Consider the following 72,089-nt stretch of genomic DNA (forward strand, 5'->3'; position numbering starts at 1 on the left):
TAATTTATCAGCCTACGTGGAGACGGAGTCCTTTAATTCGCGTTAAATGTGGATATAAAACGTTCAGTGTCGTGTCTAGAGGGAATAATAGTGACATTTTCGGCTATTTTGTGTGCATTAACAGCGCTAGGAGCTGGAAAAGGAGAGAAAGATTGTTGCTTTTCTCGGAAATGTGTCTTGAGAGTTCAGTAGTAGCCTATGATTGCAAGCACGGCAATTTCACCTTGTTATGTAAGTTGGTGGAATTAAATATAGGACTGTTAAAATATGTTTTAAATATAGGACTGTTATTCACAAGATACAAAAAACACGTCTTAACCATAACCTACAACAAAAACCAAATATCACATTTTTAATACTTTTTTTTAAAAGTGCTTTTAATATTTTCAACAGCATCACTCACAAAACATTTTTGACGAGTGTCAGAATTAAGGTTTACATTTTTGAAACAAAAATCAACTTTATGTGCATTATTTTTACTCTGGACAAGTAAACCTTAAACAGCTGTGGGAGTGTAACTGAACATGTAGGCCCATGTCAGTTGTAGGTTGCTGAGGTGTTCTCACATTCAGTTTGCATCTGTATTGGATGTTTCTGGGAGGGCGTGCCACACCTGGTGATTCAAACAAGGCTGGATATTTATATTTGTTTGATCATTCTGGATATATGTTTATGCCATACGCAAAGAAAGCATCAGACTAACATGACACATGCTTGTGTTATTTATAAATAATAATAAAAAAGCTTTAAAGGTGCCATTATCCCACCCCCTTAGCTCTTTAAACAGCCTGTGTGAATATATTCTAAATATTCTATTTTTGTAAAATGTGTGATTAAAAACAGGGCCTGTTTGTTCTATTTCCGATGGCCTCCTTTGGTTTTATCTATCAAAAAAGGCCTTTTTACAGTGTTAGTGTTGTCCACTCATGTAACAATAATTCTAAGACCAAGTGTGACATTAATCAGAGTTAGAGTTGATATTCCTTTGGTTATCTCTCTCTCTATAGTGTCAGATTGACAATGGTGTTGCCTAGCGGGACTCAGTGGATTTTTCTGCACTCACTGACTGCACATTGTATTGTAGTTCATATGAGCCACTGAAAAGCTTGAATAATTCCAATAGTTTCGAGGAGAAACTTTGATCACTACAGCATTTATTATTCATGGTGCGCTGTTGGTAGTTTTACTGCAAAATCAAACTTTTCATGATTTTAATGTTGCCCTGGGCCTGTAGTCATTGCACACACTGCTGTGTAAGAGCTCAGTCACCATTGACTTGTAAAGGATGTTTTTGCCAAACGGGGGAAAAAAAAATGTTGGCAGAGATCTATTGGGAATTCTTATAGCTGCCAGTATCTGTACATAATTATATAATTACAAAGTCAGAACTCTGTAATTGCAGTGTATTCAAGTGATTTAATGTAAAATTAGTTATAGTTTGTTATAAAAGTTGACTACTTGCCTATTAAACGCACAATGTATGCATATTCATGCATAATCACTTGAATTTATTAAAACAACACAAACTTACTAGAGACACTTTAAATAGAGTATTACAGTTTATATATATATATATTATATATAATAAAATTGGATAGCTTTAAGTTGTAGTATGGCTTTCGGTCAACTAGAATGAGAAAATTATTATGGCGAAAATATTGTTATGGCGATGTGATTCAGTTGCTGCTTGTCCAGTCACAACAACTATTCTTTCACTACTGAATACTCCATCCACCAAGCCTCCTCATTCACATCCGAGACACACTTCTCTAAACAAAAAAATAAAATAAATAAATTAAGTAAAATGTATCTTTACAATAATAATAATAATCTAAAAACTCGTCAATATATATGCCCATATATATATCTAGGTCACATTTTTACCTATGGTTAGTGTGAGGACAAAAATAAAATGCTTTTTTTTTCGTGAGTGTGTGTTTATAACTGCGTGTCAGTGTGTAATCGTGGTCATGAGGTGATCCGTCAGTGGTATACATTGTGAACGCAGAGCCTGGACATTATGACAATGACCCACTTAGACCAATTTAAATTAGTGTGTCCTCAAGTTAGGGCTAAAGGTTACAGCATTATAAAGGGCATGTGTTTCTGTGATATCAAGCAGCCTGAAGATGTGTGTGTGTGTGTGTGTGTGTGTGTGTGTGTGTGTGTGAAAATAATGATAATGCCAAAAGCATAGCAACAAGACCTAGAATAATATGCATTCTGAGCCCACCTCATAGTTTGAAAAAGCGTGTGTATATTTATTTTTATTTGACAAATATATTTGGATAGAGCTATATGTTTTTGTACATGTATACAAGTGCTTGACACTACAATATGAGTGAGGTAGGCTATTCAGTAATCAGAAGTGACTTTAGAACATGTGACACTGTACAGGCTTTCTTTCTTTAAATTGGGGTGGGGGGGGACGGGGACTCATGGCTAAAAGCTAATGGTTGATATTATCACATTTATTAAAGGCTGGTTGTTATTTTTATTGAGGGTGTATTATTTTGTCCCTGCCCCTTCAAGGTCCAGTTGCTGTATTTTAACCAAGATACAACAAATTTATCGCAAAGAACGTATTCACATAATTTTGACCTGAGAACATTTGATCTTTGTAAGTGTGCTTGTTCTTTCTCATTGTGTCTCCATGACCGTGACATATTAGTCACGATCATGATAGATAATTATGACTCGTACTATTTCATTATTACTTGTATCATACAGAAATACACTGCATGCATCTTCCCCTCAAATATAACAGGCTTGTTGACCTGTAACCTTTTGGTCCAGGTCCAAATGGAAACCCTTCTGTCAATTTGATAGTAGCACTTTATTTCACATACAACTAAGACTGCTCTGTTGGTCACTTTGATATGTCCAAAGCTTTTATTTCCTGTTTCTGCCTTGCGTTAATGGTTATGTAATATTGCATTTGACTCAGACCCATCCCACACTATATGAAAACTCTGTAGGTGCAGAGCCTGAGAACTGCTTCCTGGTTTTGCCATAATCATTATTTTTCAATGCCTCAAAAAAACATTTAATTCTACAAATTTCTTCCTGTTGGAGGTAAATGTTTTACCCCCAATTTGTTTAAGTTTTAGCAATTAAATTTAGCCATAATACAATTAAGTTAGGACTTCAGTTGTTGTCTTGCGTCGCAAATAATATTTTGTCTATTTTGTAAAGTACGTATATTAATTTCGGTGGTTTTGTGCTACTTGTGAATTTTCTCATTATCCGTGTTGTTTTTACAAGGGTTTTGTGGAGTTTCATATTGTGTAATGCTTAAATTTGTGATGTCAGGCTGTGCTTGTTTTTAAGTGCCATATTGACTTCGAGGGGAGTTCACATTTTCATCTCTTTAGTAGCCGTATTCCCTGCAGATCATGTAACAGACCTGCACTGTTCTGGCTAATTGTTATATTGTCATCTCTTTACTCTATAAATGCCTGTAAACATCGTAGAATGGCTCTTTGAAGATTGCAGAACTGGTCACAAAATGAGTTTGAGGTTTCTGTGTTTTTTTCTCTCTCTCTCACGTTTTGTGTTAGCTCAGTTAGCCACTAAGTTATAGGGGGGCCTCCAAGATTTAAGGAAGTTGGTTGATGTTGTCTATAGTAAAATTCAAGAAAATAAGAAAGACTTGCTTGCATGGTGTATAATCATGAAACCTGAAGTGTGCGGGGCTTTATAAGTTGTTAGAAGGCCGATTTGTACAAAACGTGATTTTCGGGCCTCTGTTTGTTTGCCCAGCCAGATCAGAGACAAGTATGCCTCGATTTTTGGTGGGTGTGTATATCTGTATCCTTTGTAAAAGACAGTTTAGATGCAAAACACAGAAATGAAAATCTCGATCTGAGTGTCAGTTACAAAGATATCTGCTAAGAAGAACCCAGTGCCAGCCGAGCTCCTGATGCTAAACTCCAGAGTGCTGCCAGGGGTTGCCCCGATTGGATGATACCATGGCAAAAGCACTTGTTAAGGGGACTGGTGCTGCTTTTTTATGCATTTCAAGTATTTGATGTGTTTTTACGACATTGGTCTATAACTACAAAATAACAAAAAATATTATACATGTGCAAAGGCAATATAATGTTGAAGCTGGCATGCCACACATCTAAGCACACTTTCAAAGATATATAAAAAAAACAATTATACAGAGCTACTGAATGCCATTTTTAGTGCCAAATGAGGATCAGGAATGTAGTGCGTTTAAAACTGAACAAATAAATAAATAAATAAAAGTCAAACAATTAAGAGAAGTTATTGCATAATAATAAAAATATTTTAGTTCACAAATGTAGCATACCTTCTTTATATTTTAGTTGTTTACATAATTTATAATGGTTAAAACTTTAAGGTTCCCACCATTTTGAAAAATAGTTACAAACAATATTTACTTGCACTAAATAGATTTAAATTTGCATTAAATCTTGTATTTTGCATTGCAGTAAAGCAGAAATATTTTTTAAAGTACACTGTTGTGCACAAAGCTGAAGAACTGTTGTCATTGGTGTATAGAGTGGGATTAATAACATGAGATTTGTTTTCTTCCATTTCAGGATGTAATTTTTCTGTCCCATGCACAGATCTTGTGTTTATATGTCTGCTGTCACACGCTCGTGCTGCTGTATCCCCTTTGCTTGTAACTTGTGTAAAAGCAGTGAAATTATAGGAGCAGCTTCCCCTTTCTGTGGTAGGAAGTGAATGTTTATCTGCTAACTTCTGGCATACAAAGTTACAGGGTACAACACATCTAGCTAGTCTCGTAAAAATATACTAATTAGAGTAATCCCTTAACGTCACCTGGCTCTGTGATGTGGTTTGCAAATAAAGTATTTTGTATATTGTTTGAGTATATTCTGTTTTATCTAGGTACAAATTAGTTCGGTGTATCAATAGATCTTATTTCGTTTGATATTGTTCCACTCAAAATTGAATAACCTATAAGATTGAGACTTTTTGCTGAGTCAGTAAATACACAGGCAAGACTATTTTGCCTGCATAACAACATCTATGAGCCTTTTATGCTTAAATTAATTGTCTGTTTGTTAAAGCACCCAATCTTGATTCCTAAAAAAAATAGAAAGTGTTTTATTAGTTAAAAATTAATAGTGAATTTCAGATTTGATGTTGCTCCAGAGTTAGGCCGAAATTATGACTCCTGTTTTTTATTGCTATTATTATCACTATGCTTTAACTTCTGTTTACTTTCAGCTTATCCAGTTTTTTTTTCCCTCTGGAAGTAGGCCCCCTAAAAAGTTGTGTTCATTTTATTAATATATGTACATAATTGAAATTTTCACATAAAATGTGCAATGTGTGCCTCAAGGTTAGAATTTTTTAACCTTAGTATCAAAGTTATTTTAATGTTTAATTTTTATTATTATTTTTTTATTTGTAATTTGTGTAAATCTTTATAGTTTACATTTCTGATGTACTGCAATTTAATGGAGATTGGTTTGCTTGGCTCTCTCACACACACACACACACACACACACACATACATGCATGCATGCATGCATGCATACTTAAATACAAATAAAAACACACCCTGTCATTTAAGGACTCATCTTCAAACCAGAATATACCACAATCATTTCAATAATTCACATAATATACAACCACAACATAATTGCAACAGTGCAGTCGAAAATACACTGGGCACTTTATAGAGGGAATGTTTTTGTAGTTATACCTGTAGTTAAATGTTAAGGAACCAAAGAGATGTGCTTCATAAATGTCTTTTTCTTTTCTCGAAGGAGAGGAGTCCTTGTAATGCACACGGCAGGAGACTGAGCTGTGACGAAGTTAAGTGAGTGTAAGTACACCACTGATCTTAACTAGTCTTAACATTTAGTTTGACTGAAAATTCACCTGTGTAATAAAAAATAAAATGTTTTGGATAAATAATTTTCTCAATGCATGAAAATAGCAGTTAAAAAAAAAATGTACATGCACGAAATAAACAAAAAGAAAGAGGAAGGCATTCAGATGGAGAAACAGCATAAGTAAATATTCTAATGTGGGAGGTTACAAGCTTTTGTCAGAGAACGCTTTTATTTATTTTCTCAGAAGTCCATGGGGCCTTTTTCATAACCTGTAATTTTACCCTGATAGACCGCAGATGCTTCAATGTCCTCTTTCTTGCTTACACCAAAAGAGTATTGTCAGTACTGGCTCACCTGGTACAAAAGCACATGAGTGTACACTGAATGCAACAGAAACCTGGGGGTGTTTCACAAAAACGGAAATAAAAATAGAACATGATAAATATTGCAATTTAGTCATGCTTCAAATTTTTGGATTATTAATTGTCAACTGATTTAGCACTTTAAGTCATGATTATTAATTATTGCTTTCACCCTCACCGCATTTGAGTCATTACAAAGATAGTTTTGGACAAAACAGAATGAAACTCAGTTGTTGAGCTTACTCATCTGGTTCTTTAAAAATGGATGTACTGACTCATTTGAATTATATCTCTGAATTTACGTCTGGATGTTATATTGAATATGGCAATAATTTGATAAACAATTAAAACTCAGCTAACTGAAATATGTTAACTGAAATAAGTTTTCCTTATCTGTTTACATAGACATGAAGTCACCATTTGTTAAAAATCCCCAAATAAATGGTTGGGATAGAATTCATTTTATTAATGTAGGTGTGCACTTACCTCTTAATGGTTTGGGGTAATTGGGAAATTATTTGTTTCTCACCTTGATCTCAGAACAGGTACCCTCTTTCCACAATCGGATAGAGAGTTAAGACTACGTGTATAGATTTTGTGTACGGTGTACTTTTCCATGGAATTCCACGATCTCAGCAGAATAGAAATGTGCTGTTAAAAACAGAAGGTTCAAAAATAGTAACATAATGGATAATTAATGTATAGATCTGGAATGTAATGTATTGCATTCATGCAAAGATATGAGTTATGACATGATGTATGGAGAGGGATGCTCACTTGATTTATAATTTTTTTTCCCTCAAACTGAGCCTTTTATGATGTAACTGTCAAACTTGGAAAACATCAGGGCAAGAACATAATACATTTGACCTTGAATTTGCAGATAGTTCAGCAGTCAGTTCTTACAGGGTCCCAATTCAGGCAAAAAAAAAATATGTACCCTAAAATATTTGAAAACAACTTACTTGTACTTAAGATCACTGATCTATGTCCCACTGCATTTGCATAGCAAAACCAAATGCGAGAAGTTACAGCCCACAGAGTCTGAGAATATCTTGCGCTATAATCAACTGCTGCTTGGTCTTTTTTTTTTTCTTCTTTCTTTCTTTTTTTTTTCTCCAACTCTAAGGTTCTAAGCAAACGCAGGTCTTATGTTTTTAAAAACCTTGATGCCATTTTGGCACTTTATCTATAACATCTGGACAGATTGCTTGTTAGAACTCCTTGTTTTTTGATCTTGTGTTTTCAGGTTGAGAAACACGGATGTGTGGGCGTGCGCCTCACGTGAGTGTGTGCTTTGTGCGGGGCCTGGCGGTACTGTAGCAGCACAGAATGGTTTGTGAGCTATAACGGAGGTGCAGGCCGTACTGTGCTGCGGCAAGAACGACAGGACAGACGCTCACTTCACATTCAAATGGGTGAAAGAGAGAGTAGGAGGATGGGAAAAGTGGGCAGCAAGCAAGACTACATGTGCATGTGTGAGTGAGTCTCCTGAACTTGACTGTGTGACTGACTGGCTACCTGGCTGTAGCAGCACGTAAATATTGGAGTCAAAGCACTAGCGAATCCTCCAGTATTGACCGTGCTGCTGGAGTTAGGCGGGCCGTTTACCATCCTCTGGTGTCTCCGGGGTCCTTCATCTCTTCAGGACTGCACGAGAAGTACAATTAATGAACAAGATTATATGTAAATACAGATTTTTATATATTGCATTGATTTACTGTAGACTGTTGATATTGCAGTTTGAATATGAAGTTCTATTTAAAACCATTGTCAGAAATAAACTCATTTTTATCTGCTTTAGGTCAAATCCATCTGTGAAATATTTATTCTTAGTTTGGTAGTGATTTGATGGTTGATAATTTGATGTACATGAAAAATGCAATAAAGAAAAAATAACATTAAAATTATCACAATGAGAACAATTGCATCAAGCCTAATTATTTGTGCTAAGTTAAGTTATGCATCTGCAGAACCACTTAAATGTATGAAACTACCACATTTCTCTCAAGTAGGCTAAATTGGTAATCATAAGTAAAATCAATAGGATTATATCTGCGTTCACGTTCCTGATAATGTGCCTTTTTTTTTTTTTTTTTGCATGAATCTCAAAATAACCTATAATATCTAATATAATAATAAGCACTTCACCAATGAACTGTCCTGATTGAAGCAAATCACTTAAACTGTTTGTGTCAGTGTTGGGCATCAATACTTACTGACATCGACCTCTTGTCTGTATTTTCTGTAGTTTCATTTTAAATAATGCAGCATCGCCATCTTCTGGGAAACATTGACTCCCTTTTCCCCTTTAAAGTTAAGATTTAGGGAAGGGTTGCTAACAGAATCACATCGTGGATCGACCCCTTTTGTTACTTTGCTCTGTTTATTTGGATTCCCTCGTTTCTTCTCGGTAAGGGTTGTTAATTTAAAGTATATTTACACACTCATTATCCTCAGGCAAAACTGTGACGGGAACCATCCTTCAAATCTGTGTCCTACAGGCCAAGAACATTCAGAGAAGTTTTGTTTGGATCAATTGCACAGAAATCTGCCAAATAAGCATAGGAAAGATGCCTAATTATTGGACACAAAATGCTGACTTTTGAGGGATCTTCAACGTATGGCCGAGAGATCCTCATGGACAAAAATCACGGAGTCATGTCTACCCTGAATAAATTATTTTAGTCCCAATTACAAACGTGTTTTGAAATGACTTCAGAACATTGTCAACCCAAATACATGGTCACACAAAGACCCGCTTGTTTCAATGCACCTGAACCCGAACCTACAGGGCAGAGCTCTGCTAGTCATCTTAAGGATGGCTGGAGAGGGTCGGTGTCGATAAAAATCTTATGTTTGGTCGTTCTGTAAGTCCTCCTAAAGTTAAGCTGCTGGATGAGAAGACTTTGAAGGAACTCTGATTATCTTTGATGGAGGAGCACTACTCCGGGACCTCACATTGCTGGTGGCAATTGTTTCTACTAAAAAACAAAACAAAAAAAACAGCCCTGTTGACACCATAATTTGACCATTTCTCATGTAAGGTAAAATAAAAAGTCCAGTTCCTGTCAATGAACACCTGGCCTTTATACAGTATATATATATATATATATATATATATATATATATATATATATATATATATATATATATTTTAATGAACATGTGCAGCATCCAGAATTGATGCTTCTCTTGAGTTGGATATCTCAATAGGGTTGACACTTGAGTGGTGATTTATCCTCTAAATTAGAAAGGATTTACTTTCACCGACCTTACGTATTATTTTATTTATTTAAACTCTTAATCTCAAAATGGTGCAGGACATTTGATTGGTCAATGGTACACAAAACACGTGTGGCCTAATGGATCATAAGAATTGTAACAAATGATACCGGCACTTTTTACTTCTGAAATAGTTTTCTCTTCTTACCAACTAGATTGAAATAGAGTCATTGAAGGAATATTCCAGGTTCAATACAATTTAAAATAAATCAACAGCATTTGTGGCATAATATTGATTACCATAAAAAAGTGTTGAACCACTCTGAAAATAAAATCTGTTACAGTGAGGCACTTACAATAGAAGTGAATGGAGGTTCATTTTTTAACATTAATATTCTCACTTTTTCAAAAGTACAGCCAACAATATGCGTGTAGGGTTTTAGTATGATAAAAATCACTTGCTAACCTCTTATGTGTAAAGTGCAATTTTGAAACCAATGTACTGTCAATAAACCCTAAAATTACTATAAATATGACGATTTAAACAACTTTACAGCTCAAATAATACATGGCTTTTAGAAGCTTATAAACCCTCCAAAAATGGGCCCTATTCACTTCCATTTTAAGTGCTTCACGGTAACCTCGATTTTGGCTTTTTTTTTTTAAGAAAAGGAGGAACGAGTGGAAATACATTTTTGTGGTAATCAACATTATGCCACAAATGCTGTTGATTGAACTTAGCTTGTATTGAACCCAGAATATTCCTTTAATGCAAGAAACAGTTGGCATATGAGTCTTTTATGAACTCCACCTCTTATGCCTTGTATTACATTATAAACAGCAGGTGCTTGCATTAAATTGTCGAATGACAAACATGATAGACATATCATATCTGTTGTAAATCCACGCAGTAATCAAAATAAAAAACAAACAAAAATAGGGCAGAAACTGCGTCACTTTCTACAGCTCTTACGTCACTCCCCTCTCATGTCAGCAGGTTACTCTAATTCCCTAGTCTGAAAGACAGATAAATACTGAACTTTAGGATACGCACTGAACTCTTTCTGGAGCGGAAATTCACAGTGGACACAAAAGTGCATAGTGCTAAACTTTTTTCTTTGTGAATGAGCTGTTATTGGCAGGCGATATCCTACCCGGCAATTTCCATAGAAACATCATTTGGAGTGTCACACAGCTGACACACACGAGACATTTGATTGGACAATTCTGAAAATAACGGGGTCTGTTCAAAAGATTAGAGGCACTCTAATGTGTATTTAACTAGTTTACAAGCAGCTAAATTCACAATATAGCGTCACCTCATCTTTGTCATATCACCTGCTTCATAAAAGCTAATTAGCATACGGGGATCTGTTATTTCAGTCATTACAAGTCTATCCCTTACTACAATGAGTAATTAAGTATAATGTTCTCTCGTAGTGACAAGATGGTGTTTACATATACATAACTAAACTTATCTGAACCTAAATAAAAAAAAAAAGGATAGAAGGGTCGTCGGGGAGACCAATAGTGTGCCCACTTTACCTTCTTTTTGTCCCTTTACCTCGACATCTACTTACTAGTAGCCCCAAAGGACATGGACGTGATGCCAGTCAAAATAGTATCTACAATAATTAAATAATCCCATAAAAAGTATGGATGTTGGGCAAAGCAGTTCCACCGCAGAAGTGCGAACACATCACGCGCTCTTTTATTGGGTAGAAACCGCGCGCGCCAGTTACCAGGGCGCTCCGCAAACGCAATCATGGCGCTTGTTGCTGTGCAGATTTCAACAACACCTAACTTCAAAAACAATAAACTTAATTTAATAACCATGCCAGATATAACTGAAAGTAACGCACAGATTTTATTGAAAGAAAAAATCAAATCGAGCGAGTCATTTTGTGAAGGTTAACGTACAATAGAGAAATATTGTTTCGTTTTTGTAAACATTTGGCCGGATGTAGAGGCTCCCTTACTTTCCGAGCGGCGAGGTGGTTGCTATGCAAAACTTCACATATGTAACTGAGTGACAGTAAGCAAATTAAAAGCTTTTAAGGTCACATCGATTCTGATCTTTCCGCTTTGCGTTCTCTCTCTCGCACACAGTGCATACTCTCTTACACATCACTTTACAAACTAAATCTAATATTGTTTTTGCCCCTTTATAGCCATCACATTTTATTCATATAGCTAGAATGATTCGACCGATGACAAACAACGGCACAAAAAAGTAACATGGCCCAAAAAAACAAAAAAGTTTCCTGTCAGTGTTTAAAGTTCATCCCCTAAAAGCGCTGCCGTCTTTGGCCACTAGAGGACGCTGTTGGGCTTTTCTTGAAAATTACATAAATCCTCCAACGGTTAACTGTTCTGCGTCATATCCGGTTCACTGAATTTAGAATAAAAATGTCATCTGTTGTATTGGAGCACAAATAATCTCATAAAGCAAATAAATAGCTCATAACTACATAATTAGCGTGTCATGGCGGCTTTGTTTTCATGTCGTTTTGGCTGTTGTTGGGACACTAACAGCGGCCACGTATCACTGAAGGAAATGCCCACGGTTCAGCTCGACACTCATCACATGGGTGAGTGATGTGATTTCCGACATGGTATATGTACGGAAAAGGTTTTCAGCTTTGGGTCTCAGGGTCTGATTAACAAGGCTTTCGTTCTTGTAAAAAAATACGTCTTCACGAAATGATATGATCATTTTGAATGTAAAACAGGCCATCCTTAAGGTCATGTTCTTCTAAATCTGATCCCTTTAGAGTGACAATCTCATGTAGAAATTCATTTAAAGGGATAGTTCACTCAAAATGACAATTCTCTCATTATTTACTCACCCTCATGCCATCCCAGATGTGTTTGACTTTTTCTGCAGACCACAAACAGATTTTTAGAAATATATCTTAGCACTCTTGGTCCTCATAATGCAAGTGAATGGTGTCCAGGACTCTGAAGATCCAGGAAGCACATTAAGTCAGCATAAAAGTAATCCATACGACTCCAGTCGTAGTATGTGAGAGGAACGAGGAGTGGAGCTGCATGATTTTGCCTGGAGTGAGGAGCGGGTTTTTAAGAAATTGGAGCATCATAGTTTTTTTCCTCACTCCAAGAGTGCTCCACTAATGCTCTATCATGGGCAAAACACCCGTTAACGGACCTTAATGCAATAATTCACCACGTGTTAAACACTATTGGCATGAAGGAAAGATGACATTTCTGATATAACCAGAAAAATAAAAAATTATTCTAATTTAAAATCTAGCAGCACTTGGTAATGTTCGACCTCCAGTGCAAAGGATAATTTCGCTTTGTTTTCACGCTCCCTATTATTGAGTTAAGCTTGCGTTAAAACTTGACTTAACTACATGCTTGTGCCTCGTCTCTTTATTCTTACGTCAACTGGCATATAGTAAAAATCTATGATGGGATGGTGAAGGAGAACAGGAGTGGGGTGGTGATTGCCACAATCAAAAGTTTGTTGTGAAATCCTAAAAGACGTGTCCAAAAAACACAATGATAATCTGTTCACATGTGGAGAGAAAATCTAAAGGTCAGTAATGCAGATATCCCCTATTAAATACTTCAAACATCATATCAATATTCTAATCTAATGCATCTCAATCTTAACTGTAGGTTATTATGTCCCGCATTAAATGGAATTGAACTTTTAATTGTGCAAAACACCAACTGAACTATTCAACATATTAATATTGTGTAGTTTGACTTTAATCGATTGCCATCTAAATTTATTTTAGTGCTGTAGGCTAATTTATGCATTATACATTTGCAGATGAAGGAGCTCAGCAAATGCGAATAGAGGGGGAAAAAATTCTGAGAATGTATTATTATTTTTTTTTGTTCACAGAATTATAGGGCAAGGTTAAGTAAAAGAAGTGCAATAATTAAAAATATTTTAATTTTTTTTAGTAATTTATTAATTTAATGTTTTGTTTTTGTTCTGGTAATTTATATTTTTTTATTTAATATTTTTTTTTTATTATTTTTATTTGCATCTAGCAATTTATTTAATTGATTAAACCCAGAGAATGCTGCCGATATGTTTCAAAAGTAAGCTATAAAAATGATTTAATTTAGTCTTGGGCTAATGTTCGTGTTCTAATAAAGCACATTGTAGCTTTTCTTCTAGTATTGTGTATTTATTTTTCATTTAATACACCTTCTGCATGGAATATAAAACGCATACTGAAATAACTTTACAGTGGAGAGGTAGTTAGGCACTAATTTTGCCATAGAGCGTACACAGAGCAGGGTTTCTATAATCCAGGAGCACAGAGTGAGCAAGGAGCAGGAAATGGTCAACCCGGAGTGGAGCTGGAGTGGAGTGATTAAAGAATGCTTTGAGCGGGGAGGGGAAATTGTCGCCACTCCACTCCTTCACATACTCTGACTTTTGTGGTTAAAGGAATATTCCTGGTTCAACACAAGTGAAGCTCAATCGACAGCATTTGGGGCATAATATTTATTACCACAAAAATGTATTTTGATTTGACACTCCTTTTCTTTTAAAAAAAAGCAAAAATGGGGGCCTGGGTATCTCAGCGAGTAAAGACGCTGACTACCACCCCTAGAGTTGCGAGTTTGAATACAGGGCATGCTGAGAGACTCCAGCCTGGTCTCCTAAGCAACCAAATTGGCCTGGTTGCTAGGGAGGGTAGAGTCACATGGGGTAACCTCCTCGTGGTCGCTATAATGTGTGTTTCTCGCTCTCAGTGGGGCGGGTGGTGAGTTGGGCGTGGATGCTGCGAAGAATGGCGTGAAGCCTACATTTTTCGGTACGTCTCCGTGGTAACGCGCTCAACAAGCTACATGATAAGATGCACGGATTGACAGTCTCAGATGCGGAGGCAACTGAGATTCGTCCTCCGCCACCCTGATTGAGGTGAGCCACTACACCACCATGAGGACTTACCGCCTGTGTTGTACCAAACAGTTGTGGTGTAAATAAACTGCTATGAAATTCATTGAGACAAGGATTTTTGCATGACATTTCAGGTACCGATGTCGTCATTGTAAAGAGTGGAAGACGCATATGTGGAACTGGTGGCTGCACAGCAAATGCACCTCTACATCAAAACAAGAGCTACTTTGAATTTAAGATTCAGTCCACTGGTAAGAAACAAAGCACATGGGAATTTATTGTAATAAAGATGAACTTAGTCAACAGAAATATCATGAGGTGTGGGCTGCAATGAACTTTGCTTCTGGCAGGTGTCTGGGGAATTGGAGTTGCGACTCAGAAAGCAAATCTAAACCAGATCCCTTTGGGCAGAGACGTGCACAGCCTTGTACTCAGGCAAGATGGCACTGTTTACCACAATAATGAAGAAAAGAACAGATTACCTGCTAACAGTTTACCACAGGAAGGAGACGTTGTGGTGAGTCACAAGGACAACGGTGTTTAGATGTTAAATTAATATGGAATTTGACATTAAGACGTTTGTCAGAGAGCAGATATGTTGTTTGTAAAGTGATGCCATGTAAAGGACACAAAACCTGAGCTGATGGTTCAATTTGAGTGTAATACGTTTATGTACATTTCTGGTTTCTCCTATGTTTGTGTATATAGGGTGTTACGTATGACCATGTGGAACTGAATTTGTACCTGAATGGAAAGAATATGAACTGCCCTGCATCAGGCATTAGAGGAACTGTATATCCTGTAGTTTATGGTGAGTGTTGTGGAGTAAACTGTATGCCTATATAATAAAGTTATGGCAAGAATAAAAAAAATTAGGTAATATCTTTGTTGAAAGAATAGAATGAACATTTGTGTGTGCGTGTGTGTGCGTGTGTGTGTGTGTGTGTGTCAACATTAACACATTTTTGGTGTTAATATTTATCAGTCCTTTGGTAAATCTAGGCAATACAATATTTTTAAGTAGGATTTGTCTTTAAATAGCCCTTACTTATTTTGTCTTCTCCTTACAGTGGACGATAGTGCAATTCTGGATTGTCAGTTCAGTGATTTCTACCATTCTCCTCCACAAGGTTTCCAGAAAATACTTTTTGAGCAGCAGATCTTTTAAAATTCATGATGTGGTGTATATACTCTAAAGATGTATACCCCATGGCTGGGATTGGAAGTGCATTGACTGACATCTATCTATTGTGTGGCTTAGCCAATTGAAAGGACTGACGTGAAATTGGTGCAATTGTTGCTGGCCACTACCAGTACTCATTAAAATATGTCATGTAGTTTTCCAGGTCTGTGCACTTTGATCATAATGTCATATAATACATCAGTTATTTGTTCTCGAACACTACATTTTTAATAGTGCTCTATTGTGAAAAAATATTGATTTAGTCTTTTGGCTGGTTTGAATTCTAACAAAAACGGGTAATAACTAGGTAACACATTTACAGCTGACAATCATGACTTTGTAGCATCTTGACTAGAGGTCGACCGATATTGTTTTTTTCAGGCCGATGCCGATCTTTTGAAATCCGGGTCGGCCGATGGCCGATTAATGCTGCCGATTTATTTTGGCCGATATTTGGCCGATATGTGCTTGTTTTTAACCTCTTATTTGAACCTTTTATTTGTAAGATAAAATGTAACACAAATAATTACTTAAGATAGACAACATTTCTCAACAAATACATTTATTGAACACTTGACCAATCTGCACTTGTACACTTAAATTAAAAATGTATAATGTAAAAACATATTGTATAAATAATGTATAACAAATATATTAAATAAACGAAGCAGGTGTTACGAACTGCTCCGAGACACGAAGGTTGAGATCCAAATGCAGCTTTAATTAAGGGGCAATCCAGACACGTAATCCAATATTCAGAGCATCCAAGAGAAGCACAGGCATAACTAGGGATGGGTATCGTTAAGGTTTTAATGGTATTACTATCTTACCGATACTGCTTATCGATCCGGTACTTTAACGGTATTCTTAACGGTTCTTTTTAAGATAATCGTTATATAGGCACAGTGATTTAATTTCAGGAAGGTCTACTAACATTAACTGTTCAGGTGTGGTCTAAAAAGAAATCTAATAATCTAGTAATCAATTGTAAAATAACACTGCATAGTTTATCATAGATAGATTAATGCTTATTAATGCACAAGTTATTCATTCAAGAGCTGTAAGTGATTTTCTCTTTGCCTTTTGTTGTTTGATTCGCAGTAATGACTCAATCGTCACATGTTTAATAGACAGCTTCCCCTTTAAGAAGGAGTTCAGATCTAATAGGCTCCTGATGCAGCATATTTTCTCCCAACTATTTCCATAAGTACGTCCATTTAAGACATAAACTGTGTTTAAGTGAATCTCCAAGTCGGTCGTTTAGACATATTTTTGTGTATATTTGATCGTTTAGACGCATGAAACCCAAAGTAGCCTATTTGCTTGTCTTGTTGCGGTGTGTTTCGGAGTGCGCGCCGCCTTGGGACCGGTATCTCTTGCGCTATTTTATTATTAAACGCGTCCCGCAATTTAGTAACAGTAGCTAGACTGTATTTTACAACGATCACCGATCGTGCTGATTCTGACGTTAAGTTTGAGTTTTAGGGAGAAATGTCAGTGCACCGCTGTGAAGGGAAGGAAGTTGTGCTAGACAGAATGCGGCTTATGTATAAATATTCTTTTTATAATCTTTGGAAGGCGAAATATAAAATAAAATCAGACTAATATCACAGATCTAAACCAGGCTACGTTTGAATGTTTAGTTCTGTCACTCATTTAGCTGGGCTCGTGTTGTGCTCGCTGTGCACGAGATCTCTCTCTCTCTATCTCTCTCTCTCTCTCTCTGACTGTGAATAGCTAAATTGCATCACAGACAAATGGTTTCATAGAATTATTATAGCCTACATAGAAATGGCTGGCGAGATAAAATAACTTTCTCTTTATAGCAATAAAGAATGTATTTTCTTAATTTCTCCAGTACCGACAGCAGAACCAATAACGTCCGAGCTTACCAAAGCCAGTCCTTCAATAGCCAATAGCGCTTGGTATCTTTTTTTATTACTTATTTATCTGCATTGAGTGACAACCCTCTCAAATATAAGACACACAAACAGAACAAATAAAAGTCTCAGATTCACTGTCTGTAATTGCAAAATTCTTGCTTACTTATTGTGATATGATAGCAACCCTTCTGCTGTGATAATGCAACTTCAACTACAATATCAATATCAAAAGTAGCCGAACGTCATGTCGCGTTTTTTCTCGAAGTTGGCAGTAACATATCAAAAGTTTTTAATTAAATATAAATAATTTATACAAATGTAATCCTTACTGTTTTCTCCAAGGAATTTAGCTCCTTCCTTAGGCACTGGATGAGGTCTGCTCACTCTGCTGGAAAATTACTCTAGGGGCAGTGTGCGTCGAACACGTGTTCCACAACAACACTACACTCTTAGAAGAAAAGGTTCTATATAGAACCTTAAAAGGTTCTATCAGGCGCTACGTATTTGGAACCCCTAAAAGGTTCTATAAAGAACCCTTTTTAAGGGTTCATTCAAAAGAACCCTTTAGGGTTCTTTGTAACCAGGAAAAAGGTTCTATATGGAACCTTTTAGGGGTTCATTCATTATCATTTGTTTTGTCCTTTCCGGATTAAATATTTCATATTATTGACAAACATTAAGACCCTAAAATGTAAAAATGTAATTCACATAAAAAGTCACCCATGAATACTGAAAAAAAGCACACCCAAAGTGCATAGAACTAGTCATTTATTTATATCAGATCAACAAATCAACATTAAAACATCAACCATTTAAAAAATATCTCATAATGAAAATAGTTTCACCTACATCTACATATTACAAAATAAGTCCATAAAATGTACAAAATTACATTAACCTATCACTAATAAATAATGCAAATATACAGATTAATCTAAATTCCCATTAGTGTTAGAACAACATCAAGTCCCTCAAAACTACAAATACATATTAATATAACTCACAATGGAAATATACAGGTATAGAAGTACTTCAAATATACAAATTCATATTAATATCACTCATAAAGAATGTGAATACATAGATTAAAATTCAGATCAGCATTTCAGAATAACATCAATCACCACATATTTACATTAGCACTATTCATGACATATCAAAGTATTATGATAATTGATTATACATTTTGAGCACTGGGACAGACAGTTTTTTTGGCTGCTGGAGAGTTTAAACAGGTAGTGCTCAACAAAATTCATCATGTGAGTGATGTGCTTGGGGTATTCCACACTGAATACGAAATAAGCAGCAAAGAGGCACTCCATTGCCACCACATCCATTTCTGCGCTCACAATGTTGACACACTCCATATTGATGCTGGCTCTTTTTGCATGGAGGGGGTTTGAAGCTTCATGAAAAACTATAGTCGGAGTTGGCTTTAATGATTCCTGCAAGTTGGAAAAACAAATTATTTGTGAAATAACTTAGAATGCAGGAGTCCCAAAAGTTAAAATTCCATCAAAAATTATAATTTAGTCAACCCCATTTTGCCCAAAATTTGCATGACTTTTCTTTGGTGAAAAACAGAATGATAGCCTTAGTCATGTTTAACTGCCTTTGCATACTGACCATTGTGTACCACAGTGGTAAGGGCCAATTCACTGGCTAGGTTGCACACACAATCACAAACTGTCACAAACAATCATGACCACGGAAACTTCTTTTCAAGATCAATGCAATATTCATTAATAAAATAGCTTGGATAGCATACTGAAAAACTAAAACGCAACAATGTATCTGTTTTTGATTTAACTAAACTTGCGGCTTGATTATTGAAGAGACACTACACAAACATTCTGAAGTATGCTTACAATGGATACTTTACTACTCCATGAGACCACAGGAGAGGATTTATGAATGGTAGTGAAGCAATGCAACTGAGGTTGTAAAAAAAAAAACAATTGAAATGCAAAATGTCTCAGTTCACATTACTTTAATCTCCGATCTCTGTGTGCAAGTGTTTTGTGTGGTCATTGAAAAGCAGCACATTAAACTTTAATTGTAATTAAACTGACTGGAACTACCTGTGAATCAAATTATTTTAATGCACACCTTTTAGCCAATCAGAATTAAATATTCAGACAAACCATGGTATAAATAGATTTATTACAGTAACCGTTCAACAAACCAAGCAACTAATGGTAGTGTTAAGGAAAAAAAGAACATACTTTTTGTATTTGAGTCAATTTGCTGAAGTAAACTGTTCAGCACATCCCTCTGACTTCCATGTCTAGCCACATTTAAGATGTTTGGGGCCAGAATTTGAAGAGCAGTCTCTAGATTAAGATGAAGGTCCTTCCCAAACCGCATCTTCACTTCATGCAGCAGCTACCAAAAAACAGAAAAAGAAAGAACAATTCATTAAAACAATTTTGACTGTTTTTATTCATACAATTTGTTTTTGAAAAAGCAGTGGAAATACTAAACTCAAAGGAAACAACACTAAAAACAAATACTACAAGTTGTGGAACCCGAAGAAATGGGAACATGTCCATGACCTCTCGTGTTGATTTTGTCATTAAATCGACTCTTTTAAAAAGAGTGCATCTCATTCGATTTTTTATGTTGGTGTAGTCGGGTTGTCTTTTACGTAGTTCAGCATTTATCACAGTAATGTGCTCCTGAAAACTCAATTGATCTTCTCCAATATTTTCCAGGTTTAATATAATCTGAAAAAAGTAGTAAATAACAAAGATACAGTGTCAATTTAATACACTTGTTATCAGGGCTGATTAATTGAAATTAAAGGGATAGTCCACTTTAAAATGAAAATTCTGTCATCCTTTACTCACCCTCAAGTTGTTTCAAACCTGTATGAATTTCTTTCTTCTGCTGAACACAAGGGAATACATTTCGAAGAATGTCAGTAACCAAACATTTAACTGGAACCATTGACTTCCATAGTATTTTTTTTCCTACTATGGAAGTCAATGGTTCCAGTTAACTGTTTGGTTACTGACATTCTTCAAAATATATTCCCTTGTTTTGAAACAACTTGAGGGTGAGTAAAGGATGACAGAATTTTCATTTTAAAGTGAACTATCCCTTTAAGCTATGTGTGCTATAGAAACAGCGGTACCCTGGCCTGCTTCCAGTTCCTTAGACACCACTTGACTTGAATATAAAATAATCATTCATACAGTTAAAAACTAAGCTTAGGATCAGAAAACACAAAATGTAACAGTTTGCAACAAGCACAACAAAACTTACCGATGTAAGGCAACTTGTGACATTGTTGCGGTTCAGGCTCTTTCGTGTTTAAAGTGTAACGTTAAATCCGCTGTTGAAACATTGACAACTTCATTAGTAATGGGTTTAAAGCTTATAACCAGTAGATTACTAAAAAAAATCGATGTATTTCTCTGACTTACCACAACAATATTTCCGTCAGCCCATCAATTTAAATCAGCAGACACCAGAGACGGGGATCAGTCTCTTCTCGACCGTTGGAATTCAAAAACGCGCGTGCATGCACTCGCGAGACAGCGCTGCGTGAATATGCTCGCGCAAATGCAAACAAATAGTTTACTTTGTAAAATTAATGAAAATAATGAGTTTATTACTTCTTTTTGTTTATGTTTACTGTTCATCAGATAAAAAAATTAAATCCATAATGCAAAATTGTTTAGTTGCGGTAGCCTACAATAATTTCACATACATGACAAAGAATGAAATGTAAGAGCAGCAAACAAGGCTAAGTAAGACAAGACGAGAGCCTATTCAGCTATAAATGGCTTAGAATGAGCCCTTATGCTTGTTTTTGTACTGAGTAATTTCTTGTTATGATGATAATAATGATTATGATGATGATGACGATAGGTCAATATAGGGGTGTGCGATATATCTATCGTCTGCGATAATATCGTATTTTTTGTTTTAACGATGTGCGCTTTAACGTTATCAAGTATAATTCAAAAACTAAACAAATCGTGCCTACAGAGTGCACGCATCTATAATGTAAAGTTACATGATGAAGTCTAGTTACACTAGTGCGGGTGTGCATTTTGAGTGCGTTCTTTCACTGCATTATTCAGTGTATTCAAATGCATTTATAAATGCTGAATGATCACATAATTCAAGATATGGGGGTTAGACAGTGTATATATATTTATATCATTTTATGTAGTTAATCAATATCACACGAAGAGTGCCATTTCAGTTTTTCTCCTCAATCAGCATGATTAAAATGTGATATTAAGTTACTACAACAGTTTAATAAACAATAATTTAATTACAACTCAAAATGTTGCAGAATAATGTAATATGAATGAATAATAGCCTAAAGAAGCTTTGTGCCAAAAGGGTTCTTTCTTGTCATTATAGAACCTTTTTAGCATAAAAGGTTCTTTGGAGTTGAGTAAAGAACCCTATGGTTCTATATAGAACCCCAATGAACCCTTTTTTCTAAGAGTGTAGGCTGCCCACAGATGCACCTGCCTAATAATCGGCTTGATATACTTGGAAATTGGCCGATGCCGATTATGTAAAAAATGCTAAAAATCGGCCGATTAATCGGTCGACCTCTAATCTTGACTGCATTTCAACTGAACAAAGTGATTCTGACTCCAAACAGTGTAAGCTGTCATTGTTATTGACTGTCTGATGATGTTGATACATGTTATGTACCAATGTATAACTGCCTTGCTACCAGTGCACATTATCATAGTTTTGATTTATACAAGCTCTATAAGAAATACATGTATATTTATTACCTTCCTGAGGTTTATGTCTGGTTGTGTTCTTCCATATTACATCAACTTATGATTTACATTATATCTTATATCAAGAGAACAATGTGTGCACAGCATTTAGTGTGACTAATACATTTTAAGAAAATTTTGAGACACAGTGATGAAAAGCTATCAACCTTCAATGTTTTATGTTTATACCTGGGGTTGAAAGATGTGATCTTAATTTTGATATTATTATTTTTTTTTTTAAATAAGTATTACAAATTAAAGGGTTCCAATACATTTATAATGTTATTTTTCTTAAGTTCATTTTCAGTGGTCCTGCAGTGTGACAAGTTCATTTATAAAAGTTAAAACATTCAGTTTAGTCTAAAAGTTATATGTGTAAAAAATTATGAACGATTTAGCAAAATGCTGTGTAAAATACTTTTAGGGGGGAGTATAGTCCTATAGCAGGTCACACCGTAAAACATTTCATGCCATCTTACCCATGTACTAACCTAACAGGTCTTGTTTTGTCTTTAAGTAATAAAATGCTTTTGTCGTTTGTGCATTCTTTGTATCTAGTTTTATTTTCCCCCTCTGAATTTAACGTTGTGGATTAAGACAAAAAAAAATGCATAATATAACTAATATCATTAACCCTTGTGTGACCTTAGAAACAGTTTAGTTTTTTTCTACAATTTTGGCTGTTAATGCCAACAGCATTCATTTTGCCAAATTTTGAGGGGAATTCTGATATTTCAACCTCGGTTCCTAAAATACATCTATAATACACTGTGTACACAAAATAGTTACACTCAGGAACTTTAGGACAAAAATGTTCCCATTTAAACCCATTGAAACTGCAGTATTTGATCCCAGTGCCATTAAAGCATAAAATCATGAAGTCTAAGATATTATACTTTTAATCAGAGCCCTGGCTTCACATTTTGTATTTTTAATATTTTTGGACCAGATGACCATTTTTCTCATGTTTAGGCTAAGGAGCAAATACATGCTTTTTTCCTATTTTCTGTTTGCTGTATTATAGAGCACTGCAGGCCAATTCATTATTATGCAACAAAAATTGTGTGGATGTGTTGGTATGGATTTCAGAGTGTGTTTGTATGTGTAAAATACAACAGTGTCATTATATAAATAAACAGGCATTTAAAGGGTTAAAAATCTGAAAAAAAAAACGAATATTCTTTCAGTTAAAAAATTAAGTGAAAAGAACTGGTTAAAGAAAAGTGAAAAATAACATTAATATATAATATTTTTATGGCAGTTTTCTGATGTGGACTTTTTACCCACTGATTTATATATATATATATATATATATATATATATATATATATATATATATATATATATATATATATATATATATAACCAGTTGAATCCAGTTATATATATAGATAAGTGTTTTGACCTCTAAAGTCCTGTTTCTTTTTATTTATTTTATCTGACACTGCACAAAAAATAATAACGCATCAAAAACACTGTTGTTGTAAATCATTGACATATCCCAAACTGTGATAATAATAATAATAAAAATCCCCTTAACATTTATTTTATGCAAAATAATAATATTATATCAATTGTATTTTCTTCATAAAAACAACAGTGGCATTACACAAACAAACGGGCATTTAAAGGGTTAAAATACTGAAAAGTAATGAATATTTGGTAGTAATGATCAGGACTGATGTTGGTTAAAAATGTACTCACTGAAAGTGTAAAATAATAATATATAATATATTGTTATGGCAGTTTTTGACGTGGGCATTTTTGTCCTCGAAAGACCACTAAATACCTTTTTTTGACGTACATAGGCTAAGCTGATAGGTATACAGCTAGCTTACTTCTGAAAGATTGTTTGTGTGTTATTGTATTCTCTATTTGTTAAATTTCAATAATAATAATAAAAATAAACTACAGCTTACTTTCTGTCCTGCGTTTTGACGTATCTCCACATACGTTTTTAGCGTACGCATGCGCCTTATGTTGGCAGGTCAGCTGAGCGAAATTGCGCAAGCTCTAGAGACCTACGCAAATCTACTGTGTCACTGCACAAATAAAAGACCTTTAATTATGAGTATTAACACAAAACCGCTCCATGAAGTGATATAAAACTTGTGGTGAAGCAACTCTAAAACCTGTTATTTAGTATGTCACTTTTTATTATTATTACAAGGATTCTGAGACCCCGATTGTAGCTCCACCTACTCCAGTTTTGTCGGTTCCGCCCCGCCCCAGTTCTACGGTACACACTCACCGTGTGTTTCCCCCTCTACCTCCTATCTTGCGCGGAGCTCCGCACGTCTGTCGGGACTACAGACATACATACACATAGAGCCATGGCCGAAAACGCCGGCTTGGAAAATCACCGCATTAAAAGCTTTAAAAACAAGGGGCGAGATGTGGAGGTAGGTCCGCTGGAGACTTTGGACTATGTGCCTTTTATTTGAACGGGTTTCGTACTTCTGAGTCAGGTAGTTCTGATGGGTTTCTGGTGTTTGTGGATCCAGCAGCAACAGCAGCATCATGCGGAGCGGGCGCGGCCTTCACACAGGCCTCTTTAAACACATTCCCCATATAAATGTACCGCGTCTTCGAGCATTACACACGAACACGAGCCGTTATAACGGACGAATTAGTACTGGAATATTACTTGGGGTTTGTTTATTATCTTGTTTCTGTGGCAGAGCTGTTTATTTTATATTCTAAGTTCTCGCTGGGTCAAAAAACAAAACCTGCAGATTAATCGTGCTAGCATGTGTGCTAACTGCTTAGCAGGCGACGGTTTCATCGTATCTGCCAGTCAGTTTATTTGCTTTACATTTGGCATTAACGTATGTAAGATAAGTGGATTGTCATTTTAGTGAATAGTCTGAAATAATACAGGAATGGGACAGAGACAGGTGTGTTAACACCGGTGTTAGCCAACTGGCCAGAACTGAACTAGTGACCAGTCACACCAAAACATCTGACCTATTTATCGCTTGTTTAGTGTTAATGGACCTGAGAGCTGGTGTGGTGTTTTAATAAATCAGATAAGATGTTATTTTGTAATGTCAAGTTGCTTAACATAATTTAGCCTTCAGTGGCGTTGTGTGACTTTTAATATGTGAATAAACATCTCATATGCCTATAGATTAATTAAACCTCATTTCATGGCCTTAAGATCCTTAAATCTATAGTGAAAACTTCTTACATTTGGAGTTCTTGAGGTCTTGGCCTAATTCAGGCTGCATGACGGCGACCTTTAGGAAACCTTTTGAGGAAGATGATTGATTTCATACTAATGCCACAAGACAGGACGTCTATAACCTGATACTCCATTCTCCATCATGGGGGTTCAAGTTGCATTTAACAAAAAGGACCACCCTATGAGCATATTTTAAAATCGCAATGATGTTTATAGAGAAGTTCAAGGTGCTGTTAGCATATTTACGATTAGCCATTTACGTGCGTACCCTGTTGCTACTAGCTCTGCCGTGGACATATCCGAGAAACTCAGAGGCCTTCTCCAAGATTAATAGTGTGAAATGGCTGGACTTGCGGGGTGCTGGTTTGACTCAGCCGGATGAAGCCAGCAAAGCTTTCGCCATACTGCAGCTATTCAGGGAATTTGCAAAGCAGATTCCGATTTCTCATCTTGTGTTCCTAAGAGCACATGAACAGCCGGGCCATGTAGTCTGTATTTGATGTGGCCTGCAACGGAATATGGATATGAGAGATTCCCCGGCTCATTAGCTGGTGGATTTGGCCCATTGCAAGGATGTAATCGTAGCTAACAGAGGGAGTAGCTAACACAAGTGCTTTTGTGTTTTGCATTGTAAAATGGCTGTGGAAAAAGAAAGGACCATGCAACAGTTTGATCCAAGTTTGCCATATTGCATGCTGACTTGATACATTCGGCATCACAGGGCAGGTCAAAGAGTTCATGTTAAAATATTCGCACACGCAATTCAAAAGACATTTGTGATTGGATTACATCAAGCACATTCCTTAATTAGCCAACATCCTGGTGGTTTGCATGTGACAGATATTTTAGCTTAAGCATACTTGTTATTATTAGATATACATTCGGCAGACACTTAAATGAATATTCCAGGTTCACTAAAAGTTAAGCTCGATTGACAGAATTTGTGGCATTATGTTGATTTGCATAAATATTCATTTTCAATTGTCCCTCCTTTTCTTTTAATAATGCAAAAATCTTGGTTACAGTGAGGCACTTACAATGGAAGTGAATGTGGACAATCTGTAAACGTTAAAATACTTTTTTTTTCTCTCTCATAAGTATTGCTACAAGACGTAAACAGTGTGAGTGTTAAAATAATTATAGTGTAATAAAATAGGTTACTAACCTTTTTTGTGTGACATTGCATCCAGTTGTACAACTTTGTTGCTATGACAACGTAATGCAGTAAACTCCTGAATTATGATTTAAACAACTTAAAGCTCAAAAATGATACATGTTTTAACAGAAGAATTAATGTAAGTGCTTTTGTAAAAATATAAGCATCACATTTCTGCCTTTTAAACCCTCCAAAATTGGCCCCATTCACTTTCATTGTGAGTACCTCTATTTATTAATTTTTGTATTTTTAAAAAGAAAAGTAACAATAATTTTAGTGTTATCAACATCATGCCACAAATGCTGTTGACGAGAGAAACTTGTATTGAACCCAGAATTGATATATTTAAACAAACTTACTGATTTGCATTTTAGAAATTTAGATGTAGTCCTACATACTAGTATTATTATGTGTGTTCCCTTAGGATCGAACTCTTGACTTTGGTGTTGTGGGCACCGTGCTATACCAATTGAGCTATTAGAACTCCCTGTATTAGTAATGGTCTTCCTTGATGTTAAATGTAGTGATTGGTCTAAATATGAGCCTTTCAATGAGTCAAGCAGGATTTCTGGTGCTACTGGACTTTTGTGGCAGTTAAAAGTGATCAGCCTATTTATTAGCATGACGTGGACCTAACAGGAGTTCGACAGCATGTCCTCAGACCTTGCTGGCAATGAGACAAGCACATGCACACACACTGTGTCATTATGTTGGTCTCGAATGCCAAGCTGTCATGTCACTGGCAAAGCATCGGTTTGCTGAATCCCAGAGCGCTTCCTGTCGACTCTGCCTTCCTGTCATTGTGCTGCTGTGACTCATACACATCTTGTTTTTTATACGAATACAGCGCTAAAATATAAATGCTGGCTTAATCTATGAATTCAGATATCAGTTTAATGTAGGGGAAAATACCTTACTGTTATCCTTTTTTTAGTCATAGGTTTAGTTTAGTCTTTTTAAACGTAGTCAATAATTTGTCATCACACATTCATTTATTTTAATTAATTTCTCTGCCTAAAATTTTATGTTTTAGATAACAGAAATACCATGTTTTATTTGACCATAATGTGCAAAATTCGTCCGCGCCACCCAGATTGAGTTGAGTCACTACGCCACCACGAGGACCTACTGCACATTGGGCATTCCAAAGAAGAAAAAAACATGTATTAAACATATAAAAGAGACAACAAAATACAACTGTCCTTCTGTAAAGCTCATGAAATAATAGCTTAAAATGAATATACAGAAGTATTAGCTACTTTCAAGGTACTGTATTCTGAATTCATTGTTTTAGAGACTGTTATTTTTGTGTTTTAGTCAGTTTGGGAAAGAGCATTTTATGTAGCATGGCTTTTAGGAAAACAGCATATATATATATATATTAGCAAGCCTTGGCATCTATCTGAATTGTGTGTAATTTACGGCTTGTTGAATAACCCCTATCTTCCCTTCCCAAAGTTCAGCACACTTGAACTCTTGCACGGAGTAGCCAGTTATGCTTGGAATTTACTGGCCAATTGCATGATATCCAAGCAGTCAATTTCTTTGTATTTTATGCTTTTTTTCATTCCCTCCTTAATTGTCTTGCTTAAATTCAACATCCTCTTTCATTCCAACTCAGTACCCTTTGGATTGCATAAGGTACACTGTGGGTTTGCTGTAACATGAACTATGATGCCCAGTCACAAGATTAAATCTGATCTGTCCCACCATCCCCACCACACTGCATGGGTAATCTCTAAATCGTTGTCTACTAATGTTTTTATGGCAAGTCTGTCCCCTTTTCCTCCTGTTTCCCATTAAAGTTGTAGTTTTTTTGAACGTTCCTCTGTTTAAATTAGGTGCCGGATTATTGGAAGTCGTAAACTGGTTTAATCTTTCCATGTTCAAAGTGACTTGTCAACCGTTTGTCACAGTTTAATGCATTTTGTTCGACTAAACATGTTCTGGTCATTCTGCCTGGAGCAGATGTGTGTTCCATTGGGTTTTGTGCAACAGTTCTAAAAGAATAGCCACAAAATGTGATTGTCTAAATGGAATCCTCCCTGCAGGAGTGAGTGGCAGCTGGGCTCCGCTGTCACCATGGTTACCATGGTTGGTTGCCTCTTTGTTCTGTTGGAGTGGCCAGACATTGATTGCCATTAGTGTTACATTTCAGTTGCTTTGAAACACGTTGTGTGTGTATATGGTTGCATGATATACCGGTGCTACACTAGTATCGTGATACTAATGCTTCAAAATACTGGCGGTGCCACAGTATTTTTTAAACCGTTGTACCGTCAATATGGTAGTAACATGAAGAAGGTCGCACACCGGACGAGAAGCGTTGCGTCGCAGCTAGGACAAGGCACAGGTATCAAACATGGGGCACGTCTATGATGTTCAGGTTGCTGACAGTACACACAAAAGTTACCAAGGTTTTTCCCTCTAAAGGAAATAATCAACGCTAAAGGAAATAATCAGTGTCCTTTTGATAATGATTTGGGTTGAAATTAATGGAAAATATGCAAGTTGCGGCATGGTAGAAATTTGAGCAGCCTCCGGAGTCGTAGCTGGGCACCGGCAACTGACATCAAATGGTGGCGGTGGTGTGCGTACCTTCATTGAAAACAGTTGTTTCGAATTTTAGAATGCGCCATGTCATCCGCCAGACGTGTCTGGTGTGCGACCCCCTTAAGTTATGTTGTATGTGCTGTAGTAAATATTATTTTAGCTAAAACCTTCATTTGAAACAGACCTATGTCTGCAATAACATAAAAAATTTAGTCTTTTTGAGTGTCTTTTTTAAAAAACACAATTCACATTGGAAGATTTGAAATAATTTCAAATTATTGTAATGATGAAACAGCCTTGTCAACATTACAATATCTATATATTTATGTTACCATCATTCTAATATCACAGAAATAATGGAATAAAAGTTTAAAGCCATTGCCATTTGAACTTGCTGTTTTGATGTGAAGTTTTGTTTTATCAAATTAAGAATGTATTGTATAACAAGTTAGTCCATTTGAGCCTTCTCCCAGTTCATCCATCTGTTATTTTCACCACTTCCAAAGAAACGAGTGGAATGGCTAGTTTCTAGGCCATTATGGAATGGCTAGTTTCTAGGCCATTAAGGGGGTCGCACACCAGACACGTCTGGCGGATGACATGGCACATTCTAAAATTCGAAACCAATATGACAAACTATGTTAAGAATGAACAAATCGTATCATGATACTTTAGCTGGTATAGTACCGTAAGCAAGGATTCTGGTATCATGACAACCCTAGTTGTGTATTATTAGAAGATGTGACTGAGATTGATCAGTGTCTTTCAAAGAAAAAAAGCAAGGGGGTGGGCTCTTTTGACTTGAGCCAGTAAGCAACAACCCAGAAGACTCTTAACAACCACTTAGTAACACTAAGAACACCCTAACAACTACATAGCAATGTGCTAACAACCACTCGGAACACCTTAGCAATTGCATTAGGGCTAGTTAAAAATACTGATTTTCCTATGCATTTTAATTTGGACAATCTTAATATCTATTCTTAAATCCCAAGATCGATCTTTAACTCTTTTCTCCCTGTACAGTGCGAGTAAATCACTCGCAAATGCAACCAGATTTCCCACAAATGTAATGGTACATTTTCAGATTTCACTCACCATTGATGAAGTAATATAGTGGGGAAGATTTTCAGCATGAGATCCTTTCACTGCGGGTCAAGAGTAAAGGTTTGGTTTGACTCGTTCCGTTTCATGTGTGTCAAAATACGAGTTCCATATAGTTAGTTTGCCAATGAATAATGTCTCATAATCTGGGTTTTTCCTACATTGAAAATGTTTTTGAAGTGAAAAGTGAAATTTCGGGCCATTTTTATAAGCGCTAAATATGGTTCTCATGTAGAACTCAAATGCTCGCGGGGTGATTAAAGACTGGATTCACGCAAGTTTTGTGATCGCTGTTAATCGCACAAGTGATGCACTCTTCTCTAACCTAATACTGTATGCTGGAGCAAGCTGGTGTGCATGCAGAATTTGTGAAAGAAGTTGTAATAAAAGCAATTCTGTAAAATGTTTTTGTTTAGGCTATTATATTTTTGCCACAATAAGTAAACAATTTATTTAAAAAATGACTCCTAAACATAAGGGCAAGTACAATGTAGAATACAAGTCTGGACCTTTATAAATTGTGAATAAATGTCATGTGGATAATATTTTTATATATTTCCTGTTCTTATGATATTTTATAATTGGAAGCAAACTGGCCTGGTTTGGCTTCAGATATTACTACAAACAAAATGATTCCTAAATCAATAAGAGTCTGATAAAAGGAAAACAATATCAGTTAAGGAGTAAAAAAACAAATACTTTTACTATAGTAAAGTGGTTTACTCATGAATATTATAACTAGCCCTATAGAAATAAGTTAAGTTAAATTTTTAAACAAAACTTTGAAGTACAAAAATGTTTTCGAGATGCTTAGATTATCAACAAATAAATCTTATTTAATTATACAAACATGAAATGCAACTACTTATCTTAAATATTAATTAAATTGCAATTATGTAAAACAGCATTACATATGTGGATGACTGTGTACGTCAGCCACCACCGAAAACTGTTTTTGATCTTGGAAAAACCCTGTTAATATACTTTCTGTTCTCTGCAGACTGTTTTTGTTGATCAAAACAAAAGATAAACCTAATTAATTCAGTTTAATTCCAATCACACGTAGCACGGCTGTGGTTAAGAAGCCATTCCACTTCACTGAAACTCATCTGTCAAATGTTCGCTAAACTGCCTCTTCATAAAGAGTCTGTACCGTTTTAGCACGTGTTCTACAAATCAATGTAAATACTTGAATAGTACAAACCGTGCATGTAAACATTATACACAATGTAACAAAAAATATTTATATTGGAAAACATGGATTGAACATCCCTAAATTGCATAGCAACACCTTTCCAATCACTTACAACACCCAAGTATCATGGATGCATGTTGTGTACTCAACTATGTTGTACTGGTCACATCGGTGAAGTACTAACCAAACAATTTCTCTTGATCTTTTTCAGACGATGCGAAGACATCGCAATGAAGTGACGGTAGAACTGAGAAAGGTAAGGGAATTCACGTGTGTGGTCTAGAAAGCTACTTAATGGCAGTTTTTTTTTTTAAGCTGAAGTGGGTTGAAGTGAGCTAAACATTCCTCTTCGATGCAATACATGTGACTCATCAGAGACCAACAACAAAAATTAACCACATTTGTAGCAATGGATTCTCATTATCTATGTTTTTGTTATTGCAAAATAAACTGTGCACAGTCTTGGCAACAACATGGATTAGTTGAAGAGACTCATTGTTGGGTGGTTCAAACTGATTATGGGGTGACTGTGTACTCTTCAGGTTTAATAGTGCTCGATGGCAGAGGTCTGAATAAACCTTATTCACTGCTGCCATATTTGATTTTGACGTGAATGAAAACAAGGCTGTTAGGTATGGACTTGCAGTCTCTTTAATGGTATGCACTCTGTTATGCCTTATAAATATCCTAGATCACACCTAATTTCCCACAATTCGTGTTTTCTGAAGATGTTTATCTTCTGAAATTGTTTGGTTTTAAATGTTTTATCAGCGGAACAATCCAAAACACTTTTAAGCAGCAGTACAACCCAAGAGACTGAGAGAACTCATTGTCATTCCATTAAAACATTTACAATGGTCGTTACTGTGAATTAGGAAATATTCATACAGAGGCAGAATGTGATTTGACGGATAAGCTCATACCTCGATTGGAATTGTTTACTAAATAATTTTGTCCCAATTGTAAGAATAAATTCCGGTGTTATGTAAGTCATCCCAAGGTTCATATGGTCATGGAAGTCTTGGAAAGTCATGGAATTTAGAAACTCATGGAAAAACAAGTTAACACTTAATGTTTTGAAAAATTTATGGAATTTTCTAACAAACTGTTTTGAGCAATACAGGTATTCTAAGAATTCTTCAAGTGTGGCGCGATCACAGTACAATGCGAATAACCGCTACTCTGAGCCTGCACGGAGCTGTATGCAATACATATTTTTGCGTTGACCAAGTAGTTTGTGATTAGGTGTAGTATCATCCATTTGTTTATTTCAATGGTCTGAAATCCTTAGGTGTAAAATGTTCACTGCACACCCTCCGATATTTGAGAGAATGTAGGGGTGTACTGATATCCAGGTTCAGCATGATAAGCCAGAGCTTCAATCGCTCATGATCATGTATAAGCAATCGATGAATAAGTGCATTTACTTTGGGGTTTCTGAAGGTTGAAGCATCCAGGATACACACACCAAACAACCATTTTGAACAATAATCTTATACAAATCTACAGCAAAGAGAATTAAACCTTTGTAGAGCACTCCTTGTAAACAATGACGCACTTCCTGCCTCCTTTACGTGACATTACCAACAAGCTTACGTCATCCCTCTCATGAGCACACGTCATAGATGTATTTGCTGATAAAATTATCAGCAAATAATTTTTTTTTGGTGAACTGTTCCTTTAATTGTCCATTTCTTGATGAACAATAATTAAGAGTCTATCACCTACATTCTCCTGTTTTTAACGGAAAACATGAGAGAAGACCTGCGCTGATTGTCATTGATTCACACCAAAGGTCTCTGTTTCAGGTGTATTTCTCTCAATTTGTTTTTCATTCTAATCTGTAATTATTAACTTTGACATGTGGAACTGATACCAATATATAGAGTATAGATATTTATACTGGATCGTTCTCAGCTATTTGTCTGTGAGGTGCTAAAATATTGGACAAACTGCATACTGTATTGATTTAATATTGAACACAGTTCTCTTCCCTTCGATGCTGGACGATTCTGGATTTCACATGAAGGTTTATATTTTGAAGAACATGAAAGAATGAGTGAAAGAACAAATTAAAGAAAAGCAGTCGATGCTCGTGTCTGATTCACTGTTTGTTGAGCACTTCTCATAGAAAGCACATTTGACAAAGTTCTCCCTCCGTGTCAGTGGTCTGATAACGTGGTCTTGTATATGAGTTCTGCAAATTATCTCTGACCATCTCAGGAGGTATTCTGAATTTAATTTGCTTAGTAGCCTATATACACCGGTAGGTATTTTTCTAATAATTATTTAAATAGGAAACAGCCTCTGTGGCTGGTATTCAAAATGTAAGTTTCGTACCCTGCTGAACAAACATTTAACTTTATTAATTTTAATTCTATGCATTAATGTAAACCATGCAGGGAATTAAATATGTAAACTGTTCTAAATACAAAATGGAGGGATTCCAAGATTTTCAGTGAGAGATTCAAAAGTGAGAGAAGACAAGACAAGGCAAAAACAATGTGTTCACAAGCAAAAAACTTTAAGTTGTATTCTATAAGGTGCATGTTTTGATTGTTATTCAAACAGTGCAGATTTTTTATTTTATTTTTACAAATGGGTAGAAACATCTGAAAACTGCAAGAAAGTTTTGGAAGTTCATGAAAAGATCATGGAAATATAATAGTGAAAATGTTTACGAACCCTGTCATCACTATCTTTGATATTTACTTTAGTAATTTTGTTACCGGTTGTATTTATGGCTACATCTAGAGAATAGAAAAGTGGCTTGACTTCAGTTATTCATTCATAAAGACAGTATTTAAGCCAATCATGTAGGCTGTAGTTTGAACAGGGCCATTCGAGAGTCACTCTATGTGAATGTACACTCACCTAAAGGATTATTAGGAACACCTGTTCAATTTTTCATTAATGCAATTATCTAATCAACCAATCACATGGCAGTTGCTTCAATGCGTTTAGGGGTGTGGTCCTGGTCAAGACAATCTCCTGAACTCCAAACTAAATGTCAGAATGGGAAAGAGAGGTGATTTAAGCAATTTTGAGCGTGGCATGGTTGTTGGTGCCAGACGGGCCGGTCTGAGTATTTCACAATCTGCTCAGTTACTGGGATTTTCACGCACAACCATTTCTAGGGTTTACAAAGAATGGTGTGAAAAGGAAAAACATCCAGTATGTGGTAGTCCTGTGGGCTGAAAATGCCTTGTTGATGCTAGAGGTCAGAGGAGAATGGGCCGACTGATTCAAGCTGATAGAAGAGCAACTTTGCCTGAAATAACCACTCGTTACAACCGAGGTATGCAGCAAAGCATTTGTGAAGCCACAACACGCACAACCTTGAGGCGGATGGGCTACAACAGCAGAAGACCCCACCGGTACCGACTCATCTCCACTACAAATAGGAAAAAGAGGCTACAATTTGCAAGAGCTCACCAAAATTGGACAGTTGAAGACTGGAAAAATGTTGCCTGGTCTGATGAGTCTCGATTTCTGTTGAGACATTCAGATGGTAGAGTCAGAATTTGGCGTAAACAGAATGAGAACATGGATCCATCATGCCTTGTTACCACTGTGCAGGCTGGTGGTGGTGGTGTAATGGTGTGGGGGATGTTTTCTTGGCACACTTTAGGCCCCTTAGTGCCAATTGGGAATCGTTTAAATGCCACGGCCTACCTGAGCATTGTTTCTGACCATGTCCATCCCTTTATGGCAACCATGTACCCATCCTCTGATGGCTACTTCCAGCAGGATAATGCACCATGTCACAAAGCTCGAATCATTTCAAATTGGTTTCTTGAACATGACAATGAGTTAACTGTACTAAAATGGCCCCACAGTCACCAGATCTCAACCCAATAGAGCATCTTTGGGATGTGGTGGAACGGGAGCTTCGTGCCCTGGATGTGCATCCCACAAATCTCCATCAACTGCAAGATGCTATCCTATCAATATGGGCCAACATTTCTAAAGAATGCTTTCAGCACCTTGTTGAATCAATGCCACGTAGAATTAAGGCAGTTCTGAAGGTGAAAGGGGGTCAAACACAGTATTAGTATGGTGTTCATAATAATCCTTTAGGTGAGTGTAGATGTCCATGTGAAAGCAACCATATGGTCCTGCTAGCTGATACGCCTTCTAATATGACTTGACTGATCTGAGGCTTTGCAGTCAAATGTAGCCATAATAATAATGTGTGAAATGATGAGATTGTGTGGGCTCATTGCTGCAGGAATAGGGTTGCAGTGGTATATCGGTTTCACGGTATACCACGGTTTGAAAATGGACAGTTATCATACCATGTACATTTGCTAATCTACGTATTGAGAAGAAACAAAAATGCAACCGGATGGAGAATCTCACCTTCACGTGCACATCTCCTTTCCTCCTCGACTGCAGACACGTCAACTTGTGCCCCACACACACGCAGTGGAGAAAATGTCAGAGAGAAGCGAAACGATGGGGTGTGTGTGTGTGTGTGTGTGAGAGAGAGAGAGAGAGAGAGAGAGAGAGAGAGTTAAAGCAGTGTTTCTCAACTGGTGGGTCGTAGTTCAAGTCAGACTGGGTCGCTCGCGGACAGCAGGGAAAGAACAATGCCATGGTTCTCCCATTCAAGAAAGTTTGGCGGCCACCCAAGTGATATCTTATTTAGGACTGCAGAGGCAGATTGAATGATAATCTTGCAGTCAACTAAAGGCTTCTGATCTGCACTTTCGCATGAGTGTAACAAGCTCGCGATTTGCTCTGGTCTCTCGTGCGTGCATGCAACAACCGGGCTTCACTTGAGAGCAGACCTCAAAACTGATGCGACCAATTTAAATTTTCTAGTAAGACTTTTCTAGTTTAAAGTGTTCTGGAGGAAATTAAATCAAACCGCTCAAACAGTAGGCAGCCCTGACATGCCAAACAGCACGGAGGAGGAAAAGAGCAACACTGAAATGCGCCAAACAATTAAATAATTACACATCATCACCTTGACTAAATTGTTTCCCGATTTTACATGAGTAAAAGTAACTTTATATTTTCACAAAATGTTATAGTTTCATATGAAATAATCTAAAGGTAGAATCTATTAGACCTTATTTTATATCAAAAGTGGCAATTGTAGTTAAAGTTTCAAGATGTTTTCAGCTAATATTAATTTTTAATAAATACTAAAATTTGTTATTATTACTATATTTTAGACTAGCTACACTGACCTAACCGTGGTAATGAGGTGCTTTTCCTCCTGTGTAATATGTATGTTCTGTTTGAATTATGTTTGAAATGATAAACAAATGGGATAATAATGGGCTCATTTAAGTAAATATGCTCTTCAATTTTTAAAAGGGGGAGAGAAAACATCCTGTAGATTTTGTTGTTGTCGTCAACAACAAAAATAATGTCACTTGATGCATGTCCTTGTACTTGAAAACCATGAACAAAACTATGCAACATAAAAGGAAATGCAACCCAGGATACATTAAATACAGGTTACCTTTTTACTATGGTGGGTCCAATGTAAAATCTGTCCTGAAGCAAAACCAGTTGAGAACCACTGAGTTAATGGTACAGACAGGAGCCGTCTGGTGCTGTCACGCACCTACAGTTAATTGTTAATAATCAGAGGACACTTTTTTTACTTTAAAGGCTCACACAGCTGATGTCATTTTTAATTTAGTAGTTAATTTAACATGCTATGCTAACATGTAAACTAACATGGTTTAGTGATATAACATGTTAGTTACATGCTATTTTTTCATCATGTTTATAATTTGGTTTATTAAAATTCTGTTAGCTTTCTTATTTATTCTATTTATTTTATTTTCAAAAGAGACTTTTTTTTTACACATTCTTCAATTAAAAAATTGTTTTTGTTTCAAATTTCAATTATAATAAAGTGTTTGTTCAACCAAAACAAAAAAAAAACTCTTCTGTTTTCACTATTTTAAGGGTCATTTATGATGATAATTTTGCTGAAAATACAAAATGTGCTGAAAGGCTGCGTGCATGATGGCCATTAGCCTATGATCTAAAATGGCAGCTGTTCTGTTAAGAACGTTAACCAATAACAGTTACTATGTAAAAAATACTGTAAATAGCTAAGATAGAAAAAAGATAGGCCTATGAGAATGTACAATCAATCTTATGTATTGTTCTAAACATCATGTGCACACAGAATAAAAGTAAGCATTAGGCACATAGTTGAAAATGACCTTGATAAGCAGGGTAAATGTGACTAGGAAGAGGGTGTAGCTAGGCCGTGATTGAGCATGGCCCTCGCCGAATTGGCTTATTAGCGGAAGAGCGAGATAAAGGGATGCCGGTTCAAGAGAGAGCCGCACGCAGCCGTGTCGTATATGTGTCTGTTTGTTTACGTTTGTTTTAAGTTGAGTTTCTTATTAAAGTTAACGTTGACTGTTCAGCTGGTTCCTGCCACCTCCTTGCCCATCCATGAACTGTTACAGTAAAATAAGTTGAAGAAAATAAGAATTGGCATACCTAGCCTAAAACAGACACTTTCTAGGTTACCTACTCAACCGCAAAATCAACATGTCAATGTGGTCCTGTAAAAGACGGGACCTAACTCACATGAGGCGATTATCTTGCTCTTGAAAAAGCCTGCACAGTGGAAAAATAATTGCAAGCATGCACAAATTTAAAGAAGACTCAACAGTGAAAACATCCATGGTGACTTTCAAGCCAACGTTTCAGAAATCCGCTTCCCACACCAAACTGAAGTGATTTCCATAGCTCATTTGCTTGTCTTGTGAGAGGACATTTTCAAATACATGCTTTAAATATATTTAAAGATTAAAATCAACATGACGGTGATTTAAGTGCAGCCTTTATAAAAAATATAATGCCAATTGAAATGTGTAAAAACGTTGAACAGCGTAAGGGGGAAAAATATTGACTGACTAGTAATTCCAGTGTCGACCAGCAGCATCAGTACCGTTCTGTCGACTAGTCTCGAATATCCTTAGTCAAGATAAATTCAAATTTAAATACAAAATGGTATGAACACAAGTTACATTTAAACACGCGTTAATAAGTATTCTTTTTTTTTTTCACCGTACAAAATAAATGAGCTATTCAGTAAGATATTAATGAAACCGAACTTTAGTGTATTGTTTAGATCTTTTTATTCAGTGCACAGAAAGTAAATAGGCTTACTTGTTTTCTGAACAAGAACTACTGAGGAGATGCAATGGATAATTTCACTGTGAAAACATTGTTCTTTTTACATTATTTGCAGTAGTGTTACTCTGCCCTGCCCCTTTCCTCGAATTCATTCAATGGGATTGAAGCACTGCTCTCGCATCACATGAAAAGTAATAAATGGTTGTGTGCACGATCGCACGAAACTGAGCTTTGCTGAGGCCAGATGACAAGCCGCAGTGACGTCACTTTGAGCACGAACCAAGCGGCTGCATCGAGTATAAACTAGGCTTGAAGCAGGTGGTAAAATTACATGTGAGTGTACAAGGATGCATTGCTCTTGCCTCAGGATTTTGTTTTCTGTAAAATAAGATGTGTGGATACGCGTGTGGTGCTTCGAAAACCAGGCATATCACGTGATGTATAGTGACAACTCTGATAATGTAACCAATGTAATAAACCCTAGAGATTGTGATTGAACACTTAATGTTCTGAAATGGTTACCATCGACAGAATGAACCTAATGTCTTTTTGCCTGCAGCTCTCAAATGGTTACCGCTCACATCATACAGAAAACGAAATAAATTTACATATGACCACCCACATTTACATGTCAATTATGCCTATTCAGTGTTCATTGGCCGATCACAGTGTTAAAATATCTATGATTGGTATCTGCCTCAAATTTCCTGATGGGTGCACCGTTATTCCAAACCTTGTACTGTTGAGTGGAACATTTTAATGTTTGTCTAGCGAAGAGGCTGTTATTGAGAGATGATGCAGAACAGATTATGTTGGACCCAAAAGCAAACCTGCAGCTATTTTTAAGCCCGACAACACACTTTCACTGGATATGTGAGGAGGGTGTTTACATGGAAATCTTGAATGTATAGCAGCAAAAAGTAACCCGTTTAATTCAAAAACTCACTAACATTGACTAACATTCAGTGGCACTCAGGGAAAAAATTAAATGATACATTTATGATATGACCCCTTAAAAGCCACGAAATGTCCTGTTATTGAAGCAGTCCCATGGATTGGTCTCCCTGTTGAGCTGTTTCTTTTGGAGATCTGGTTTGCGCTTGCTTTATTTGGGTCATGCCATCCATGGTCACGAGGCCCCTGGTTGGCTGCACCCCAAGAAGATTTTTTTGTCATGAGGTGCTTCCTTTCTTGTTGGCCAGGAATCCCATCACCAGGGCTGAAACGATTAGTCGACGTTATCGACAACGTCAACAATAAAAAAAAATCTCGACAAAAATGTTAATTGTCGAATAGTCGTTTGATCTCATTTAACATAACATGGGATCACATTAATCTGTAATGATGATGCGTGAGAGCACTGCTGTTCCTGACTGAGAGGAAGAATAACACAGATCACAGTCCAGATGCACTCTAAACTTTCCAAACAGCTTCAGGTGATGTAGATCCCAAAGTATGAGTGAATTATACAAATAAAACAAATAAGTAAATACAGAAGCACTCTCGTTGTGGAATCAGAGCTCTTTAAAAGAAACACCCCAGTGTTCCATCTTAAATGCATTTTCAATGTATTATAACTTTATTAAAGTACAAATAATATGGAAGCAGGTCATGTAATTAACTACAAACTCCGAAACTGGCATTTCTCTGTGCGGTCAGCACCTCTTCTATGGAAAATGTGCTGCAGTTGGGGACACAATCATTTCATGTGTCTTGATCGATATCTGATTGGAAATGCACATTCCATTCACTATTTGCCACATAAATGTGTCTCTGCAAAACATTAGGAAAAAAGCATGTAGTAACCAAGTGTAAATACCCCCTATGTTGTGTTAGATTTGATGTGAAGCTGGAGTTGTGTCCCATAGCCTTCATGATTTTGATGCAATTAGTGCTGGATTGGGTGACACAGCAGGTCCTGTCCATATTAGGCAGTTACGTGGTCAGCCCCAACAAATCGGACCGAATGTTTGTGTGTGAGACATTCCTCTTTGCATTCCTGTTTGCACTAACATTAGTCACTGACTGCTCACACTCACATTACTTTCTCAACAACGAAGACCGAGAAGGAGCTTTCTGTGTATTGATGTACATTGGCTTGCTAAGGTCTTTTTTTGGAAGACATGAACTATAGTTTGGGATTTTTTTTTATTTCTATTTTATATCAATCTGTCATTCCTAATGAGTTTTAGTTTTCACAGTTTGTCTGTTAGTTTTATTTTAGTTTTAGTATTTTTCATGGCTGCCAAAGCAGAAGCATTTATTGGTATCATTTAAAAATGTCTAACATCATTACATTTCTCAGGGCAGTCTTGTTGTTACCGCTATCTATTGGGACTTTTCCACTGCACGGTACAACTCAGCTATGCTTGCTATTTTGGGGTTTTCCACTGTGGATAGTACCTGATGTACCAACTCGGCCGAGGTTCCAAGCGAGCCGAGCCGATACTAAATGTGACGTCAAAATCCTGCAGATCATTGATTGGTCAGGGAGAATCGTCACTACCAGAACGGTAACGTGTAGTGGAAAAATATATATTTGTATTATCGTGTTTCATTTGGATTGTAAATGTTGCAAATTTTATAACAAGGTAAATATGGGTAAATTGCCAAAGGACATTTAAATTTGATCCCCATTGTATCCATATGAATTTCCTTAGATGATTATAAATAATTTCTTAACTAATCTTTGGGAAGTAAAAAATGAATGGGATATTTCACCACAACATGAAAATTATCTTATAATTACTCATCCTTTTTACTGTAAATCTTGACATCAGCAGTCTCATTGCTGATCTTTCCTGTAGAATGCAATTGCAAGATCTATAGTGAAAAAGGAGTTACGTTTTGGTCTGTTTTCACCCAAAACGATTATTTCTTCAGAAAACATTAATTAAACAACTTAAGGATTACTTGGTTGCCTTTATGTGCTTTGTAGAGCTTCAGAGCTTTGGACACTGTTGACTCGTGTTCTGTTGACCTACAGAGATATTCTTATAATATATTTTTTTTGTGTTCGGCAGAAGAAAGAAAGTCAAACACATCTGGGTTGGCATGAAGCTGAGTAAATAATAATAGAATTATATCTTTTGGGCAAATCTTTTTTTCTTTTTTTTTTCTTTTCTTCTTTTTATCTTTTTGAGGTTTTAGATGGAAAGTTTTTACATTGGGATGTATGGCGGAGCTTATTTCATTACCACCGGTGGGAAAAGCAATGGTAAAGACAATAACAGAAATTACAGGAGTAATGTTACATAATAATTTATGATGTAAAAAAATAATTTTAAATACTTGCTAGATATTTTTTAAAGAATCATTTTTCCTCTGGGATTTGGTCAAAAATTATATTTCTCAGTAGCTATTAAGAATTTCTTCATTTTTGCTTTTATCTAAGGTAGAAGATATCCTAAGCTTTCTTCAAAGGTGTAATGTCAAGTTATGTGTGTTTGCATTATAATGAAAAGTGCCAAGAAATTTCCACAAGTTTCTAAAAAGTGTCAAAATTTCCAAAAGTTTCCTAATTTGCCCAAAATTGAAATGAATTTGATATCATTTTTATTTTAGTTCATTTTGGAGTTAAAGTTTTTTTTTTTTTTCTAATAATTTTGGTTTTTATTTTAGTTTCATTAACTATAACAACACTGACTCCGAGGGGTCCATTATGTCCTATGAGATTTTGAGGATGCCTTTGGGCTGCTGTTGGCAGTTATTTAATGTTTATTAAGGGTTCGATATAGAGCGCAACAATGACCACACACTTTTATGCTTCTTAGTTTCCAGAAGTACTTTTCAAATGTATTTTCTCCACTGGCATTTCCAAAAATTCTTCCATAAAGAGTTTAAGCATTGAAGCAAAGCAGCCAGTCATAAAAATGAACAATCAACTAACTGTTTAATCGTGAATTCGTATTTCCAAACCTGTATGACCAACTTCATTCTCTGAGACCCAAAAAGAGATGCAGAATAAAAGCCTCAGACACCATTCACTGTCATTGTGTGGAGAGGAAAGTTATATGGTGACTGAGGGAAACATTCTGCCTAACATCTCCTATTGTGTTCGACAAATAAAAAGTAATCTGGTTTGGAACAGCTTATCTCTTTTTTAATTAGGGATGTCCCAATACTTGTATTGGAATCCAAAGTGAAACCACTCATGTTGCTCGTAAAAATGCTCTGATACCAAAAAAACGATACTAGTACTAATGTCATTGCGTAAACATTCAGCGCACAAATTAAAATCATGTTATGTCCTAGTGTGATTATTAACCCTTATGCGACCTTCAGGACATTTTTCTCTTTTTCATTTTTAGTTTTTTCCTATAATTTTTGCTGTGTTAATGCCAACGGCATACATTTTGCCAAAGGTGTGTAGTTTTGGGGGAATTTTGATATTTCAACCTCAGTTTCTATAATACATCTATAATACTCTGTGAACACAAAATAGCTACACTCAGGAGCTTTAGGACAAAAAATGCCCATTAAAATGGCAATATTTGATCATTGTGCCAAAAAATCATTAATTCTATGATATTATGTTTTAATTAATAATATTAATATAGTTTTTTGACACAGACATTTTTGTCCTTTAAGGACCTCTGAGTAAAATTGTTATATTGACGCACAAGGGTTAAACTGCAAAGGCTGTGATTTAATGAGATAAATATATACTTTGCATGTGCTGCGCGCTTCAAATGAGAGCGCTTGTGAATGTGTGGAGCCGGTGTTGTGTCGAATCCAACTACTCATACAAACTACTTGCATCATATATGGAAAAACCCCATCATGAGCACGTTTCAATATATATTTTTTTAGCAGATGACAGTGAGCAGAGCACTAATTCACTTTGTAGCATGAGGCACACAACATACCACATACTGTAATTAAATAGCAGCCTTTTGCTTTGTGATTTAATATTCACATTGGGTCATGTAGAGACCTGTTTTTCCAAAGTGAGAAGCTACCATCAAAAACAAACAGAAACGGAAAGGGCATCACTCCAAAATAAAAGCTTCTGCCAAAATAAATGCCCAAATTTAATGAAAAAAAGACAGAAATACATCACTACTGTATAGTAATGGAATATTCACTGTAATACTACTGCTAATAATAAATCAATAGTATTTGTATTATATTTAAGCAATATCTCACATCTGTGATTCTCTGTTATGCAGCACTTTATTTGTTTTTTAGAAAAGCTTCATTTGATTAAAAAATATGTTTAAAAAATGTCTAATGACAAACTATTGTCATTTCATTCATTTTAATTAATGAATTTATTTAGACACTATTTTGATGATTAAATTGAAATACACTGTTGAGATGGAATTCATAAAAATAAAAAACAAATAAAAAATAAAGAAATTATAAAAATGGTGCACTATCGGGATATTCCTGTTTTTAATCATTATTTAGTTCCAGTATGAGACTAAAAACAATGAATGTACAGGTGTCTTTGATGTCCAAGTCTATTCAGAACTGTTTAGGCCTGTGTAATCTTGCAAGGTATGTATTGGACTGAAGTAATCACAGCTGTTCTCATATTTATGTGATTTGTCAATCCATACAGAACAAAAGAGACGAGCATCTCCTGAAAAAACGAAATGTTCCGCAGGAAGAGAGTCTGGAAGACTCGGATGTGGACTCTGACTTTAAAGGGGTAAAAGGCATTTCATCTCAATCCTTTTTTCTCTCCCAATATCCTTCCAATTTCCCCGCTCTTCTGCAAATTTTGTCTAAAATCTTTTTTTATTCTGTTTTCTCTTCAGCAAAATGTAACGCTAGATGCTATTTTACAGGTAAGGCTCTTCTGTATGCTTGTTGTATGGTGGCAAGCGAAAACTCTGATAAACAGTTGGTCCAGAGGGTCAGTGCACACACAATAATCCACAATCCTTATTCTCCATTTCTTCCCCTACCTTCTCTTTTTCTCTACAGAACGCCACCAGTGACAATGCAGTAGTGCAGCTCAGTGCTGTGCAAGCAGCCAGGTAAAGTGTTGCGATACGAAGTATTGCGATTTCCATTCTTTTTTTTTAACCCAAGTAAAATGGGTTTCGTATGCCATTTCATGTTGACCTCAACGTTTTCTTTAGAACTGAAGTATTGTTTGATTTAATATTAAACCGAGACTGAATGTGAAAAGCAGAAAAATGCTATACTCTGTGAATTTAGCATGTAATTATGTGTAAATAAACTTGATTTGGCTGGATTTCTTTCTCTGAAATTAATTGTATTACCAGCTGTTCATTTACTGCTGGCATGCGTTTTGAGTGCTGTCAGATGACAAATGGAGTAAAAGGCTGATTTTCTTTTTTCTGTTCTTGCAGAAAATTACTCTCGAGTGACAGAAACCCCCCCATAGATGACTTGATAAAATGTGGAATCCTTCCAATCTTAGTCAAATGCCTGGAGAGTGATGACAAGTGAGTGTTAAATTTTACACTTAGAATCAAATGATTAATACTTAATTGATGATTTAAATAAAAAATCTATGTATATTTTGAGTGTGTGAAGTTAGTAGCGTGCATTAGAGTTAATAAAGTTCTCCTCATGACATCTTAAATGATCGGTAAGGAATATAAATTGGAGAAGAGGGATGGTTTGCTCATTGTATGTTAAGCAGCTCTCTTGCAATAAAGATGTTTTAGTGTCAAAGTATTAATAGACATTATTTACTAGAGGCAAAATGGTTTAATACTGTGAAAACTGAGAGATTGATGCTTGAATAGAACCTGATGAGAAGGGCATTGTGATAATATATAAATACATGTACATTTAGTTGAAAATAAGACTGTCGATTCTAGTGTGTTAATTCAGTGCTATTAATTACATAAAAAAAGCATTAAACATTTTACACAATCATGTCCCTGTATGGTAATAAGAAATATACCACCTGTTTTCAGCACGGTACAGTAAGCGAAACTCCAGCAGTATATGCTGAGGCTTGCTTGTCACTAGCAATAGCACAAAATGAGAACACGTTCTTTCCTTTAGACACCACTGGACTGAATTCTGAACACAGAGATCTCGTTATGTGTTTTTCTAAGTTTCAAACTATGTTAAACTTGACACAGTGACCTAAATACTCTGAGTTTATGACATGACGCAACCACAGTGAGATGCTCCAAAAGCATGTATACATTGACATATCCTTAGAAAAGCCTTTATTATAATCTATCTCAGACATATTGATGAATTAAATTGCAAAATGGATTGCTGTGGACTGTAGGCCTATGATCGGCTTATGTTGAATAATATAAACAATATATTGCCTTCTAAAGACACTTTTTGTATTGCCTTATCAATGCTTTTCTCATCTGCCACTATAATGTAATGCATTTTAATTATCTGAAATATTATATTTATAATATAGATTATAGTTGTCATTTAAATATAATTATTTAATCAATATATATCGAATTGTAATTTGAGGGACCTTTCTCATCAAATATTTATATATGCAATTGAATACATTAATTGGAATATCATGTAATTAATTTGATTTAAACATTTTAAACGATTGGCAGCCCTAGTTGAGATCTTTTAAGATAAGAATAACATGTTACATAATTGAGCTAGCGAGCGCTTATCAAGACGTTTGCAATCATGCAAATCAAAAGCATGACAGGACAACTGAAAACACATGTAACTGATTCACTTACTGAACTGAAATTAGCCGAGAACACTTACTGGGTTTGTGTACTATTTTTGTTTGTTTGTTTAAAAGCAATGTTTAAAATGCCAGAAATGTCTGTTCTGACTGCAAACGCTGAATCCTGTGGTAAATAGGGTCATTCGCAGAAGCTCATTCTCGATTCAGAAGGGGTCAGGAGTGAAATGTTATAGACCAGCTTCATTACTTATAAAACATGTAACGTTTTCTCTTTTCTTCCTCTCTCTGTCAGTCCTTCATTGCAGTTTGAAGCTGCATGGGCTCTGACTAACATTGCATCAGGGACGTCTGCGCAGACACAGGCAGTGGTCAAATCAAGTAAGTTGTTTGTACTGGATCTCGCCTACTAGATTAAGTTGTGGTGACTTTGTCAGTTCTGTATGTAGATGAACCGTGTTCTCATTTTCTCTCTGTAGATGCTGTCCCTTTGTTTTTGAGACTTTTACACTCTCCTCATCAGAATGTGTGTGAGCAGGCCGTGTGGGCGCTGGGCAACATCATCGGTGAGTAACTGTAATATGAAGTCTCACTGTTACTGCCCCTTGAAACGTCCTCACATGTTACTGTTTATTCCTCTTAATTTAATATGACTTCACAACAAGAGTGAATATTCAACACATTAATCATTGTGTTCCTATGTTCTTAATCACACTGAAATTTAAAAAAAAATTCCCCTCATATAAATGGATCCCCCCTTTGTTCGGAAGCAAAAACTTGCCTAGCACTAAATATAACCTTTTATATGATTCATCACTAGTTGCTACTGCATATATTTTGGTGCCATTATTGCATCTAAAGCTGTTTTTTGAGCAGATGTTAGACACCAAAGGAAGAAGAATCCAGAATTGGCATCACTACCACTTATCCCCCGCCCCCTTCTAAGACATCTGTTTGTGTTTTATGGGCCCTGTGCAGGTGATGGTCCTCAGTGTCGAGATTACGTCATCTCACTCGGCGTGGTCAAGCCTCTCTTGTCGTTTATTAATCCTTCCATTCCCATAACCTTCCTGAGGAACGTTACCTGGGTCATTGTCAACCTGTGCCGGAACAAAGACCCGCCCCACCCATGGAAACAGTACAAGAGGTGAGGAGTGTGCAGTTGTGTAGTTATGAATGTATACTCACAAGCACTTTACTAGGAAGACCTGTACACCTACATATTCATGTGATTATCTTAATCAGCCAATCGTATAGCAGCACTGCAAAGCATAAATTCAAGCAGATACGGGTCTGGAGCTTCAGTTAATGTTCACATGAACCATCAGAATGGGGAAAAAATGTGATCAGTTTGACTGTGGCATGATTGTTGGTGCCAGACAGGATGGTTTGAGTATTTCTGTAACTGCTGATCTCCTGGGATTTTCACACAAAACAGTTTTAGAGTTTACTCAGAATGGTGCCAAAAACAAAAAACATCCAGTGAGCAGCAGTTCTGCGGACAAAAATGCCTTGTTGATGAGAGAGGTCAACAGAGAATGGCCAGACTGGTTCGAACTGACATAAAGGCTACGGTAAATCTGATAACCCCTCTGTACAATTTGAGTGAGCAAAATAGCATTTCAGAACACACAACACGTCGAACCTTGAGGTGGATGTGCTACAACAGCAGTAGACCACGTTGGGCTCCACTTCTGTCAGCCAAGAACAGATAGCTGATGCTGCAGTGGGCGCAGGCACCTTTGGGATGTGGTAGAATGGGAGATTCACAGCATTAATGTGCATCTGACAAATCTTCAGAAATTGCATGAAGCAATCATGTCAACATGGACCAGAATCTCAAAGGAATGTTTCCAACCTCTTGGGGAATACATGCCACAAAGAATTGAGGCTGGTTGCGAGCAAACTGAGGCCCTACTCTATCCAGTATTAGTAGATTGTTCAGTGCATCATATGTAGTTTTGAAAATAAAAGTAGAAAGAGCCCAAAAGCTATTATCATATGGCACTTGAAGTCCATAGCTACAAATTGTCCTATTTGAATTGAAGTTGTTTAATAAATATCAACTTCAGGATTATGCATATAATATATGTAATTGTCAGGAAAATAACACCACAATGTCAAAAATCTTAATGGCCCTTAAAGGCTTGTTTTTTTTATATATATTGATAAATTATTTATCTTGTGTTTCTTTTGATTTTGAGGTAAATGAGCACCACATTTTCTTTACAGGGTTTGTGACAATCTCACATCCATATCTCCCTCCCATCGTTTTTTAAGAAATCCTTGTCGACATTAACACTGTTTTAGTGTGTCCCAGATCACACATTTTTTATTATATATTTTTCTTCTTATTATTATTTATTTATTATTTATTTTTGCTGCAGTACACTGACCTTTTGAAGTGTTTATGGAAATACAGTGATTTGATTGGTTAATTTTATCCACTTTACTAGCTGGCTGTTTGTCTAATTGATAATGTATGTACAACTAATCCACTTAGATGTCTCGAATCTTAGTTTAAAAAATATGTTTCAAGGAATTTTATTTTCTTACCTTATTCTCCCTCTCTCAATAAAATGATGTGTCATTAAACTCTTTGTTTCAGTCTGTCTGTAAGGTGTAGCTATTGTGCTGTGTAATGGAGATGCCAATGTGATTTGGTTTTGCTCATTTTTGGTTTTGCTCATTCCCATCTGTGAAGTGGAGGTACAGCTTTGAGCTGAAAGGAACATACTGTACCTCCTGCTGCTATGAAATTGTGTGTGTGTGTGTGTGTGTGTGTGTGTGTAATATACAAGCAACCATATTATCGATGGCCGGTTTAATTAATATTCTGTCATAGAGCTGATTTTGTGTTTACATGTTGTAAAGAATTGTTTTCAACTGATTGTCAGTTCTTAAAGTCTCTGTTTCTCTTTTTCCCTCAGATTCTTCCTGCCCTTTGTGTACTCATATATCACACAGATATAAATGTAAGTACACTGAAATTAATGTTCATGCATATTTACCAAACCAGCAGCATTGTAATAGACATTGTATATATATATACATATGGCCTCAAAGCTATAAGACAGTGGTTCTCAACCGGTGGGGCGCGGACACTCTCCCGGGGGCGTAGTAGGCTACAATGGAAGGGAAAAAAAACGGGAACATTTTTTTTTAGCACTACGAAGTTGGTACATTTATTCACCAAAGTTGCATTCAACTGATCACAATGTATAGTCAGGACATTAATAACATGAAAATTACTATTAAATTCAGAACTTCTTAAACTTCAAAAAATCCTCGATTTCGTTTCTTTGCCCACTCTAAACTTTTCTTTTTGTTTTTCCGTTGTCTTATTACTCTGTGTTGTTTAAACCATCAATTAGAGGGCCAAGCACTGAAGGTGCTGGAACCCTATTTTATTTGTACTGATTTTCCAGTTTTTTTATATTTTTCTGCCCTGGGCAGCAAAAACCATAAGTCCTAGATATCTCAAACTTGGCAGGATGGTTCCAAATGTGCACCGCTACTCAGACATATGCACACACCTCCATTCGACCCTTGGTGGCACTATATTAAGCAATTTTAAGTTCATATCTTCGCAAACGTGAGGGCTAGAATCAAAATTATGCTTTGTCTAATTCCTTGATTCAAGTTCTACAAAACATATACAGTATCTCCGATTTCATTTTTGCCCAAAATGTTTTCCATATTAAAAACTTTCTGTAAAACCTACTTTTTTTTTTTTTTTAACTCCTCCTAGGCCGATTTGCACAAAAAAATTGTACACATCATCAGACCCTCCTGTCAAAAAGTTATTAAAAGTATTGATACAAATCGTTCCAGAGATATTAGCGATACAATTCCTATGCTTGAGCACACTTTGATTCATTGACAAATTAAAATGTTTTGTTTAAATTCTGCCTATAGTGGGCGCTACAGCTAAAAAAAACTGTAATGACTCTACAGCCGTTTGGTCGACAAAGTTCAAATTAAATATTTGAACCTATCGATTCGGAAAATAAAAACAAAATGGCAGCCAATCAAAATTCGGCACCTAATAACTCTAATTGTGAATGACCGATGGTCATGAAACTTATTATGCACAAGCCTCTACACAAAGCTGTATATAAAATTTGTGTGAATCTGCCACACGGTGGCGCTATAATAAGCTAATTCATGGTTTTCTTAAAACTCTTAACTGTAGAAAAACATCCTCTCATCCTAGGCTGTTTCCTCGATTCACACAAAATTTAGCATACATCATGTACAGAATTTCCTGATAAAACGTTTTCAAAAGAATTTAGATTTTTGTCGTTCAGAAGATATAAGCGAATACCTTTTTGGGTGTGGCCTGTAATTACTAGTTAGCCTCTATCTTGTGAGTGAAAACTAGAGCTGTCGAAGTTTGCCGAATAAATTGAAAAAATTGTGTCGTTTACATATTATCATGAATTAACTCTCCTGTTGAGTTTGTTCATGAATTTCGGGATCTACTCACCTGTTAATCAGCCGATGTGCTAAAGTGTTTTAAATTAGCACGCGAGACAGGAATATCGCAGGCTGCTTTTGAACTTCGCAAACTGACAGGAAAGTCCTCTGTGGCAGCGCAAATATTTTTTGAATTTGTCGAACATTTCCAGCTAAAGGAAACCCTGCTGCGCACAGCCTCCAAGGTTCTGTCACAGTGCATAATAGTGCGTTTGAAAGTGCACTAGCCACTGTAGAACTGCAGAAGATGCTAGAACCCTGCAGGTAATCTACACTGTCATTTGTCCATTTAATCCCACTGAATGGGGTGAAATGGGTCTGAAAGGAGTTGATGTATTTTACATAGTCAATTGCAAATGACAGTGCAGAATTTTTTTTTGCTTTAGTACTGCAAATAGTCACATGACCAGAGCTATTTAATTCCACTGTGCTCTTCTAAAAATTGTCTGTTAAACATCATAAAAGGAAGCAAATATGTCTTGTCAGAATAAACATACATCTATATATACTCTGTGTGTGTGTGTATATATATATATATATATTTATTTATATTAGGGCTGCCAATCGATTACAATTTTTAATCAAATTAATTACATGGTGTCCCGATTAATGGCATATACAAATATTTGCTGAGAAATCCCAATTGATTCAATATATAATGATGAAATAGTTATATACAGTTATCTTAAAATAAGTTATACAAAAATAAATTATATATATATAAAATAAAAGATATTCAGATAAAAATGCATTACATTCTTTTGCCAGTAGAGTTAATCATTGATAAGACAATACAAAAAGTGGCTTTAGAATACAATGTATTGTTTACTACCATATTATTGATCATAAACCAATCATTGGCATACAGTTCACAGCAATCCATTTCACAAGTGAATTTGTTAATCAGTTTGAGATTTATTATGAGGGCTTGTTTAAGAACCCGTCAATTTACACCTGCGACAGACATGCTTGTGTTTAATACTTAACACATCTTGAGATCCCTTAGTTCGAATTTTCGCTCCAAGTGTTTTGAATGCAAGAACGTAACGCATGTTTGTGTTGTTCTGCCTACTGAAGTGTTTTCTTCACTGTATAAACTGCACGTTGCTCATACAGCTGAAATTTTAATTACTGCCCTCTGGAGTGAACAGGTGGTATTACAAGCTTGCATTTCTCAGGAATGTTCCTTATTACCGTCCGGGGCAGTGCGATTAATTGTTTTAACGCGTTATTTTTAATAAAATTATAATTAGGGTTAGAGTTCCACAGTATATTTCCTGTCAAATCTGATTATTTTTGTAATTTTTCCAGAAGTGCTTGGGCCCCCGATAATTGCCGCTTGCGGCTATATTCTTATTTTAGGTGTTGTATTCCCTATATTTTATGTGCTTTTAAAATTATTGTATTATAGAAATTTCAGAACCATTTTCTATATGCAAAATCCTTTTATTTTTTTTATTTTTATATATATATATATTGGGGTTAAATGTGGCCTAGAAATTTCTTCATGAGATACTTCCTGCTACATAACTATATCTTCACTTTGATTCAGAATATTTAAATCTTTCTCTGTGTTTCTCTAGATTCTGGTAGACACAGTTTGGGCTCTGTCGTATCTGACAGACGGAGGTAACGAGCAGATTCAGATGGTTATAGACTCGGGTGTTGTCCCATTCCTTGTCCCACTGCTCAGCCACCAAGAGGTCAAAGTTCAGGTAAACACGATGCAAATCTATAGTGTCATTTGCTATGTTTCACAAAGTCTGTTTGGTAAAACATCTGTGTTGTGTGCTCTTGTCAGACCGCGGCACTGAGAGCGGTGGGGAACATTGTAACAGGGACGGATGAGCAGACTCAGATAGTGCTCAACTGTGATGTCCTCTCTCACTTTCCTAACCTGCTCTCACACCCCAAAGAGAAGATCAACAAGGTGAGAACCACATAACAATAACGCACCACATTCAATATCTAATGAAGATAGTGAAGCATAAACATGTTATCTTAATTTCTAAATTACTCTGAACTACCCAGTACCAGATTAAGCATTAAGGCTCATGTTTGGCTCTGTTGTTCCCTCCAGGAGGCAGTGTGGTTCCTGTCCAATATAACAGCAGGTAACCAGCAGCAGGTGCAGGCAGTAATAGATGCTGGTCTCATACCCATGATCATTCACCAGCTGGCCAAGGTAAGACTTTATCTATGTACACTTTGCTATTTGTCCATTCTTTTTTCCTCCAGAATTATTAGCCACTGAAATATCAAACCCATATGTAAAGCTGCTGATTATGGATGAGGATTCAACTGTGTAGTTCACCCTTACTTGGAATCAGAATCATAATCACCCCAGAGAAGTTAGAGTAGATTTCCTAAGATTCAGTTGGTCATAGCATCATTGGTTCTTGCACTATTTATTTATAAAACTACTATTTATTAAAAAAAAAAATATATATATATTTTATATATATATATATATATATTTTATATATATATATATATATATATATTTATATATATATATATATATTTTATTTATATATATATATATATATATATATATATATATATATATATATATATATACATGCATGCATGCATGCATGCATGTATGTATGTATGTATGTATGTGTGTACATGCAAATCTAGTATTAATAGTATTTCACTATTAATAACTTTTGTGTGGGCATCTTTAGAAGTTACTCGGAGCATATTTGAGAACCTGTATCCAGACCCATAGTTTGTCTTCATTGGAAACTTGCATACTAACGGGCATTTTATGTGTGGTTAGTTGTCTAATATGTTTCTCTGTTCAAACAGGGTGATTTTGGAACGCAGAAGGAGGCTGCGTGGGCCATCAGTAACTTGACAATAAGTGGAAGAAAGGATCAGGTATGAACTGAAAGATGAAGATGAATCTCTGGTTCTGGGTCACTTCCTTTTCCCTGCTTTTTTATTTGTTACTTTGCTGTGATTGTCAGGTGGAGTACCTGGTGCAACAAAATGTGATCCCGCCCTTCTGCAGCCTGCTGTCAGTGAAAGACTCTCAGGTGGTCCAGGTGGTCCTTGATGGTTTGAAAAACATCCTTATCATGGCTGGAGAAGAAGCCAGCACAATTGCTGAGATCATTGAAGAGTGTGGGGGTAGTGTACCTTTTAATACAAATGTATAAAGCCCAAGGTATACTTCCATTTTGACCCAAATGCTCAGCGTCTGCTTGCAGTTGAACATGAGCCTTTCAAAGTATACTCCATACAACTGTGCATGTATACACAGGTGATTGGCACACAGCTATGATGGCTAAGAGACACTGGACTATTTCTCCTCAGGTGTTTAGACACATAAATATGTCTTTATATTCCTTCAGACTCGAGTTATACAAATGCAGGGATCTCCAGAACTCCTGACACATGCGCTCTTGACTTGCACATAATAATAATAATATTTTTTATTTATATAGTCCCTTTCTAAAACTCAAGGTTGCTTCACAAAGCCAAAATCAACAAATACAAAAAATATTTAAAAAAAAATATAATCAATACAAAACAAGTCAATAACAGAATGTAAAAATCCACATCCACTGTTGTTGTTTTTAGCCTCCTCTCCTGATGATTAGTGGTGATTACATCTTCCAGCTTTTTTGCGTGACTGCAATTAAGTGCTGCCACCTTGTGGACCCACGAAATAGTTCCAGGGGCGTGCGCATTCTGGATGTTCAGAGACAATCGGGCTGCATGCTTTCAGTGCTTGAGCACTGCTAATGACCAGATTTGAATCATGCATCCTGTCTGACCAAAGTATACTTTAGGCTACTTTAACTCACCTGAGATTTTCAACCACTCTTTTATAGTATAGTCAGAAATGGTCATTCATTTTTTTTAATGGAAAATTCTTTTAACTACTATATTTGGTCCCGTTCCCAATCCTGAATATGTGGATACAGACTTAATGGTAGTATATTCAGAGAGTCTCTTGGGTTGTGTACTGATAAATAACCAGATTTTGCATGCTAAAGAATTCCAATAGTCCAGGATCAGCCCTTTTACATAGAAGCCCTGTTAAGAAAAAAAAAGAAATCTATAGATTTTTTCACAGAACAAAATATAGTACTAAATATCTTTGTTCTGTCTTTTAGGATTGGAAAAAATTGAGAACCTACAGCAGCATGAAAATGAGGACATCTATAAACTTGCATTTGAAATCATCGATCAGTACTTTTCAGGAGATGATGTGAGTATATTTTGTCTCTACTAGTCTTTGTAGTCTCATATGTTTGGTTCTTTACATAGTTCTTTTGCTCCGTGCTTTCCTTTTGTTGATGTTTTTTTATTAGGAAGTTGTGGATTCTTTTCTGAAAATTAAAGGTAAGTTAGTTCACCCAAAAATGGAAATTCTCTCATCATTTACTCATCCTCATGCCATCCCAGATGTGTATGACTTCCTTCAGCAGAACACAAACAAAGATATTTAGCAGAATATTTTAGCTCTGTTGGTTCTCACAATGCAAGTGAATGGAGACCAAAATGTAAAAGCTTCAAAAGCACAAAGGCAGCATAAATGTAATTCATATTACTTCTGTGGTTAAATCCATGTCTTCAGATAGTTGAAGGTGAGAAACAGATCAATATTTAAGTCCTTTCTGTACTATAAATTCTCCTCCCTGCCCAGTAGGTGGAGATAAGCATGAAGAATGCCAATTGTCAAAAACAAAAGAAGAATGTAAAGTGAAAGTGGAAATTGATGGTAAAATGACTTAAATATTGATCTGTTTCTCACCCACACCTAAAATATCGCTTCAGAAGACATGGACTTAACCACTGAAGTCGTATGGATTACTTTTATGCTGCCTTTTTGTGCTTTTTGGAGCTTCTAAATTTGAGTAACCATTCACTTGCTTAGTATGGACCAACAGAGCTGAAATATTCTTCTAAAAATCTTTATTTGTGTTCAGCAGAAGAAAGAAAATCATACACATCTGGGATGGCATGAGGGTGAGAAAATTAGAGAATTTTCATTTTGGTGTGAACTATTTCTTTAAGGCAGTCAAATTAGTTGAATTTGAGAAATGAAAAATAAAAAAAGCTGGATACCACAACTATCTGGGAACATTACTACCGTATAGTCAACTCTAATGAATGAAAAGCACTTGTATCAACGTTATCATGAAGCTTAAGTCTGGGGTAGTACTATGGCACTAGTGCAGCACCATGTAAACAGAACTGTTTGAAGCTTTTTTTTTTCCCTTGATTTCACTTTTTACTTAACATTTGAGAATAGGAACTGGCTAAATCATTTTGTAATTTTTTTTAAATGTATGCTTTTTAGTTTAAAATGGTTCTTTGCAGTAATAGAACACTGTGCTATTTAGCTTATATGTATTCGCTGCTCCCTCTTGTAGACAAAGGAAAGAATGTCAATTTAAAATTCTGGTGATTTTAAAATTCAAATTTTGGTAATATTGTAGGTAAAATTTCTAATTTAGTTCTTCTGAGTGCCACTTATCAGTGTATATTTACCTAAATCTACGTTTGTTTTTGTTTTTTTCTCCTTTTAATCTTGTAGATTGATGAGGACCCTAATCTGATTCCTGAGGCTACCCAAGGAGGCACATTTAACTTCGATCCAGCCTCCAACCTACAAACTAAGGAGTTCAAGTTCTAGACAAACAGTGCTTTGAACTTAGGAATGGTGGATTTCCCAGCTGCTCCTCAACCCCCCGCCACCTGCTGAACCATCACCTACCAACCACTCACTAACCAGACAAACCAATCACCATGCTCTGAAACTATACTCACAGGAGAAAATAGCACTGAGGGATTTGAGTACCTATCTGAATCGCCACTCAAAACAATTGATGGATCTCAACAACCTTAAGACACAGAAGTGGAAAAGAAGTACATGACTTGTTCATTATACTGCAGTTGCCACAAAAAAAAACAACAAAAAAAAAACAGAAAAACAACAACAAAAAAAAATATATATATATATTTTGCTCTTTCTTTCTTTCACTCACTTGCACTCATAGGTGAGCATGAACATAAATAGGAACTTCTTCTCTTGTTTTACCAGCCATCATATCAGCCAAGGAAGAAGACGGAGAATCCTGAAATTTAAAGGCAGGGATTTTTCTTTTGCTTTCCAGTAAATTTCTTTCCCTCAAAACATTGTTTCTGGTGATGGTCTTAGAGTCTCAGACAGACATCTAACTCAACACGTCCAGCCTCTACTGTGTTATGCCATCGGACCCCCCCTCCCAATTCATCTGAAGTCTATGATCAAGCCTATAATGGGTTATTCCATGGAATCTTATTCAAATAGGTGAGAAGGGTGTCTCTAAAATTGTGGTGTGCAAACAGAACTGGAACCACAGCCACCAATTCTTGCTTTTTCTCAATAAATCCTGAAATTATGGATATTTTCGAAACACTGAAGATTATGAAGCAAAAAAATCACGTATGCGGACTACATAGAAAACTTTATGAAACAAAGTTTGAACAGAGAAGATGTAATCTGAGACAGTCAAGCACCATTAATTACAAAGTTCTGCAGCGATTGTGTAGTGGACATTCATTGTGCTGATCTTTTTGGTTTGCAATGGGAGTATCAGACATTTCAAAGGAGGAAACCTATGTGATATAATCATCGTCAATTCGGCCAGGACTTTTAAAGGGCCGCCCGCCCCAGCCTTTGGAAGTCCTTTATGATACCCTAACAGGTCTTCTGCTCAAGAAGGGTGCTCTGGCAGCGCTCTTATGTTTGGATTCATCTTTGCTACTTCCTTTCTGGAACCATAGTAATAAGTTCGTAGGAATAACCTAAATTGTAACCAGTCTGAAGACATTTTCACTAAATCAGTACATTTCAACACTCTAGTCAAAAACATAAGAAACTTTGCAACAGTGATTGGATTGTGAATTCTTTTTTTTTTTTTAATCAGTGGAGCTTCCGCTTTGGCAGTTTTTTTCAGTCTTACTAGCACATTTTTGGGTTTTCCCATTTTATTGCTTTAAGTTTGTGGAGAGTGACGTCCACTTAATTTTGACTATACAAGCAATGGGAAAAGGAAATCCATGACGTTGCAGTTCCTTGTTTGTGTTGTTGGTTATAATCTCATTTGCTACAAAACCTAACTGTACCAACTAAAAATACAAGTATATTTTTTTGTGTAGGTATATAATAAGAAGCTACCACATTTAGATCCACTAGACATTGTTGGGATGCCACAGAACAATAATAACATTGTGATTATCGATTTACAGCCAATAGGGGTAACCTTTATTTTATTTTTGGTTTAAACCTTTGTTTTAGTTTTTAATGGAAATTGATTGCCATTATTTGGAAAATGGGCTTTCTTACTGTTGTGACTGGACAATTTTTTTTTTTTTTTTTTTTCCATTGCATCAACTTGTAAAGGTGTATGGGAAAATACATTTGGACTAAAATAGTTGTGTTTGGGCTACAAACTGCGGATAAAGATGCTAAGGAAGCTACAAGCAGCCCTGATGATTTTTGAAAAAGCCATTTGTTGAGCAAGAAGAGATGAAAAAACAAGTTTGAATTTCAAAAACGTATCTAGACGCCTAGAAATCGAGCCACTTTAAAGAAGTTTTGTCTTGTATCAGAAATGGATACAAGCTTATTGCTTGTTGCAAGATTTTTACTTGCTGAAAAAAAATAATAATCTAAAAATTAGCAACAGATCGCATTTTGGCCTCTGATTGTTTGTATGTTTTTATAAATTTTAGAACTGAATTACTCTTTAAGGTGGCTCATCAGTATTTTTTTTTTTCAACTCTTGTGCATATTAAAGATAAAGAATGAGTTGAAATTCATTGTGCCTTTTTGTTTTTCATTTCAAAGCAACTAAAAAAAGGTTCATAATACCTACCACGTTGCATTGGAGCTGCTTATAACATGGGGTCCTTTGGGTGTCATGTCTGCCTATCTCTGGACTTTACGATGAGACGCACTCTGGAGTAGATTGTTCTACTTAAATTCTCTTCTAGTCTGTTGACTGACTTGTAATTTATCTCTAACTTCCATTCTGCGCCCTTCACATTCTTCTCATATGGATCACAATTGACCACTACCCCCCACACCTCTCTATGGCAACACATTTTTCTCATCACTCCCTCAGGACGTGCTTTATGTATCAATTAACCTAACCAAAATAAACTTGCTGTTAGCCATCCTTTTTATTGCTCTCTTATGATTGACCTTCTGATCATTTTTGTCTCTTTTACTCTTTTACCTGTTAGTCTTTCCTCCTCCGCTTTGTCCTTTCAATTTGGGTCTTTCTTTTCGGAAGTCCCTTTCTCTCTCTAATCTGTGCAATAGTGTTTTTTCTCATGCTGTCTTTAGTTTGTGTAGAGAGAGACTGGTGTTAAATGGCACTTAAGTAGCCACACACAACCTGTTTTCACACAAAGTCCTTCACCTATACCATAAAGTGAGGTCTGTCTGTCTGTCCATCTACCTACCTACAGTGCATTTAGAAAGTATTCAGACCCCTTTTCACAATTTGTTGTAGCAGTCTGATGCTAAAATGCTATAATTTATTATTTTTATCCACATCAGTCTACTCTCCATTACTCCATAATGACAAAGCAAAAAACTGATTTTTGATAACTTTGCAAATGTATTAAAAAGAAACACTTAAATATCACATTGACAAGTATTCAGACCTTTTGCTATATACTTGAAATTTAGCTCAGGTGCATCCCATTTCTCTGGATTATCTTTGAGATGTTTCTACACTTTTATTGGAGTTCACTTGTGGCTAATTCAATTGATTGGACATGATTTGGAAAGGCACACACCTGTCTCTATATAAGGTCTCACAGCTAAAAATGCATATCAGAGCAAAAACCAAGCCATGGGGTCAAAGGAACTACCTGCAGAGCTCAAAGACATGATTGTGTTGAAGCGCAGATCTGGGGAAGGCTACAAAAATATTTGGCTGTATTTAAGGTTCCCAAGAGCACAGTAGCCTCTATAATTCTTAAATGGAAGAAGTTTGGACCAACCAGGACTCTTCCTAGAGCTGGGTGTCAGGCCAAACTGAGCAATTGGGGGAGAAGGGCCTTGATAAGAGAGATGACCAAGAACCTGATGGACACTCCGGTTAAGCTCCAGAGATCATGTGTGGAGATGGGAGAAACTTGCAGAAGCCATCACTGCAACACTCCACTGATCTGGGCTTTATGGCAGAGTGGCCAGACAAAAGCCTTTCCTCAGTGTTTGGCCTCAATTGCAAGCATCATGTCTGGAGGAAACCAGGCATCGCTCATCACCTGTGCAGTACCATCCCAACGGTGAAGCATAGGAGTGGCAGCATCATGTTGTGGTTGTGCTTTGCTGCATTAGGGATTGGTGCACTTCACAAAATAGATTGCATCATGAGGAAGGACAATTATGTGGATTTATTGAAGCAACATCTCAAGACATCAGCCAGGAATTTAAAGCTTGGTTACAAATGGGTCTTCCAAATGAATAATGACCCAAAGCATACCTCCAAATTTGTGTCAAAATGGCTTAAGGACAACAAAGTCAAGGTATTGGAGTGGCCATCACAAAGCCCTGACCTCAGTCCGATAGGAAAGTTGTGGGCAGAATTGAAAAAGTGTGTGTGAGCAAGGAGGCCTACAAACTTGACTCCGTTACACCTGTTCTGTCTGGAGGATTGGGCCAAAATTACAACAACCTATTGTGAGAAGCTTGTGGAAGATTACCCACAACATTTGACCCAAGTTAAACAATTTAAAGGCAATGCTACCAAATACTAACAAAGTGTATGTAAATTTCTGACCCACTGCGAATATGATGAAAGAATAAAAGCTGAAATAAATTTGCTCTCTACTGTTATTCTGACATTTCACGTTCTTAAAAAAAAGTAGTGATCCTAACTGACTTAAGTTAGACACACCTAGTCCATGTTTTAAAATAATAGTAAAGTCATCAAAATGATGATTCAACAGAAATAGGGTGTGGAAATTATATAGAGGGTAAAAATGTGAAATCAAACCTTTTTTTATATATATTTTAGCTTCTTCAAAATAGCCACACTTGACATTTTTTCATCCAACTTCATGAGGTTTCCACCTTGGATTCTTTAAAACTATAAGAAATTAGTTTGCATGTATGCTGGACACTTATTGACTGCTTTTCCTGTACTTTATGGCTAAACATAAAAATAAAAACACAGAAAAGTATAGTTTTGGAAAGAAATTGATATATAAACAATCTGTATTTACTTATTTTAAGTTTATATATGAACTTAATTCAACCATTTAAATGCAAGCCTTTGTAACAAGGTTTTTTCTAGATCATGGGACAAATTCAGTGAAATTTATCCGAACTTTTGCCCTGTTGTTTTTGAATATCAAAAGAAACACCTTAAATTACCAGTTTTCATCTGCATTTCAATCTTAGTGTGAGCGTGAAACCAGGAAAACTACATGTATGAATTTTCTCATTATAAACATTAATATGACCATCAACTAATATACACAGGTGAAGTCAGAAGTTTACATACACATTAGCCAAATACATTTAAACTTAGTTTGTCACAATTCCTGACATTTAATCATAGAAAACATTCCCTGTCTTTTTACAGGAAGTGTTCCTACAGTTTGTCAAATTTTTCATGCTGTTCCTAGCTCTTGTGTTTGTATTGTTTGTAATTTTTCAATGCAGTATTTTTATAGGTAACATTCTGATGACCACAGTTATATTATGTAGTTCAACATAATTATTTATTTAAAAATATCACAATCTTTAAAAAGTTCAACTCTATGGAAATTAAACATGATAATGTAGTTACGCCTAAACTTTCTGCTGCATGATGTGTGTGAACAGTAAGTAGAGAGAGTTCTTCATGAGCCTATGGTATGGAGTTATATTAGTGGCAAAATTCTTCAATTTGATATTTTGAGTACAAATAAATGTTCGGAGCATGCAAGATGATATTTTGAGGACAAAAAAAGGTATATTGTGCATTTATGAACTCGAATTTATAAAGCAATGGATCTTCTGGCAAAGATAAATTCATTCTGAGCAAAAAAATAAATATATTTTAGGCTTGAATAAAGTTTATTTGAATGTGAATTTGCACAGAATTGAGAAAATCCTACAACTCCATTGTTTTTTTTTTATGAGGGTAAGATATCGCTCCATCTTTTCTCATACCCACTAGCGTGAGCTCAGTGCTCGGCTTTGACTGCTGGCTTGCTCATCAGACTCACAGCAATAAATGTGCCAGAATTTCAGATGAAGTCTTTCAGTTTACATACAACTTAGCCAAATACATTTAAACTCAGTTTTTCACAATTCCTGACATTTAATCATAGAAATCATTCCCTGTCTTAGATCAGTTAGGATCACTACTTTATTTTTAGAATGTGAAATATCAGAATAATAGTAGATGGAATTATTTATTTCAGCTTTTATTTCTTTCATCACATTCCCAGTGGGATTTTTATTTTGGTAGCATTGCCTTTAAATTGTTTAACTTGGGTCAAACATTTTGGGTAGTCTTCCACAAGCTTCTCACAATAATTCCTCCAGACAGAACTGGTGTAACTGAGTCAGGTTTGTAGGCCTCCTTGCTCACACATGCTTTTTCAGTTCTGCCCATCTCATTTTATATTGGACTGAGGTCAAGGCTTTGTGATGGCCGCTCCAATACCTTGACTTTGTTGACTTTGACTTTGTTTTGCCAAAACTTTGGAGGCATGTTTGGGGTCATTATTCATTTGAAAGACCCATTTGTGACCGAGCGTCAACTTCCTGTCTGATGTCTTGAGATGTTGCTTCAATATATCCACATCTTTTTCCTTCCTCATGATGTCATCTATTTTGTGAAGTGCACCAATCCCTCCTGCAGCAAAGCACCCCCACAACATGATGCTGCCACTCCTATGCTTCATGGTTGGGATGGTGTTCTTTGGCTTGCAAGCCTCACCCTTCACCCTTCTCCCTCCAAACATAACGATGGTTACATTTGTTTTATTTTTTATTTTTATTTTTTTTTACATAATTTTCAGGAATTTCCCAAGCTGCTTAAAGGCACAGTTAACTTAGTGTATGTAAACTTCTGACACACTGGAATTGTGATAGTCAGTTAAAAGTGAAACAATCTGTCTGTAAACAATTGTTGGAGAAATTACTCTTGTCATGCACAAAGTAGATGTCCTAAACAACTTGCCAAAACTATAGTTTGCTAATATGAAATCTGTGGAGTGGTTAAAAAGTGAGTTTTAATGACTTCAACCTAAGTGTATGTAAACTTCTGACTTCAACTGTATTAGTGGTCGACCGATATATTGCAGAGGCCGATAAATTGTCTGATATTCAGAATTTTTTAAATATCACATCGGCAGATACATTTTTGTTTGTCGAAAATGTTTTGTTTAGAAAAAGTTTTGTCGATTTGTTTCTTAAAACCGCGAGTGCGCTAAGGATAATCTGCTTCAGATACTCTTTTATGGCGATAAAAGTAATTTTGAATTTGGGGTTTTCATAAGCTGTAAGCCATAATCATCAAAATTATATCAAATAAAGGCTTGAAATATCTTACTTTGCTTGTAATGAGTCTATATAATATATTAGTTTCACCTTTTAAGTTGAATTACTGAAATTAATGAACTTTTGCACGATATTCTAATTTTTCGAGTTTCACCTGTATAGAGACAACCTCTGCGGCTCTACAATATGAGAGAATAAAACAGTCAACAGTAAGTCACCCATTGCGGATACCATATAAATGAGTGTGGAAAGCCATAAACATAATATGTATAATTCCCTTAACGTGCCATGTGTAAATAATATAAAATTAATGATAAAAAGTGTTTGCCTTTGGCTAAAAAATGTTTTAATTGCTTAAAGTTTCCCTGTGAACAGTTTATTTATCACAAGATTCTCAATGTCAGTCAGAATCCTTTTTTATTCTTCTCAAAAATATGTTTGGTACCTAACCAGAATGTGTCAAATAAAAGGCAGTGAACACTGGCATGATATATTACAACTTTAATTATATATAGTATATATCATGGCATTTGCACTCAGTGACCACTTTATTAGGTACACCTATACATCTACTTATTGATGCGATTATCTAATCAGCCAATCGTATAGAAGCAGTGCAATGCATAAATCATGCAAACACTGGTCAGGAGCTATATTTAATGTTCACATTAACCATCAGAATAGGGAAATAACTGTGATCTAAGTGATTTTATCCATGGCATGATTGTTGGTGCCAGATGGGCTGGTTTGAGTATTTCTGTAAATGCTAATCTCCTGGGATTTTCACGCACAACAGACACTAGAATATACTCAGAATTGTACCAAAAACAAAAAACAAGAAATGCCTTGCTGATGAGAGAGTTCAACGGAGAAGGGAGAGGCTGCGTTTCACAAAAGCATCGTAAGCCTAAATAGATTGAAGAAGCCATTGGCGCCAATGGTCTCTACAATCAATTTAAGCTTGTGATACTCTTGGGAAACCCAGCCCAGGCTGGTTTGAGCTGACAGAAAGGCTATGGCAGAGGTGGAAAATAACGAATTACAACTACTCCCATTACAGTACTCGTTATACAGTAGTATAACCAGCAGGAGACCATTGATTTGTCAACACTACACTGCATAAGAGTACATTTATTGAATATTTTTCCTAAATAAAATTTCCCCGGGGGCGTGGTCGAGCATTTGTCAAGAGAGAGAGAAAGCGGTAAGGGTACACACCTAAGCACTATAATATCTAACAACTGTTTCCGACCTGGCACTCGGCTATGGGAATTTGCACCGGAGACAAAGTGCTTGTATTACTCCCAACATTGCTTGCCAAGTGGCAAGGGACCTTTGAGGTCACACAATGTACAGGAGATCTCGATTATGAGGTAAGGCAAAAAGATAGAGGTGACGCACATCAAATATACAATTTCAACCTCCTGAAATTATGGATTGAGGATGACCCTGTGACATTGGCGATGGTAGTTCCAGAGAGGGGGAGCTCAGGTTGGAGGTGAAGTTAAAAGCCAATCATGTCACCCCGGTCCCATGTGGAGACCGCCTCTCGACATCTGAAGTCACAGAGGTTGCCGAATTGCAAAAATAATTTGCAGATGTGTTCTCGCCTCACGCACTCGTCCCTACCAGCTTCCCAAGAAAAAAGTGGTTTGGGAAGAATTAAATGCAATGCTCGATGTGGGAGTAATAGTAATAGTAACAGTGATTTGCCCAGCCTGGTCGTTCTAGTCCCTAAGAGCGACGGGTCATTACGATTCTGTGTGGATTATAGAAAAGTCAATGTGGTGTCTAAATTTGACGCATACCCAATGCCTCGTTTTGATGAGTTGCTCAATCGGTTGAGCACAGCTCGCTTTTACTCGACACTGGATTTTACAAAGGGTTATTGGCACATCCCCTTAGTGCCAATATCCCATGAAAGAACATCTTTCTCCATACCGCTTGGCTTACACCAATTCGTGAGAATTCTGTTCGGTTTGTTTGTTCGGTGAGTCCTCAGCCTGCACTCTGCTTATGCCGCTGCCTATCTGGATGACATCATTGTATACAGTAATGATTGGCAGGGGCACATGCAGCATCGGAGAGCTGTTCTGAGGTCGCTGCGATGAGTGGGACTCACGGCAAACCCCAAGAAGTGCACAACTCGATGGGTGGAGGTACAATATTTGGGGTTCCACTTAGGTCACGGGCAGGTGGATCCCCAAATTGCTAAGACCACAGCGATTGCGACCTGCCTGAGAGTCAATACCAAAAAGGAGGTGAGACAGTTCCTGGGGCTGGCTGGCTACTATAGATTAATTATAGATACTATAGCTACTAATTATTCTCTGCCACCAGCCCACTAACGGGTCTCACTAAAAATGGAGCACCAGCATCCGGTCCAGGGTCAACAGGCGTTTACGCAGTTTAAAGCTGCACTTTGTGGCGGACCACTTTTACATTTGCACGATTACTCAATCCCTTTCATTTAACAGACGGATGCTTCAGACAGAGGCCTGGGGGTGGTGCTCTCGCAAGTGATAGAGGGGGAGGAATGGCCGGTGTTGTACATTAGTCGCAAGCTCTCACTGAGGGAGACAAGTGAATGAATCACACTGAAGGCCTAGACTTAAAATGCATGGCCCGCCACTGTTGTTCTGTATATGTATTATTGCATTACAGTAGTAATAATAAAGTCTTCATTAACATTGTTTATTTAACGTATTGAGATATTATTATTATTAAGTAAACTGTAGCATTTGTTACATTATATAGTACGGTAAAGTTGGAAATATATTCACAGGGCTCATTTGCGAAACGTTGTTAAAACACAAATGACGCCTCTTTCCAACCGTCAGTGGCGGGCCGTTTATTTTAAGTCTAGGCTTTCAGTGTGATTCATGCCATTAAGAAAACACAGTTTCACAATTAATAATACACTCTATCCTTTTGGGTATCATACATTATGTCGCAGGTAACTAGCAATGCCAATTGATATTTTAAAAGCATGTCCAAGCACGAACGCCAGCACTTGAAATGACACTTAATGCTCAAGCAAGCCTAATTTTAACTGCAGCATGACTGTTTTGTGAAATAAACATCTCCCGAACAGACATTCAAAAATCATAATTTTTCATATGACTACCAAGGAGGTCTATAATACCTGGAAACATATATCTAATAATCTTTGCGATTTAATTGTTGTTTGCAATAAATTTAGTTTCGTCAGGGTACACGGTTATGCTGCGCTCCATTCAAGTTGGTTGTGGGATATTCCTACTTGATATCTCTGACCATAAATGCATTCCATTCCCCGATATTCGGAAGATGATGTTTAAGGAAACAAAACTGCAGCGCTCCTGTTAGCTTAGCAGGTGTGTTTGACTCTCATTAGGGATGTCTCCTAGCAACCCAACTGATAAACAATGTTGCAGCACTAGCATTTGTGCTACTGGTGTACATTTATCAAAAGACCATAATTATTTACACACCTGTTTCTGCAGGTGTTTGTTAAACTAGCTTTAATATCATGTAATGTGGAAACGATAACAATTATGAACACATGCACTTTGTCACAAAGGTAAGAAGTAAGGTGAATAAAAGCAAATCAAATGAATGAAGAAAAAAAATAAAATGTGGGTTGTTTTTAAACGCGATGGGAGAAAAGTGCTTCAGTTTGTTCCTGGGAGGTTTCTCAGCCTTAAAGGCTCTATATGGTTAGGATTAGGGTGGGGATAGGGCATCTGCTGCCTCCCAGGAACAAACTGAGGCCTCTTTGTCCAATGGGCGTTATCAGGTCAGTGACGTTTTCACTAGACGCTTCTGTTTCCTCGCGTCATTTTTTTTTGACGACAAGTCCCGCCTCCTGGACCTCCCGCCTTCTCCTACTAGCCAATCCGGAAAATAGGATCTACTCATCCCTAGTCTGCTATTGGTCCATTGAGAAGACGTTCATTTAGCCCTAACAACCGTAGCAAATTGTGATCAGGTATCCTGCGCGTTTATTTTCTCGCTGATTCTTCCGCACATACTGTCTGAGAACACTGGAGAGAAACATCAATGTTTAATATTTGGTCTTAAAATCCTGTAGTCACTGGGTAGGTATTTTTGGCGTTGTCTTGATGAAAACTCTGTAGGATATATTGATGTTTAAGTCCATGAAGAAGTGATGCTTTAGCTGTCAGGCTAACTGAGCTTACAGTAATGCGTGTGCCTGCGAGAAAATACGTTTAAAATCAGACTTGCTGATGTCGTGTTTTCTTTCACATTTGCATTACACAGTGCCTGACAGCGCTGTTGGCTGTTTGTTTTGGTTTAATGCCTGTTGCTACGCTATTATGACTGATCCCTGATCAGGGTTCTAAAAGTGACATAGGCATAAACTGCTTACATGAGATGCAGTGAAAGTTGTTACTAATGACAGACAGAAATATGGTGTTGTGGCAGTTGTTGCATTATAAGGGACTGAACTCTGGTGTTTCAGTAAATTTTGTGCTTCTTTAAACTGTGTGAGCTGCAACTGTGAACTAAGTTACTCATAATTTTTGCAGTGTCAAGTGGGATGGTGGCAGTGTAGTGGTTAAAGATCAAGCCCAAGTTGGTGTGACCCCTGACCTAAAGTTGTGCAGAGATCCCTTCCACTTACCACTTCTTTGTAAGGCAATTAACCTCAGCTCGATCCAGGGCGGTTGTCCCCCTGCAAAATTGCTTGGGGGGTTGCACCTAGTTATTTTTCAGCTACTCAAAGATAATGTGAATAAAGAGACAGAAAATGGTTCAAATATGGTTGAGTACAAAGCATTAAATATTACCAACATGTTGAAGGAGCATTCTTTTAAAACTCAAGCTGGGGTGCTGGCAACAAAATGACAAGTCAAATATGTTCCATTAGCTCCCAAGAGCCAAGCATCTCTGACATTACATATTTTATGACATTATACATGTTCAGTTTCAAAGGCACAAGCTCTCTTCTCAAACCACGCCCCTCCCCACATTAGGAGTATTGCCATGGTGGATGTCACTAAGTGGCCTCTCTTCACTCTTTTGAGTGGACAGGAGCTCATCTCCATAAGACAGGCATGCATCTTTGGAGCATCTGCTAATGAGGCCATCTACATCACCCATGATGACGAAGTAAGCAGCTGAAGTAGCCTTCTTATGTGTGTGTTTTGTTGGTCTGAGTTTGCTACGTTTGAGCTGTTTTAGTAGATGCACGCTGGTGGTTATCTTAGAAGGAAAAAAATTAAGAAAAACTATATATTTTTTAAATATATTTGTGTGCCCCTACATAGGTGTATGTGTTAGGCCTGAACTGCAGTAACTGTCTGGGCACTGGAGACAGTCAGAGCACAATTGTCCCTAAAAAACTGGACTGTCTGAGTGGGAAGAAGGTGGTCAGTTTGAGTTATGGCAGTGGGCCTCATGTTCTGCTAGCCACAGAAGGTGAGTGCAAGCTTAAATCTGTCTAGAGTGCAACAGTCTGGTTCCTGAACAAAATCAATTTCAACAGGATTTTTAAGACCATGAGAAACATTTCAGGCAAGTAACCCCAAACTTTTGAACAGTAGTGCATCTGAATATTTTGTATAGTCTCTAATCAATAACTAAATAAAATGTTGATAATTTTCAACTGTTTTTAATTTGATTGCATAATTCTAAATGCTTCATGGGATTGTAGTTCTTCCCCTAATGAAAGTGGCTGAGTAAACAGACTTGTAAATTTGTCTTTTTATTTTATTTTCTAATACTTTTTTGTTTAAAATCAGAGTTTGTAATATTGTGATTTACTTCAGAGCTTTTACCGGTAGTTTGGTTCACAGCTTAGAACTCGTTCATGAAGGATTGTTTGAAATCCCTATGGAAAACTTGAATAGGAAAAATACCTCTGGGACCAAGATGGCTGAAAAAGTGGGTGGACACTGTTGTTTAACTGAAACATTTAGAGGCTGTTACCTTTGGGTATGCTGAGGGTTGACGTGTAACTCAATCAGTGAAAGGTTATGAGGTAATCACTTGAGTCTTCAAAAGAGGAAATTGGGAATGCCCAATTTCCAATGTGCTCTAAGTCCTCGTGGTGGTGGCATAGTGACTTGCCTCAATCCGGGTGGCGGAGGACAAATCTCAGTTGCCTCCGCATCTGAGACAGTCAATCCACGCATTTTATCATGTGGCATGTTGAGCGTGTTACCGCGGAGACATGGCACGTGTGGAGGCTTCACGCTATTCTCCGCGGCATCCACGCACAACTCCCCATGTGCCCCACTGAGAGCGAGAACCACATTATAGTGACCACGAGGAGGTTACCCCATGTGACTCTACCCTCCCTAGCATCTGGGCCAATTTTGTTGCTTAGACAGGAGTCACTCAGCACGGCCTGTTTTTGAACTCGTGACTCCAGGGGTGGTAGTCAGCGTCTTTACTCGCTGATCTTCCCAGGCCCCCCAATCATATGCTTTTGTTGAATGCTTATTTGAGGTGACATAACTTTGGATACATTATGAGTTATTTTTAAATGCATAGATCTTTGTGTTTATTTGCAGTTCTCTTAACTCAATTCTCTTATTTCCTCAGAGGGAGAGTTGTATGCTTGGGGGCATAATGGGTACAGTCAGTTGGGAAATGGGACTACCAATCAAGGTGTGTCACCCATCCTGGTGTCTACTAACCTGCAGAACAAGAGAGTGACTGAGTTGGCCTGTGGGTCTCACCACTCTTTAGCGCTGACACATGAGGGTGAGGTGAGGTTTGGACATTTTTCAATAATAAGTGACGGTTTAAAAATACCAGTTTTTTTTTGAGTATATACAGTTATTAAGGCCTGGGCAAACTTTGTTGTTACGTGTTCCGGATTGGATCCTGCCCGGTGGACCATGGTTCCTTTCAAAGTATGCTCTTTTGACCGCAAGCATATAAGAATGCATTTGATGTATGCGCACTACAACTGCTCTGTGATACTGTTTTGGTGCAGTCAATGGCAGGCGAATGCCTCGATAATGTGCACAAAGACTGTCCATGTGTCGAGAAAATATGACCTGCATGCAGACATTCCGTGCAGACTGAGCTGATGACAAAATTTGTTTATTGTATATTATGTGAATATAAATATATAACCGTGTCGACAAATGTCCACACTAGCTTAAAAAGCTTACTCAGCGACAGGACAAGCTGGATCAGCACTCCATGCAATAGTGGTACTCCAGGTATTTCAAGCCAAGCTCCTCAAGAAAATGGACAAGCAAGTCTTCGATCCAGAGACATTCAAGGAGCTCCTCGCAGCTACAGACTCAGCACTGCGTGCCACTAATGTCACTGCACAGACCATCAGCAAGTCCATGGGCAACCTGGTAGTTTTGGATCAACATGTATGGCTGAACCTCACAGAAATGAGTGATAAGGAAAAAGCCACTCTGTTGGATGCTCCAGTGTTTCCATCCAGACTCTTTGGCGGCTCTGTGAATAAGTTAGCTGAGCATTACATCATGACTCAGCAGCAATCACAGGCTTTGAAAAACGTTATGCCAAAACCGAGTACATCACAGCCGGTTCGCCCTTGCTCGACTAAAAGCCCCATACCTGCTGCCTCAGCTCCACCACTGCCGAGCCACCGGTGAGGCCATGCAAGCCATGGCCCAAACAGAAGCATATCAGCGCACACCCGCGGCGATGGAATAAACCCCCCTGCGTAGCTCCTGACGGGCACCACCTTTTGAAGTGGAAAGCAGAGCTCACGGTTCCCTCTGGGTCTGCTCCTAAAGAGGCTCGGTTGGAGACACAAAACACTGCTCCCCACTGCTGTTTGTCAGGAAAGGAAAATTGTTGTTCACAATATTATTCAAAATGTTGTTTCTGTGTCTTGCACTCAAATAAAAACTGCAATTAATGCAAAAAAGAATTATGCAAATGCACGAGTCTCAATAAAGAGACATTTTCCTCTTCAAAGCCCACAGATTATGTGCATCCGCTTCTCTTCGGTGAGCGACACATTATATCAAACAGTTACGCAAACACGTGTTGAACGGGTTATACGATCCAATTTGCACGCCAGCCATCCAGTTTCAATGGGGTTCTGTCTTCCACAGTTTTGTCCGAAGACAGTGTTACAAGCCGAAATACATGATGTCCTCGTGAAAAGCGCGCTAGAGGTTGTGCCAAATTGTGAAGCCTAAAAAGGGTTTTACAGCCATTATTTTTTTGTCCCTGTCTGAGGGAAAAAAGACGACAGTCTTCGGACAATCCTGGATCTGAGCCATTTGCACTCACAAAGTGCCCCTTCAAAATGAATACTAGGAAATGGATTGTAACATTTCAATGATGACAAAGGAGGAAGCTGGGACCGGCTTGACAATCGACGTAAGACTTTAATTAAACACAACGGTACTACACTTTTCAGTGTCACACATAACGCACTGCTTGTCAGCAATACGAAACCATATACACAGAAGGCTTGCTTTTCAGCAGTTGCTTCACACTGACACGTCAACACACACAGTCAGCTTCGTGCGTCTCTCTCTCATCTGCCGCTGTCTCCTCTTCTCAAATACTCCCGCCTCCCCTCACTGGAACGCGAGACAGGTGTGGCACACAGGTGGTGGCACACATTCACCACTTATCTTATTGGCCTCGCTCTGCCCAGACACCACTCAGCCCGCCCTGCTCACCATATGCCACCATCGTCAAAATCAGGTCTGGGAATTCTCCCTGGAATTCTCCCTGTCATGCTGGGACAGATTGTCAGGTGGAAAGTGGTGACTATGGATGCTTTCAACACAGTTTGTGGGGGCGGTGTGCAATGGATGCATGACTTTCTGCACCTGGGCAGGTGAAACCCGACTGGGTTTGTGAAGGAGTTAATTCATACTATATGACATATACATATATTCATTCTGAGTGCTCCCCTCCTGGCCCAACACAAGGGTCGCTCACTGCGGCATACACATGCCGTTCGCTGTCCCACAAGACTGTGGCATCATGTTTACTTTCAGGGAGATTATGTCGAGTAGTGCGGCGTAGATTCTGTTCCCCATATGCATAAATCAACACCATGT

At 36.8% G+C, this 72,089-nt stretch overlaps 3 protein-coding genes and 1 long non-coding RNA gene across 8 annotated transcripts in view; 3 read left to right on the forward strand and 1 right to left on the reverse strand.

Annotated features, from left to right (window-relative positions):
* Positions 1-11,825: 11,825 nt before the first annotated feature.
* LOC127651895 (SPRY domain-containing protein 7-like) lies at positions 11,826-18,054 on the forward strand. The gene is made up of 5 exons (XM_052137944.1): positions 11,826-12,018; positions 14,453-14,569; positions 14,669-14,835; positions 15,027-15,129; positions 15,389-18,054. The coding sequence occupies exons 1-5, from the start codon at positions 11,913-11,915 to the stop codon at positions 15,484-15,486; spliced, it is 591 nt and encodes a 196-aa protein (XP_051993904.1). The 5' UTR covers positions 11,826-11,912; the 3' UTR covers positions 15,487-18,054.
* A 72-nt stretch (positions 18,055-18,126) lies between these two features.
* Positions 18,127-22,719, reverse strand: LOC127651813 (uncharacterized). Of its 2 annotated transcripts, XR_007971617.1 has the most exons (4): positions 20,652-22,719; positions 19,901-20,110; positions 19,610-19,769; positions 18,127-18,829 (listed from the first exon to the last, which is right to left on the reverse strand). It is a non-coding gene; the product is annotated as an uncharacterized LOC127651813 (long non-coding RNA). The 2 variants fall into 2 exon arrangements; XR_007971616.1 differs by having other exon boundaries at positions 18,127-19,769.
* Positions 22,720-24,389: 1,670 nt separating this feature from the next.
* On the forward strand, positions 24,390-60,374 carry LOC127651554 (importin subunit alpha-4-like). Its single transcript, XM_052137447.1, is given in 18 exon segments — positions 24,390-24,543; positions 31,545-31,589; positions 44,022-44,111; positions 44,221-44,250; positions 44,390-44,442; positions 44,782-44,877; positions 46,360-46,445; positions 46,544-46,630; positions 47,043-47,183; positions 47,186-47,211; positions 48,995-49,039; positions 52,127-52,258; positions 52,345-52,473; positions 52,624-52,728; positions 53,358-53,429; positions 53,519-53,681; positions 54,674-54,768; positions 56,101-60,374. Coding segments are annotated over 18 exon segments (1,563 nt in total). The 5' UTR covers positions 24,390-24,474; the 3' UTR covers positions 56,200-60,374.
* A 6,638-nt stretch (positions 60,375-67,012) lies between these two features.
* LOC127651971 (RCC1 and BTB domain-containing protein 1-like) overlaps positions 67,013-72,089 on the forward strand; it is a 17,973-nt gene continuing 12,896 nt past the window's right edge. For all 4 annotated transcript variants that reach the window (XR_007971641.1, XM_052138034.1, XM_052138035.1 and 1 more), the window contains exons 1-4: positions 67,013-67,142; positions 68,043-68,178; positions 68,337-68,487; positions 69,616-69,782. Coding sequence is in view for 3 of the 4 variants with exons in the window: in XM_052138034.1 (XP_051993994.1) it covers positions 68,053-68,178; positions 68,337-68,487; positions 69,616-69,782 (444 nt within the window). In the remaining variant the exon portion in view is untranslated. The remainder of the gene's footprint in view (positions 67,143-68,042; positions 68,179-68,336; positions 68,488-69,615; positions 69,783-72,089) is intronic.

The sequence above is a fragment of the Xyrauchen texanus genome, chromosome 11, assembly GCF_025860055.1.
Source record: "Xyrauchen texanus isolate HMW12.3.18 chromosome 11, RBS_HiC_50CHRs, whole genome shotgun sequence".
Taxonomy (NCBI): Eukaryota; Metazoa; Chordata; class Actinopteri; order Cypriniformes; family Catostomidae; genus Xyrauchen; species Xyrauchen texanus.

Coding starts and splice junctions, on each gene's coding strand:
- LOC127651895 (XM_052137944.1), top strand. CDS start 11,913: ATGGCGGCTTTGTTTTCATGTCGTTTTGGCTGTTGTTGGGACACTAAC. Junction 12,019..14,452: donor GCTCGACACTCATCACATGG/GTGAGTGATGTG, acceptor ATGACATTTCAG/GTACCGATGTCGTCATTGTA. Junction 14,570..14,668: donor ATTTAAGATTCAGTCCACTG/GTAAGAAACAAA, acceptor TGCTTCTGGCAG/GTGTCTGGGGAATTGGAGTT.